Genomic DNA, 72,089 nt, shown 5'->3' with positions numbered 1-72,089 from the left:
GGAGTAAATAATTGAAGTTATGGTACCAAACAAATGGGCTACATTGCCCTGGATGGTGTCAAGCCTCTTGAAAGTTGCACTCATCCAGGCAAGTAGATAGTATTCCATTACACTGCTGACATGTGCCTAGAAGGTTGTTGACAGACTTTGGAGAGTCAGGAGAAGAGTCACTCATTGCAGGATTTCCAACATCTGACTTGGTCTTGTATCCATGTATTTATGTGACTAGCCCATTTCAGTTTCTGTTCAATGGTAACCTCCAGGTTATCAGTCAATCCTGAGGAATTCAGTTCTGCTAATGGCATTGAGTGTCAAGAGGCAATGGTTAGACTCTGTCTTGTTAGAGATTGTCATTGCCTGGCATTTATGCGAACAAATGTTACTTTCTGCTTGTCAGCCTAAACCTGGATGTTGTCCTGGTCTTGTTACATTTGAATGTAGACTCTGTTACATCTGAGGAAGAGCGAATGATGATAAACATTGTGTAATCAACTATCCACACTTTTGAATTAGTGATGAAGCAGCTGAAGATTTTGGGCCTAAGATATTACCCTAAGGAACCCCAGCAGAGAAACCCTGGAGCTGAGATAATTGACCTCCAATAACCACAGAAGGGCTTATGCCCGAAACGTCGATTCTCCTGTTCCTTGGATGCTGCCTGACCTGTTGCTTTTCCAGCAACACATTTTCAGCTCTGATCTCCAGCATCTGTAGTCCTCACTTTCTCCTCCAATAACCACAAACATCTTTCTTTATACCACGTATAAACTCCAACCAGTGATTTCCCTTATGCCTATTGACTTTAGTTCTGTTAAATTTCCTTGCTGCCAAATTCAGTCAAATGAAGCCTTGATGTCAAGGGCTAATCACTCTCATCTCACCTCTGGAATTCAGCTTTTTTCTCCATATTTTAGCCAAGGCCGTACTGAAGCCAGATGCTGAGTGACCTTGGTAGAACCCAAACTGTGCATCAGTCAGGAGGGTGTTGCTAAGAAATTGCTATTTGATAGCACTGTTGTTGATACCTTGCATCTCTTTACTGATGATCAAGAGTAGATTGATGGAGTGCCAATTGGCCAGGTTGGACTTTTTTCCTGCTTTTTACCATCCTGGACAATCTTCCACACTGTTCGGTAAATGCCAGTGTTGTAGCTGTACAGGTTAGGAGTGCAACAAATTGTGAAGCACAGTATCATTGCCACCAGATTTTTAAAAAGCCAATGGTACCATGTAACTGCCTCTAAAATGGGCATTTTGAATATTTAAATTGCTGTTCGTGGTCAAAAAATCCACTTTCCAATCCAACCTTAGGAAACCTGCCTGGCAACTGGACTTCATCAGGAAGTCATGCCACAAAGAGGACCTTATATTTGCTAGCACTGCATCCTTGCCAATAAGTCCATCCCCCCAGGACTCAGTAATCCAATCCCAATATCTTTCTGAATCTTGCTTAACAGCATGGAAACAGACCGCTCCAGGAATCTACAGGTTACAACTGTACCTTCCCAGACAGAGTATGAATTACAGAATCTAGAATCATTCTGTAGTGTAGCAGGAAGTCATTGGGCCCTTGTACCTGCTCTGACTCTATTCCCCTGTCCTTTTCTTTCATCATGTCAGTTTTTTTTTTATATTTTAAACATTTCCACAAAGCATAGAATGCATTCTTGTTTTCTTACAGTAATGGAGTGTGGAGAGATGACATAACCTGGGGTTTAATGCAGAAAACATTAATGATCGATCTACAGTTTGTCTAAATTGTAGAATGTTTTGATACAGTAAATAAGGAGATTATTTCCAGTGACAGAAGCATTGGCAACCGAAGGACACAGATTTAAGATACTTGTCAAAGGAACCAAATGAATTTTTTTTTTGTTTATACATTAAGTTATGATCTGGAATGCACAGTTTGGAAGGGCTGTGATTAATTTGCAAAAGAAAATTGGTTAAACATTTGAAGGACAAGAACTGCAGAGCTCTGGCAGGAAAGAGTAGGGGGGCGTGGGACAAATTGAATAGTTTGTTTATAGTGCAAGTATAGACATGTTGGGCTGAATGACCTCCATCGGTGCTGAATAATTCTACTGTTTCAGATTGGGCATTCCACGTGTTTACAAACCTGTGCATGCAAAACCATTGTCTTACCCTTTTCTATACTTTAGTTGTCAGCACAGCATTCAATCTTTCTGTGTTTAGCAAACAGTGTCATATTATTGAATGCTTTGATGAGATTGCTTCTTCACCTTCATTGCTTTTATGAACACAATATTACTTTCTACAATCCGTACATAACCAAACTCCCGTCTATTGCCCTTTTAATCACTTGGATCACTTCAGGTAATGGTGTCAGTAAATATGTAAGTTATATTCCAATTAATAAAATACGGCAAGTCTGTTTATAATGGATGCTTTTGTGATGCATGTCTGATCTAATTAGTTTAACTGATTGGAATTGAAAAGCAGTGGCATGGGTTATGGCAAAATGAGTGTCAGAATCAAGTGAGAAGTCTGAGACTAATCTCAACTTTGGGAGAAAATGGCTGCATCTTTTACGCTCTTCACAAATAGCATGGTGAGTTCCTCACTAGATAGCTGTGAGTGACCAGTTAAAAAGGATTATCACTTTTTAAACTCTTGTTGGCTAGCCTAGCTTTCTCATGAATATTCAGATTCCCACTGCATCACATTCACCAGACATTGGTGAATGTGATGCAACGTGGAAACCATAGCATGTACTTGGTGCATTCAATTTGCAATTTGCTGCAAAGGACTTCCATGTTGCATCCAATCAAGCTGTAGCCCAGGTCACGATACACAGGCACCAGCTGCTCATTCCTCTCATCTACTGACATTGGCACCTAGCATCTGCCAATCTCTCATGACATCCTGGCATCTCTCCAATACACTGACAGCACTCTCAGAATGCACAGACTTGCATTGCAAGGCACACCAACAGTTAGTATTTGAAGGCTGCAGCAGGGACATTAATACAGGGATAGGCATCCAGCTCACAGTTTGGACCAGGCTACATCTGGGGGCTGCTCACATGTGCTCTTTGGGCTCATTCCCTTAGTGCTGAACTGTTTGCTCGCAGCATCTGTGCCTTGCCTTGCAGTCGCACAAACAGGCACCTCGTCTGGCTCATCAGAAGACCATTTGGCCCATTGAGTCTGTTCTGCCTTTCAATCATAGTTGAGACAAAAAACTGCAGATGCTGGAATCCAAAGTAGACAAGCAGGAGGCTGCAAGAATGCAACAAGCCAGGCAGCATCAGGACATGGAGAAGTCAACGTTTTGGGTGTAATCCTTCTTCAGGGTCCTGTTCTTGCAGCCTCCTGCCATTCAATCATGGCCTATAGGTTTTTCAACTAGGAGAAAGTGAGGACTGCAGATGCTGGACACCAGAGTTGAAAATGTGGTGCTGGAAAAACACAGCAAGCCAGGCAGCATCTGAGCAGCAGGAGAATCGACATTTCGGGCATAAGCCCTTCTTCAGGAATGAGGCTGGTGTGCCAAGTGGACTGATAAAAGGTAGGGGGGAGGGAATTTGGGAGAGGGGCGTTGGGAATACGATAGGTGGAAGGAGGTGAGGGCGAGGGCGATAGGCCGGAGAGGGGGTGGGGGCGGAGAGGTCAGGAAGAAGATTTCAGGTCAAGAGGGCGGTGCTGAATCCGAGGGTTGCAATTGAGATAAGGTGGGGGGAGGGGAGGAAAGGAAGCTGGAGAAATCTACATTCATCCCGTGTGGTTGGAGGGTTCCTCGGCGGAAGATGAAGTGCTCTTCCTCCAGTCGGCGTGTGGCCAGGGTCTGGTGATGGAGGAGGCCAAGAACCTGCATGTCCTTGGCGGAGTGGGAGGGGGAGTTAAAGTGTTCAGCCACGGGATGGTTGGATTGGTTGGTGCGGGTGTCCCAGATGTGTTCCCTGAAACGTTCTGCAAGTAGGCAGCCTGTCTCCCCAATGTAGAGGAGACCACATCGGGTGCAGCGGATACAGTAAATGGTGTGTGTGGAGGTGGAGGTGCAGGTGAATTAGCAACGGATATAGAAGGATCCATTGGGGCCTTGGAGGGAGGTAGGGGGGAGGTGTTGGCGCAAGTTTTGCACTTCTTGCGGTTGCAGGGGAAGGTGCCGGGAGTGGAGGTTGGGTTGGTGGGGAGTGGGACCTGACGAGGGAGTCACGGAGGGAGTGGTCTCTCCGGAACGCTGATAGGGGTGGAGAGGGAAATATATCCCTGGTGGTGGGGTCTGTCTGGAGGTGGCGGAAATGACGGAGGATGATACGATGTATCCGGAGGTTGGTGGGGTGGAAGGTGAGGACCAGTGGGGTTCTGTCCTGCTGGCGATTGGAGGGGCGGGGTTCAAGGGCGAAGGTGCGAGAAGTGGAGGAGATGCGGTGGAGAACGTCGTCGACCACGTCTGAGGGGAAATTGCAGTCTTTGAAGGAGAAGGCCATTTGAGTTGTTCGGTAGTGGAATTGGTCCTCCTGGGAGTAGATGCGGTGGAGGCGGAGGAATTGGGAATACAGGATGGCATTTTTACAGGGGGCAGGGTGGGAGGAGGTGTAATCTAGGTAGCTGTGGGAGTCGGTGGATTTGTAGTAAATGTCTGTGTTGAGTCGGTCGCCCGAGATAGAAATGGAGAGGTCTAGGAAGGGGAGGGAGGAGTCTGGGACGGTCCAGGTAAATTTCAGGTCGGGGTGGAAGGTGTTAGTAAAATGAATGAACTGTTCAACCTCCTCGTTGGAGCATGAGGCAGCGCCGATACAGTCATCGATGTAGCGGAGGAAAAGATGGGGGGTGGTGCCAGTGTAGCTGCGGAAGATGGACTGTTCCTCATATCTGATGAAGAGGCAGGCATACTGGGGCCCATGCGGGTGCCCATGGCTACTCCTTTGGTTTGGAGGATTGGAAGGAGAAGTTGTTAAGAGTGAGGACCAGTTCAGTCAGTCGAAGGGGGATGTCAGTGGAAGGGTACTGGTTGGGTCGGCAGGAGAGGAAGAAGCGGAGGGCTTGGAGGCCTTCGTGATGGTGGATGGAAGTGTATAGGGACTGGATGACCATCGTGAAGATAAGGTGTTGGGGGCCGGGGAAGCGAAAATCATGGAGGAGGTGGAGGGCATGGGTGGTGTCCCGAATGTAGGTGTGGAGTTGTTGGACTAAGGGGCACAGGACAGTGTCAAGGCATGCAGAGATGAGTTCGGTGGGGCAGGAGCAGTCTGAGACAATCGGGTCGGGACAGTCGGGTTTGCGGATTTTGGGTAGGAGGTAGAAACAGGCGGTGCGGGGTTGTGGGACTATGAGGTTGGAGGCAGTGGATGGGAGATCTCCTGAGGTGATGAGGTTATGGATGGTCTGGGAGATGGTTTGGTGGTGGGAGTTGGGGTCATGGTCAAGGGGGCAGAAGGAGGAGGTGTCCGCGAGTTGGCGTCTAGCTTCAGCGGTGTAAAGATCGGTGTGCCAAACTACCACTGCGCCTCCCTTGTCTGTCCGTTTGATGGTGAGGTTGGGGTTGGAGTGGAGGGAGTGGAGGGCTGCGTGTTGTGAGGGTGAGAGGTTGGAGTGCGTGAGAGGGGTGGAGAGGTTGAGGCGGTCAATGTCGCGGCGGCAGTTGGCTATGAAGAGATCGAGGGTGGGTAAGAGACCAGCATGGGGTGACCATGTGGATGGGGTGTGTTGGAGGCAGGAGAAGGGGTCGTCAGAGGGTGGGCGAGAGTCCTTGTTGAAGAAGTAGGCGTGGAGGCGAAGGCGGCAGAAGAAATGCTCGATATCTAGCCGCGTGTCGAATTCATTGATCCAGGAGCGTGGGGGATGAAAGTGAGGCCTCTGCTGAGGACTGATCATTATCCACAGAGAGGGGGAGGTCTGGAGGGATAATGAAAATACGGCAGGGGTTAGGACCTGGTGTGGGGCTGGAGCTGGGAGTGGGGGCAGAGATCGACGTGGGGGTGGCGTGGTCCTTGAGCAGGTGAGTGATGTCACTGGGGGCAGAAATGGCACACCGGGCAGAAACGGCACTGGTCCCGGTGGCCGGTATCTGTCGGCGGTGGTCTTCCTGGCGATCGTGGAGGCAGTTGTCTGGGCAGCGATCACAGAGGCTGCATGGTTGGTGGTGGCTGTTTTCCGTGCGGCGTTGGGGGCAGACGTGACGTCACCGTTTGCTGCAGCAGTGGTGGCTGCAGTGGCCGCATGGGCAATGTGCCCGAGCAGTTCCGGAGGTCGCGAGAAGGTTCTGGAACAGTCGAGGAATTCGGAGTGTGGGGGTGAGTACATGAAATTTTTTGTATTTACTTTCTTTGATGTTCGATATCGCTAGGAAAAAACTTTTTTTCAGTGCATGAATTCTTCTGAGGATGAGTTCAGTTTTTCAACCCCATTTTCTCACTTTCCCCTTGTAAACTTTGATCCCCTTGGCATCAAGAATTTATCTATGTTTGTCTTAAATGTATTCAATGCCCTGGTCACTACAACTCTGTGGCAACGAATTCACCACTCCCTAGCTGAAGACGTTTCTCCTTATCTCCACTCTAAACAGTCTTCCCTTTACTCTAAGGGTGTGCCCTCAGGTCATTGACTCTCCTGCTAATGAAAACATCCTTTCAACGTCCATTCTGTCCAGGCCATTCAGTATTCTGTAGCTTTCAATTAGATTCCCCCTCATCCTTCTAAATTCCGTCGAGTATGATCCCAGAGTCCTCAAACATTCCTCATATTTCCTGGGATCATTCTTGTTAACCTCCTCTGGACTTATACCAGAGCCAATACATCCTTCAAGGTGTGGGGCACAAAATTGCTCACAATACTCTAAATGTGGTTTGACCAGAGTGTTATGGGGCCTCAGAGGTACATCCCTGCTATTATATTCAAGTCCTCTTGAGATGAATGACAACACTGCATTTGTCTGCAAGTTTACCAGAAGAGAATTCTGGTCTAGAACTCCCCAATCCCCTTGTCCTGCAGATTTCTGAGTTTCTCTCCCTCTAGAAAATAGTCCATGCCTCTATTCTTCCTATCAAAGTGCATGACCTCACTTTCCCACAGTATTTCATCTGCCACTTCTTAGCCCAGTCTCCTACCTGTCCAAATGCTTCTGCAACCTCTCCATCTCCTCAATACCACCTGCCCATCCATCTTTGTAACATCTGCAAACTTAGCCAGAATGTCCTCAATTACTTCATGTGTAATGTGAAAAGTTGCAGTCCCAACACACCCTTGTGGAACACCACTAGTCACTGGCTTCCACCCTGAGAAGGACACTTTATCCCCACTCTCTGCCATCTGCTAGACAACTAATCTTCTATCCATGCTAGTACCTTGCCTCTAATATCAAAAGCCCTTATCTTACTCAGCTGCCTCCTGTGCAACACCTTGTCAAAGGCTTTCTTGAAGTCCAGGTAACTAACATCCATTAGCTGTCCTTGTTCTAATCTGCTCATTATCTCTGCAAACAATTGAGGTGGCAGTGGCTCAGTGGTTAGCACTGCTGCCTCAGTGCCAGGTAACTGGGTTCAATCCCTGCCTCAGTCAACTGTGTGTGGAGTTTGCACCTTCTCCCAGTGTCTGCGTGGGTTTCCTCCAGATGCTCTTGTTTCCTCCCACAGTCTAAAGATATGCAGATTAGGTAATTTGGTGCATTAGTTCAAGGAATGGGTCTAGGTGGGTTGCTCTTCAGAGAGTCAGTGTGGACATGTTGGGCCAAATGGCCTGTTTCCCTACTGTAGGGAATCTAAAATTCTAACAGTTTTGTCAGACATGACCTCCCCTTAATGAAACCATGCTGACTTTGCCCTCTTTTCCCATGCGCTACCAAGTATTCATCCTTTGCAATGGACTCCAAACTCTTACCATTACGAGGTCTGGCTAATTGGACTATAATTTCTTATCTTTTGCCTTATTCCCTTCTTAAACAAGGATGGGTTACATTAGCAAATTTCTAATCCTCTGGGACCCTCCCTGACTCCAGTGATACCAGAAAGATCCCTACTAAGGGCTCCAGTCCTCAGTAAAAAAACCACACATCTTGCTGTGTGGTAGTGTGCTACACCAATCTCATCCCTCTACCATGTTCCAGCAGCTTACACAGCAAACACTGTATGTGCCACAAGCAAGCAGCTAGGTCTCAGTTTCTGGGGTATAGTCTTCACTGAAGACTATGGAGGCACCCGTCAGTCAGGCAGCTGTAGCCAAGGGAATAAGATTCAGACTCAGCAAGTTAGTGTTCCAGGCCCTGATGGCAGGCTTTACGAAAGGAGGTTTACAACAGGGAAAGGGACGGCAACAGTGTCTGCAAAGAGATAAATTATGGCTGGGAAAGAGGTAATGCATGGAGGGGCTGGGTCGGTCCACAGTCAAGAGCATCCTTGCTTCATAGAGTGGTAGGAGTTAGCAATGAAAGACTACATTTGACATGGTCCCTTCATATGTTTGGGAGAGGTAGCTGGGCTGGCTGGGACCTGGGATGTCTGTGAGGGTAGATGATCAGGGGCTCACCAACAAGTTCAAGAGGAAGCTGGAGGCCACTAGCTGAGGAGGACTCTCACCTTCCATTGTGCTGGAATGTAAAAGTGCAAAGTGAGGAAGAAAATGGCTGCACCCATGCTTGGCTTGGATAGTGTAAATGACTTGTTAGAGCTGCCACTCCCATTATTGTTAGTGCTTTTAAAGGAGAAAGAAGACTTACAAAAATCTATGGTACTGTACAGGATTTAACTTTCCTTCTGCCCAGGCCATCCTAAAGCGTTTCCTCTGTGTGCTACACCTCCCCATCATAAACACTGGTGGACAGCTCAGCTACATTTTGGGGCACAGGAGCAAAAGGTGTCAGCATAATCCAATAGTGTACATTCATTGTTTAGCTTGTTTTCAAATTTGTCAGTGGGTTCTAAGCACACCTGCATCCAGGGAACCCTGCTTGTGATCATTAGGTGATTCTGGATGGTGTAACAATGCCAATCCATCCTACAGCCAGGCCATGGAGGTAGCCAAGTGCCCCACCCCCCCCCCGTTCTCCCTGTGCGTGTAAATCATGCCCCTGATTACCAACATGACAGGGTCCTCTTCTACATGGCACTGGGCAGCTGCCTCCAACAGTGCCAGTAGCCTGGCGTGTTTCTTCCAGCCAGCTGCAGAGCTCTTTGCAGTGGGGTGCTCACCACATTGTGTTCCCACACTCTTGAAGCCTAACATTCCCGCTGAGGAGTCAGTATCGGAGCCGGTGAAGAGTGCAGAAGGCAGTCTTGACAATGTTTCCTTTGAGGCCTCAGCACTTTCATCTCAAGGTGCAGGAGCTGGCTTTTGAGAGAGCCAGGTGTTACTCCACAGAGATCAGAGAGATGTTGGCTGTTTGTGAAAGACTCCAGAGTGGGAACATGTGGTTAGAAGTGGTTAGAAGTGGTGTGCAAAGAATGACATGGACAGTGGGGTTACTGTGTTAGTGGCAGTGAAATAAATAGTGGCACTTAATTGACAGGACATAGATGTCTTGGCATCCCTGCAGGAGTGATCCCACAGTTCACCGGAGGGATGGGATTCTCTCCTTGTCGGGGATGAGGAGCCAAATGTCAGTCACCCTCATGCCCACCCGTATGGCATTGCACTGCACTGTTAAGGGCTGATCTGCACTAACAAGAAGGGAAATTGTGAATGAATTGGAAGAGAGTGGCATGAATGTTGGTGCCAGTGCAAGTGGGAGAGAAATAGTGAGATATTTCAAGGAAGTGAGGACACAGTGCAGGGTTAGTGGCATCAGAATTGGTTGATCAGGGTATGAGAGAGATATTGTAGGGAAGACAGAAAGTAGTAAAGAATGAGCCTTGGTTCAAGGTGGGTGCAGTCACAGATGGAGAGAGTGTGAAGTAACTGAAAGAAGAGAGACTACCACCTACCTTGGCTTAGAGAAGAAGCTCGTTGACCTTTTTTCAGGTATTGCTGGCTGTTGCCCCACACTGTGGATACAGCATTGAGAAATGGTGGCAACCTCAGACCAGACTGCCAGAGTCTGGTGATGTAACCTTCTCTGCTGGTCCTCTGGAAAGAGGATTCCTCTCCTTTGCACCGACCCGTCCACCAGGTTCTTGCCAAAGAATCTCAGTTCCTTCTTTTCTTTCTCCACCATGTTCAGAATCTATCCATCAACAGGGAGGAAAGTTCAGAATGTCAGTGTTGCCAAGGTCCACCATCACCTTTCAAAGATGACCCAGATATAGGGGATGCTGGTCTTTCAGTGGATATCTGCAGAATAGTGAGTTTTTCAGAGAATGACATTTGGTAAAATCAAAAGTGAGAGATGTGATAGGAGTGTGACAGGTCATTGATAAAGAGCTCACTAGGCTAAGTGGCAAAAAGCCCAACACAATTCAGACTTAGCCAAAAAGGCAAGGTTCAACCCTTTTTGTAAAAGCTGATTCAATGGATCAAATGCTGCATTGCATTACCATTCTTCATTTGCTAATTGTTGTACCATGTCAGCATGACAACACAATTATAGTGAAAGGAAACATTCAAAATGCATAAAAAGTAGAGAGTAAGAGCAAGAGAAAATGATGCCAGAGAGGGGATCTGAATGCAAGACATCAGAAAAATCTCTTCACTTCAAGATTTCCAAATCTAGTCAAAAGATGGATTGAAATTCACTTTGAGGTTGCTGTTTTTCACTTCCTCTTTGAAATTATGTGAAAATTCATGGACAACATTCCAGTCACTTAAACACTGCATTGCAAAAACCTCAGATGAACCAACTATGATCATAAAATTCTACTTATTCATCATGTGTACCAACACTACTATTTTAATATCAGCTTTACTGCAGAGTGGTGGTTATAATAATCATTCGAAATTAGCTATTGTATTTCCTACATTCAATGAAGAATGCAGGAGATCCTGCCAAGGTTAGCCCAGGCTTGTCTGAGTATGGAGTGTCAAACTGATCAATGTACAACATAAGGCTACTTGCAGGCCAAATAGTTTAAGCGGCTAATGATAGATGGAACCAACCAGTCTATAACCAACAGATCAGATCTGGAATCTGCATCCTGCCACATCCAGTTGTGAATGGTTTTGAATAATTAAACTACAAATATTTCTATTGTAAGTTATGAAAGAATCCATACATCAGTGCAAATGATAAGGCTGAAATATTTGAAACAACCTTCAGCCAGAAGTTGATGATCCATCGTAACCTTATTCTAAGGTCACCAGCATTACAGATAACAGTTTAGCCAACTCATTCCACATGTCGTCAAGAAATGGCTGAAGACAATGGATAGGGCAAACGCTACGTGCCTGACCACATTCCAGCAACTGTACCAGAGACTCCAGAATCAGTTACATCACTGATCAAGCTATTCCAGTAAAGCTACAACACTGGCATCTACCCAGCAATGTGTTGTCAAGCTATGTACCATTTATTTAAAAAGGACAATTCCACCCCAGCGAATTTCTGCATCAGTTGACATGCATTGATCAATAAAGTGATGGAAGGCTCACATCAACATTGCTTTCAAGAAGCACTTGCACAACTATAATCTGCTGATTGACATTCACTTCCTAGACTTATTAAATTCTGAGTCCAAACATGGACAAGAGCTGACCTCCAAAGATGAGGGTCACAGCCCTTGGCATGAAGGAAGCACTTGACTGAGTGTGGCATCAAGTATCCTTCACCAAACTAGCATCGACTGGAATAAGGGGAAAATCTCTTCACTAGTTCAAGTCATACTTGCACGAGGAATGATTGTTGTGGGAAATCAGTCACATCAACTCCAAGACTCCCCTGCAGAAGTTCCTCAGATAAGTGTCCTAGACCCAGGCATCTTCAACTGCTTCTCCAATGACCTTTCCTCTATCAGTAGATCAGAAGTGAGAATGTGCAATGATGTGCATTAATGAACAATGTTCAGCACTATTCACAAGCTTTCAGACACTGAAATAGGATGCAGCATGACTTGTACTTTTCCAGGTTTGCATTTATAAGTTGCAAGTATCATTTGTGCTAAATAATAACCATATTCAACAAGAGAAATTCTAACCATTTCTCTTTGACATTCAATGCCATTGCTGAATGCTCCACTATTGGTATCCTGAGGACGGAGATTGATCAGAAACTGTACTGGACCAGTATATAAATGCAGTGAATAAATAAGCAGAATAGAGCCTCGAAGTTCTGAGCCTAATAACCCATCTGTCCAGCATTTAAAAAGCTGGGTGTGATGGACTGTCCGGCTGTAACAGAACGTATCCTATTTGACTGGTTGAGTGCAGCTCAAACAATCATTGACATCATCTGGGGCAAAGTGCACCATATGATTGGCATCTAATCCATTCCTTTCAACATTGGCTTCCTTTGCTTCCAGCACAGAATGTCAACAGCGCATTTCAAAATGCCCTACAGTACATCACCAAGGCGTCTGACAGCACCATCCAATTCTTGACCTCTGCTACCTAGAACCCAAGGGCAGCCAATGGGATTAGAGCACCACCATCAGCAAGGTTCCTCCAAGCCACACACAATCGACACTTGAATCAATATAATTTCTTTACTATTTCTAGATAAAAAAACCAAGAATTTTCTTCCTAACAGTACTGAAACTGTCTGTACTCACCCCCCCCCCCCTCCCCCTCCCCCTCTCACCCCACCTCAAGACTGCAACTGATCCAGAAGGCAGATGACTACCACCTTTTCCAGGGCAATAAATCACAGCCTAGCCAGCAACATCCACATCATGTGAACAAATCTAAAATTATAGCAATAGCTGTTTGAAATAACTGCACAAAGGCCAGTATCCCATCACCAAGTCACCTTTGATTTCTGTGCATAGAATACATGGGGCTCTAACCAACCAGCTCCAAGCCAGTGCTTAGAATGAGAAAGCTTTCTGAATCCCTGAGCTGTATTTATAGCTAGTGCTTCCTCATTGGCCCAGGTTAATAAACTCAATCAAGGATTGCATAGTCAATAAGATCTACCTGGCCCTGCTTCCAGTCACTACACCACTACCTTTCAAACTATCAGCTGTTAAGACACTTTGCCCTGAGGTCATTAAGAACATTATATATAAAATACTAAAGATTTGCATTATCATGGCACTTTTCATAGCCAAAGTAAATCTCAAAGCAGCCGATGAAGTATTTTTTGAAATGTGGTCATTATTGTAAGGCAGAAAACACAGCATCTATTTATGGATAGCAGGCTCCCACAAACAAGAATGACCAGAAAATCTAGTTTTTGAGAGATGCTGATATAGCCATAAATATTGTCCAGACAGAACTCCCTGTCTCAACTTTAAAACAAGATTTAAAACAAGAAAACATGGTGGCCCAGTGGTTAGCACTGCTGCCTCACAGCACCAGGATCCCACGTTTGATTTTGGCCTTGGGTGACTGTCTGTGTGGAGTTTGCACATTCTCCATGTGTCTGCGTGGGTTTCCTCCAGGTGCTCTGGTTTCCTCCCACAGTCAAAAGATGTGCAGGTCAGGTGAATTGGCTATGCTAAATTGCTCATAGTGTTAGAGTGAAATGGGTCTGAGTCGGTGTGGACTGGTTGGGCCGAAGGGCCTGTTTGTACACTGTAGGGAATCTATTCTAATCTGATTCTTGGATCTTTTTGGATATTTTATATCATCATGCACGTTCCTTAAGCCATGATACTCATTTGGAGAACAGGAGCAAACATGAAGGGCTGAATAGCCTCATTTTGTGTTGTAACACGTCAAGGATTCTGCAATAGTCAGTTGAAGAGTTAGATGGGGCATCAGAGACAGCACCTCCAACAATGCAGTGACAGCATCAGCCTTGATTTTTGTTCTCAAGTCATAGAGCCAAAGAGTCATTGAAATGTACAATATGGAAACAGACCCTTCGGTCCAACCCGTCCATTCTGACCAGATATCCCAACCCAATCTAGTCCCACCTGCCAGCACCTGGACTATATCCCTCCAAACCCTTCCTATTCATATACCCATCCAAATGCCTCTTAAATGTTGCAATTGTACCAGCCTCCACCACTTCTTCTGGTAGCTCATCCAATAAACGTACCACTCTCAGTGTGAAAAAGCTGTTCCTGAGGTCTCTTTTATATCTTTCTCCTCTCACCCTAAACCTATGCCCTCTAGTTATGGACTCCCCAACCCCAGGGAAAAGACTTTGTCTATTTATCCTATCCATCCCCTCATAATTTTGTAAACCTATATAAGGTCACCCCTCAGCCTCCGACGCTCCAGGGAAAATAGCCCCAGCCTGTTCAGCCTCTCCCTATAGCTCAAAACCTCCAACCCTGGTAACATCCTTGTAAATCTTTTCTGAACCCTTTCAAGTTTAACAACATCTTTCCGATAGGAAGGAGACCAGAATTGCACACAGTATTCCAACAGTGGCCTAACTAATCTCCTGTACAGCCGTAACATGACTTCCCAACTCCTGTACTCAATACTCTGACCAATAAAGGAAAGCATACCAAACACCTTCTTCACTATGTTATCTACCTGCGACTCCACTTTCAAGGAGTTATGAACCCACTCCAAGGTCTCTTTGTTCAGCAACACTCCCTAGGACCTTACCATTAAGTGTATAAGTCCTGCTAAGATTTGCTTTCCCAAAATGCAGCACCTCGCATTTATCTGAATTAAACTCCATCTTCCACTTCTCAGCCCATTGGCCCATCTGGTGCAAGATCCTGTTGTAATCTGAGGTAACCCTCTTCGCTGTACACTACACCTCCAATTTTGGTGTCATCTACAAACTTACTAACTGTACCTCTTATGCTCGCATCCAAATCATTTATGTAAATGACAAAAAGTAGAGGACCCAGCACCGATCCTTGTGGCACTTCACTGGTCACAGGCCTCCAGTCTGAAAAACAACCCTCCACCACCACCCTCTGTCTTCTACCTTTGAGCCAGTTCTGTGTCCAAATTAAACCCACAACCTGCTGACTCAAAAGTGAGAATTGCATTTCTTCGGACACAGCTGACAATTAATGCAATAAATCTGTCTTTGGTTTGTTAACTTTCTTTATTAAATTCTCCCTTCAGCATTCCATAACATTACATTAGAAGTCACTAAAAAAAATGCAACAGGTTGCAAACAATAATGCAGTCTGGGCTGCTGACGGAGACCAGACAAGTGTTTTGAGTAAATCTTACCTGGACTTCATCTTACCTGGTAGCTGAATACATGAACAATGATTCCACATGGGCAGTTACAGGGAGCCATTTTGAACATCACAAAGAAACAGCCTCCATTTTAAAAATTGGCTGCAGTTGCTTCTGAAAACTAAATCAAATCAAAGACATGATACCAATTCTCATCACGCTGCTTTGTCTGCTGGCTGTAAGGCGTCCAATGTAAAATTAATTTAACTGTCTGGACAGATTCCCAGTGGCTGTGAATAAACACTACACCACCACCCATAATTTAACACTAATTGGCACTCACTCAGAGACTATGAGGCAGACCAAAATAATATGAAATGAAACAATAAAATACAGTAGTGCAGTAATAGCAAAAGTTTTGCAGTTTGGAGTTAGAACAGGATTATTGAGACTGGGTGTAGGAAGCATGCATAGCATCAAGGCCAATAAAATACATCTTTTATGACAAGTGTTAATTTGTCTTACCACCCTACTCCCCTTAACTGATTCACAAATTCTTACACAAATGGCAATGTCTAATTTGCATGGACTTTTATTTGAAGATGTTCAATCAAGTTTTGACAGCATCCATAATAGATAAAATACCAACACCTCCAACTTCAGTAATACTGGTTAACACATAATCTTGTATCATCACTGAGATCCATTAAACGTACATCAGGCAGATGTCAACTGTTCTACTGAAAAAAAAAGACAGAATAAGTTATGGTAACTGTTTAGACCTTTATAATTTAGACAGTGTTCCCTCTCAGAACAACACTGGCCTGCATTGGCACAGAGTCAAACTTTCATTTCTTGATTTCACATTCCTCCATGGTTTCATTTCTATGATTTCCTCCATTCCTCTTACTCTTCACAATCTCTGTGCTCCTCTAATTCTAGCCCCTTGGGCACCCTTAATTTGAATTTCTTCATGATTGGTATCTAAATCAAAACAACTGAAGACGCATCCACCAATCGTGCAATAATTAAAATTGAGATGTTCAAGGGACCAGGATTTGAAGAGTGCTGGTATTTCCGATATTTATGAGTCTGGAATAGAATACAAAGAAAGAGAGGGAAGAGGCCACATGAGAATTGAAAACAAGGAAAATGGGAACTTTAAAACTTATAGTAAATAAAGGGCAAAGAAGAATTGACAGAGGTCAGAGAGAAAAAAAGCAAAAATCTGACATCAGTTCCTCAACTCTCTTTGAAATATGCAAAATACATTGGTGCCTTAGCTCTGATGATGTGAAGTACTTCTTCCAACGAGGTTGAAAGAAAATGATCAATCAGATAACCACAGATAGCCTAGTCTAACAATGTAAAACTACTAAACAGTACAAATTCAAGCATGTTAGTGCAAAAGATAAGGTTGAAGCATTTGGAGCAATCTTCAGCCAGAAGTGTCAAGTGGATGATCCAATTGGCCTCTTCCAGTGATCTCCAGTACCACAGATACCAGTCTTCAGCCAGTTTGATTCAGTCCATGTGAGATCAAGAAATGGTTTAAAGCACTGGATAGAGCAAAGGCTCTGGGCCCTAACAACATTCCAGCAATAGCACTGAAGTCTTGTGCTTCAGAACTTACTGTTCTCCAAGCCAAGCTGTTCCAGTACAGTTACCACAGTGGCAACAACCCAACAATGTGGAAAATTGCCCAGGTATGACATATACACAAAATGCAGGACAAATTCAACCTGGCCAGTTACCGCCCATTCAATCTCCTCTTGATCATCAGTAAAGTGATGGAAGATGTCATCAACAGTGCTATTAAACAGCACCTGCTCAGCAATAACCAGTTCAGTGACACCCAGTTTGGTCCATTCAGTTCCTGACCTCATTACAGCCTTGGTTCAAACATGGACAAAACAGCTGAATTTCAGAGGTGAGGTGAGAGTGACAGGCCACAGTTGACCAAGTCTGGCATCAAGGAAACATGGCAAAATTGGAATCAATGAATATCAGGGGGGCAGACTCTCCACTGGTTGGAATCATATCTGGCACATAGATGGCTGTGGTTGGTGGAGGATGTTTGTCATTGATTACATAATTTTCAGCACCATACACAACTCCTCAGATATTGAATCAGTCCATGTTCAAATGCAACAGGAACTGGACAAGATCCAGTCTTGAGCTGACAAGTGAAAAGTAATATTCTCACCACAGAAATGCCAGGCAATGATCATTTCCAATAAGAGACAATCTAACCACCACCCCTTGACAATCAATGGTGTTAGCATCACTGAATTCCCCAGTATCAACATCCTGGGGGTTACCATTGATCAGAAACTCAACTGGATTCACCAAATAAACATAGCAACTATAAGATCAAGTCAGAGGCTAGGAATACTGCAACGATTCACTCACCTCCTGACTCCCCAAAACCTATCTACCATCTGCAAGGCACAAGTTAGGTATGTGATTGAATACTGTCAACTTGTCTGGATGGGTGCAGCTCCAACAACACTCAAAAAGCTTGAGAACATCAAGAACAAAGTAGTGCCCTTGATTGGCACTACATTCATAAGCATCCAATCCTTCTGTCACCAACTCTCATTAGCAGCAGTGCGCACCACCTACAAGATGCACTGCAGAAATTCACCAAAAATCTTTAGACAGCACCCTCCCTCCAAGCCTACAACCACTTCCATCTGGAAGGACAAGGAAAGCAGATACATGGGTACACCACCACCTTCATGTCCCTATCCAAGCCATTCACCATCCTGATTTGGAAATGTATCACTGTTCCTTCACTGTCACTGGACGAAATCCTATAATTTCCTCTCTAAGGGTATTGTGGGTCAACCTACAGCACATGGACGGCAGCGGTTCAAGAAGGCAACTCACCAGCATCTTCTCAAGGGTGACTAGGAATGTTCATTAAATGCTGGCCCAGCCAGCGACACCAATATCTCAAGAGTGATTTTTTAAAATTAACCATATATGGCCTGCTTACATTCATTAAAAGCCAGTCATTTTTGACAAACTTAATACCGTCTTGGATGGACAATGTGAGTGCAGTGGACCCAGTATATATTAATTTTCAGATAATGATTAACTAGATGAGGCACTAGTTATGTTTGAGTATTCAGGCTCTAGCTTCATGCAGTAGCACAATAGAAAGTTGGTTGGTGGACAGGAAGCAAAAACATGGGTAAATATCAATATACAAATGCATAATTATGGTATATGTTATGTAAAGAATATTAATCTGTCTTTTTGTTGGACACAAAGAGTTATGAATACCATTGTTATTTGACCTGTATCAGCAGCAGACTATAATTATTTCAAGTAGCATCACAAGGGACATTTAGAAATGTAATGAACATTCCCAAGACTAAACAGAAAACTCTTGACAATGGATCCCCTGGAGTTGTGAATGACTCTTCCCTTCTCACTAATAAACTGACAATTTGAGAGCTATCCATGCTAACGGTTGAGACAGTTAAAAAGTTAATTACCTCAACTAAAAGACAATGAGTGGGTCTGTGTCCAGACTAAGTTGATCTGTGGGAGCAACCTACAATGTTTCAATTGTATACCTCATGGCAGCTGCTGAATTCTAACTTCAAGTTTTCAACCCCTTCACTTCATAAAAAGAATCCTCAAGCAACTAACAACCCATCAATAAAAGTAGAGACTAAACTAACTTACTTCTCCATAAGTATATTTTATCCTCTTTGTATGCAAGTTTTTAGCTGATAACTTGATCATTTTTTATTTTAATAGCTTGCAGCAATAACTATGAAAGAAACCAACCTTAAAGCTTGTTCAAAGCATAAAGCAGTGCTGCTACATATCTTTAAATTGGAACACATGAAAATGAGCTGATACAAATTTGCAGTTCACAGACAACTCTGAGGACACAGTTATGAGGACCTGGTATAACTACATATTAATCATATTGGTCAGGAAATGCAATCCTGAAATGTGTTGACAACACAAGATAAGATGTTTGCCAGTGATGAGGACAACAAAATATAGAAAGGTAGAGAAATAGATGGAGAGATGGGACGAGAAAGAGAGAGTTAATCAAAAGGCCTAAAGGATTGTTGGTCCTTATAAACACACAGAGAAGTCACATTTCAGCTTGACAAAACCCTGATTAGACCACACCTGGAGTACTGTGGATGGTCTGGGCAGAATTCTTCAGAAAGGATGCCATGGCCCGCTATCAGTGCAGTGTGTCTGGATGCAATATGTTAAAATTTATAAAATAGGGATTGTAAAATAGAGTGCATTCTCTAGGATTTAGAAAGTGATTTGATCAAAGTTCTTTTTTAGATAAAAAGAGGATAGAATAAATAGCATGTGAATATTTCTGCTAGTTGGTGGGTCCATCATAAGGGAGAATGGACATATTAGAACGAACCATTCAGGAGTGAAATTGGGCAACACCTCTTTCCGCAGAGAATGAGAATCTAGTGGCAATTCATACCTCAATGTCTAGTCAGCTGAATGTAAACAGACAGAGCAACAGAAGCCTATACAATCTCCTATAGTCTGCTCAAAATTCACTACAATCATGACTGAATATTCACAGAACTGTACGTTCCATCTTTTGCTTTGTCTCTGTTCATCACTCTACTTTGTTTCTATCTTGCCATTCATGCTATCTGTCCCTCTCTTTGTCACTGTCTCTTACTCTGTCTGTTTTTCTGTCTCTGTAGATACATAAGAACAGGACCAACCATTTAACCCTGTGCTTAGTCTCACAGCCTTACTGTTTGTTCAGAAGTTCCTCATCTTCATGTTTTTGGTTAATTTGTTCATGAGATGTGGCCATTGTTTGCTAATCCAGCATTTATTGCCCATCTCTAGTTGCCTTGAGAAGATGGTGGTGAACAGCCTTCTTGAACTGCTAGGGTCCACTTGGTGTAGGAACACAGACAAAGCTATTAGGCTGGAAGTTCCAGGATTTTGACCCAGTGATACTGAAGAAATGGTTATACGTTTCCCGATTAGGATAGTGAATGGCTAGGAGGGGAACTTCCAGTTAATGCTGTTCCCATGCCCTTGTCCTTCTAAATGATGGTTATCTTTGGTTTGGAAGGGGCAGCAGTCTAGCTGCAGACATGAAGGTTTCTCTATTTCTTCATCACATTCTCATTTGAGACTGAATATAGACAAGTCTCAGTCCTGGATAAAGAGAAACTTGAGCAAACATCAACTCTGTAATGGAGCTTCCAGGTAACAGGAAGGTGATTCACAGTAAAACTCAGATTCTGACTGCACGTGAAGGGACGATCTTCTCACACAAAGAATTCCATAAATAGTTCTGCTTTACAGAATAAATCAAACAGCAAGATCATAAAGGTGAAAGATGTTCAAAACTAAATAATCAATCATCAAGGAAATAAAGTTTGAAGTGCCAAGTTGTAACAGTTAAATTTAGCAACCCAAGGATATAGAGATATACAGAAAGGATAAAGACAGCAAGGAACAAGGGGTGGAAGAATTTCCATTTCTTAAAGTGCCTTTCACAAGCTCAGGAGTGTTTCAAATGAAGGATCATGGCAACAAATTGTACACAGTAAGCTTCCACATATGTCAATGAGGCCAACAGCCAGATGATATGATCAAATAATATCATAAAAAAATACATACTGGCTAAGATACTCTTGGGAAAAAAATAATCGGATAACGTAAAGCCTGATTCTAAAGCAGCTTTGGGATGTCTGAAGGAGACAAACTCTTAAAATGTGAAAGAATTGTTAATTGGTCCTTTGCAAAATATCAGATAGTAGAGGATGGATCACCATAGCAACCAAAATGATTCCTCAACAGTAGAAGCGAAGCAAGCACCTTCCCATTTATAAAGATTATGAACATTAAGAGAAAGCAGGTTAAGGGTCAAACAAAATTGAAGTTTTCTTTTGCAAGAACCCATTATTAATAAGCACTAACTGAGTTGTGCTAAAAACATTTTTAAAAGCAACGTAGAATTTATAGTTGAAAGAGACCTAGCTTCATACTGTGTGCACTAGAATCACATGCTGTGTCTTGACCACTTTCCCCTAACATCACCCTTATCCTTTCCCCCCTCCATTTCGTGTCATCTAACCCTTCACTATCCTTCCCTCCCCTTCCCCTCACATCATCATGATTCCTCCCCTTCCCTCACATCACCCTGACACCCCCTCCCTACTACATCACCCTGACCTACACTCCTTTTTCCTGTCAGATCATCCTGGCTGCTTGCTACATCATAAGTTTAGTGTCTCAATGTAACCTTATAAACTGCCTTTGAAACAAATTTTCACAACAGAAAGGCATTCTACAACACAACACCATCCATCAAAATTCTTGGCACCTTCCTGAACAGTTTGTGCTAACCCATGTGAATAGCTTGTGATATAAGATTAGTTTAAGATGGACATTTGATTTCCAAAGGGAAATTTGGGGAATTCAGAACCTGTTTTGATTAAACTAATTTGAATTTAATCATAAGCACTAGATTTTTTAAAATTCTAAGCAATTAAATTCTAATGTCAATTTTGCTGGTCTATAATAAATAGCTGTTTTCTTCACAAAGGCATGGTTTCAGCATGGATTTTCTTCAGGAAAAATAGCTGGTTTAGTTAAATAAATTACACCTTGCAGTCAGAAAAAGATTTGTCACCAAATTAAATACAAAATTACTTGATAACTGTGCAGTGGGCAAGCTCCTTGCTTCTTTCTCAAGTGGTAGCATTGACATTTCTTTATGTGTCCAGTGAGAGAACAGCAAAGGCCTTGGTTTCACAATTCACCAAAAGACTCCAGTTACAAGAGTGCAGTATTCCCTCAGAAATGCATGGGGCATCAGAGTTTAAATTAGACTTTAAACAATTCACTGGGGGAGGCTGCTCCACAAACATCTATCCCTCAATAATGGGGGAGACCAGTGCAAAAGATAAGGCTGAAGCATGCACAACAATCTTCAACCAGAAGTGCTGAGTAGACTATCCATCTTGACATTGTCCAGTGATCCCCATCATTACAGATATTAGTCTTCAGCCAATTCGATTCACACCATGTGATATCAAGAAATGGTTAGAGCCACTGGATACTACAAATGCCCTGACAACATTCCAGCAATAGTATTCCAGAACTTGCTTCTCCCCTAGCTAACCTTTTCTAGTACAGCTTTAATACTGGTATTCACTCAGCATTGTGGAAAATTGCCCAGGTATGTACTGTACCGTAAAAAAAGCAGGTCAAATCCAACCCAGTCAATTAATATACCATCAGTTTTACCTCAATCATCAGTAAAGTAACGGAAGGTGTCATCAACAATGCTATCTAGCAGCACTTTCTTAGCAACAACCTGCTCAATGACACCCACTTTAGTGTCTGCCAGGGCCACTCAGCTCCTCACCTCATTATAGCCTTGGTTCAAACATGGCCAAAAGAGCTGAATTCCAGAGGTGATGCGAAAGTGACAATTCTTGACATTAAGGCTGCATTCAACTGAGTGTGGCATCAAGGACCCTTAGCAAAACTGGGATCAATGGGAGTTGAGGCAACCTCTCTGCTGGTTGGGGTTATACCGGCCACATAGGATGATTGCTGTTGGAGGACAGTCATCTCCGCTCCAGGACATCTTTGCTGAAGTTCGTCTGGGTAGCAGCTCCAGCTTCTTGAGTGCAGCTCCAAAAACATACACATAGTTTGACACCATCCAGGACAAAGCAGCCCACATGATTGACATCACATCTACAATTATTCAGTCACCCCACCACTGATGCTCAATAAATGTCTACCATTGACAAGATACACTTCAGAACTTCATAAAAGATCTTTAGAGAGCACCTTTCAAGTACCAGAGCAACAAATATTTGTGAACAGCACCATCTGCAAGTTCTTCTCCAAGATACCCACCATCCTGACTTGGAAATATAACTCCATTCTTTCACTGTTGCTGGGTTAAAATCCTGGAACTCCCCTGTGAATGTCATTGTGAGTCTACCTATAGCATATGGACTATAGCGGTTCAAGAAAGCAGTTGACTCCCACAATCTGGCAACTAGGGATGGGCAGTATATTCCGGTGCAGCCATGGACACCCCTATCCCATGAGTGAATTCAAAAAATGACTCAGTTTTTGTTTTGCCCAATCCACAAATGTCAGAGTACTATCCATCAAGCCATAGCTGAGTTTGTAAGTATAAATTTCAATTTGTGTCAACTTGTGCACTAGTATCCTGTTTTTTCTTGCTCTCATTCTCCCGTCATTGCCTTGTAAACTTTCATTTGTCAAGTTTTTGTCCAATTCCCCTTTTCAAACTTATCATTGAATCTACTTCAATGTATTTCAGGCAATACAGTTTAGATCACAACAGCTCATTCAGCAAAATTGTTTCTTCGTATAGCTTCTGGCTTAAATCTGTGCCCATTGGTTACTGACACATCCATCAGCGTAAACAATGGGCTATTCCAAATGTATCCATTGGACATGCTCTCAGCTGATGTGCCTGTGATTATAAGTAGGGCAAATTCTTACAAACATCATGCTTAATTCCCATTTTAGATCTCTTCTTGTTTTGTTATTCCGGATCATGATCAGATGGACCAATGGACCAAGGAGTGGCAGATGGAGTTGAATTTAGATAAATGCGAGATGTTGCATTTTGCTCACGTAAATTAAGACAGGAATCATACACTTAATTGTAGGGTCCTGAGGTGATGTTGCCAAACAAATAGATCTTAGGGTGCAGATTCATATTTCCTTGAAAGTGGAGTCGCAGGTAGACAGGGAAATGAAGGAAGTGTTTGGTACGCTTGGCTTATTGGTCAGTGACTTGAGTTGGGATGTCATGTTGTGGCTGTACAGGACTTTGGTTAAGTTACTTTTAGATTTCTGCATTTATATCTGATCTCCCTACTAGAGGAAAGATGTTGTTAAACTTGAAAGGATTCAGAAAAAATTTACAAGCATGTCGCCAGGGTTGGAGGGTTTAACCTAAAGAGAGAGGCTATCTAGACTGGGGCTGTTTTCCCTGAAGAACCGGAGGCTGAGGGGTGGCCTTACAGAGGTTTATAAAATCATGAGGGGCACAGATAGGGTGAATAGACAAAGTATTTTCCCTATGATGGTGAGTACAAAACCAGAGGACATAACTTTAAGGTGAGAGGGAAAAGATTTAAAAGGGACCTAAGGGGCAACTCTTTCATGTAGAGGGTGGTGTGGGTATGTAATAAGCTGCCAGAGGAAGTGGTGGAGGCAGACACAATTACATTTAAAAGGCATCTGGTTGCGTAAATGAATAGGAAGAGTTGTGAGGGATATGGGCCAAATGGGATTAGATTCATTTAGAATATCTGGTCGGCATGGACGAGTTTGATTGAAGAGTCTGTTTCCATACTGTACATCCCTATGACTCTATGATTGTGATGGGAGAAATGCATTGGTAATAATGGCCCACTATTCCACTAGCTAGAACATTGGTATAGATTTGCTTGTTCAATTACCAAAATGGCTAATTGCTTCTCTTTTGTACTGCTACTCAGAAGGAAAAAGATGTTTAGCAGGCTTTTTTAATGGATGCAAAATAATCAACCTCTAAGTTATGATCAAGACTTAAAAATATATTCCCCTAATTCCAAACATGGATATACTCAAACAAAAGAAAGGACATCTCTGCTGATATGATTTATTTTATAAAAAGGCAAAGCTCCAGAAAGAAAGTAAAGAGGTGATATCTTCTCATGTCCACTGATTTCTTGTCACCTAAGTCAAATTATGGACAGCCATAGACTGATGGTAGAACTTCAGTTCTGATTGCAATCAAGGCGGATTCAAGTCTTGAGAACAGTCCAGCTTTTCAGATTTCACAATTTGAAAATACTATCAAGTTCCCAGGAACTTTACTGAGAAATCCAGGAGACATTCTTGCAGTTTCTCTGGTGTCTTTCTTCCTAATTCCCTCAATCTACAAATAGAATTATAAGTCCAGTAAAGGATACAAAAGGACCAGAATGTCCCCTAATCTTTTCAAAGCGAAGTTTCCTAAAATGTATACATAGAATTTTACAGTACAGAAGAAGGCCATTCAACTTGTTATGTCCATACTGGCTTCAGAAAGAGCTAAGCATCTAGTCCCAATTCCAGCCCCATCTCCAAAACCCTCTAAATTCATTACTTCCAAATATATATCCAGCTCTTTTTGGAAAATTCCTGTGAAATCTGCCTCCACCAGTCTACCAAGCAGCATATTCCAAGTCCTAACAACTCTTTGAATAAAGAAGTTCCTCCTCATCTCACACTTAGCTTTTTTTGCTGAAATCTTGAAATTGTGACACTTAGGTACTGACATACCAAATACTGGAAAGGGAATATCCTTCTTCACTTTGTCAAAATTGTTCATAATTTTGAACACCTCAATAAGTTTGCCTTTTAATCTTCTCTGCTCGAAGGAGGATAAGCCCAATTTCTCTAATCTTTCCTTGTATCTAAAATCCCTAATTCCTGACATCACTCCAGTAAATCTCCTTTGCACTTTCTCCAGGGCTTTAACATCCTTCCCTAAATAAGGTGTCCAAAACTGAATGATGTACTCAAAGTATGGTTTCATTTAAGAGAACATATCCCATCAATTAGCTTCCTGAAAGCTTTGTTTGGCTGTTCAGTTCCAAGTCACTTGATGTTTCTGTAAATAGCTTGTGGCTTGCTGTTGATCTCACTCCTTGAGAAAACCACATTTAATTCAGAAATTATCCAAACCATTCCATGCCTTACTTTTTTTTTAAAGATTATTCTTAATTATAGATATGTACTCCCAACAGTTTGCATATATAGTATGGATTCAACATACAAATACAAAGTACTGCAGATGCCGGAACTCTGAAGTAAATCGAGAAAATACTGGAAATACATAGCAATTTATGAACCATGGAGACAAACAGAATTAATGTTTTGGGCGATGACCAATCATGAGAACATCCAATACAATGGTGTTGAGCTGAGGGGTGCCTCTTTAGTAGGTGCCCCATTCCCATCAAAGACCACCCAAGGTATGGCTCATTCCCGCTTTACCCAACCTCCATGAACTTTCCAACCAAATCCACAACTTCAACATGCCTTCACTGGGGCCTACCAACCTGGCCATTGAGACCCCAGACTCACTTCACACTCACTTTCATGTTAAATGCCTTCCTCTCAATCTCACTACAGTGCCAGAAGTGCCCACCTCTCCCAGTGGCACAGGCTCTCTGATTGGCTGGCAGTTCTCTGAGATGGGACTTGGTCTTGGTGTAAGGTAAGTATCCCACCTCAAGCTATTGGCTGTATAATGATTATGATGTTTGCAGAGGCAGCTATTTCCCTGCCTCCCCCAACCCTCACTCTCACCCCATGCCTCCTGAGTTGTACAGGAGAGTGTAGAATAAAATTCGGCCCAAACTGGAGCAAGTTATTAAGGCAATTAATTTTGATGCCTTCAAAAGGAAATTATATAATTACAAGAGAAAAATGGGAATAGAAAAATGCACTGAAAGGTTGAGAGGAGGTAGATTGAATGGGAGGAGAATCATGTGGAATATAGATACCAGTAGAGACTTATTGGGTTAAATGGTTTGCTTCTATGCCCCATATTGGCATGCATATATTACAGATAAAGCAAGCCAACATTAATTTTATGTTCATTTATGCAGAAATCTAAATCTCCTATAAGGTCCCGCTTATATCTTTGCTCCACACCCTAAACCTATGCCCTCTAGTTCTGGACTTCCCCACCCCAGGGAAAAGACTTGGTCTATTTATCCTATCCATGATTTTATAAATCTCTATAAGGTCACCCTCTACCTCCAACACTTCAGGGAAAACTGCTGGGACTGTAGAGTTGCCCACCAATCAGGCTGACAATTTTGGCTATTAGCTCCTTAAGGTTGGCCTTTCATCCTGACTTGCATGTGTGGACACTCAGATGTTGAGCTACAAACTATCACTGGCACATTCATTGAGGTGTATGAGAGAATGGGTCTCAAACTAAAAGTCTGGAAAATTGAAGTTCTCTACTAGCCAGCCCAGCTACACAATACTGTCTCCCAAAAATCAAAATCCATGGTGAGCCCTTGGACAACGTGGATCATTTCCCACACCCCAGGAGCCTCTTCTGATTAGCTCACATGATAAAAGCAAAACGATATTTCCAAGGAATATTACATTGGCCAAGTATTCTGATCAGTGGGGGAACTGCTGCGTTCAATCAAACAGAGAGATACCCACTTACCTGGATACTTTGAAAAGGTCAGATTTCTGATCCACAATGCAGAAGAACTCATTCAAAGCAGGAAGCATGCAGAGGGCAGCAGAAGAGAATCTACACAGAAAACACACCCATTTTCTACAACAATGGCTATGCTCAAATAATATTCAGTGTGACTGTGAGTGAATGTTGTGGTTCTGTTCGCCAAGCTGGGAATTTGTGTTGCAGACGTTTCGTCCCCTGTCTAGGTGACATCCTCAGTGCTTGGGAGCCTCCTGTGAAGCGCTTCTGTGATGTTTCCTCTGGCATTTATAGTGGTTTGTCTCTGCCGCTTCCGGTTGTCAGTTCCAGCTGTCCGTTGCAGTGGTCGTTATATTGGGTCAAGGTCAATGTGCTTATTGATTGAATCTGTGAATAAGTGACATGCCTCTAGGAATTCCCTGGCTGTTCTCTGTTTGGCTTGTCCTATAATAGTAGTGTTGTCCCAGTCGAACTCATGTTGCTTGTCATCTGCGTGTGTGGCTATTAAGGATACACCAACTAGCCACGAAATGACACGACCAGCTATAGAGAACAGCCAGGGAATTCCTAGAGGCATGGCACTTATCCACAGATTCAATCAATAAGCACATCGACCTGGACCCAATATACCGGCCACTGCAACGGACAGCTGGAACTGACAACCGGAAGCAGCAGAGACAAACCACTATAAATGCCAGAGGAAACATCACAGAAGTGCTTCACAGGAGGCTCCCAAGCACTGAGGATGTTACCTAGATAGGGGACGAAACGTCTGCAACACAAATTCTCAGCTCGGCGAACAGAACCACAACAACGAGCACCCGGGCTACAAATCTTCTCACAAATGTGAGTGAATAAGTGAACAGATAGAACATAAGATGAATGGGTGAGTGAAATGGATATGTGAGTGAGATAAGTGGTTAAGATGGCACATGGGTAAAGTAGCAGGTGCTGCAGGTGATAAGGTGGCAGGTAGATAAGATGGTGGTGTTAGAAATGGGTCAGATTGAAGATTGGTGGAGTGGTCGGTAGGTAAGAGGGAGAGTAGTTGGGTCAAGTTTGGAGGGACTGTCAGCTAGTTAGTACAAGTTGGGCGTAGTTGGAGAGAGTCAGGTTAGATCAGTGAGATAGTTGGTGGGGTCTCATTAGGTCAGGTCCAGGACTTGATTATGCAATAGAGGCATGAGGTTGGCACAGAGGAGTAGTTAGCTTCAAGGAAATCAAGAGGAAGAGTCACAGATGTCAGTGTTAGTGATTCAGGACTCAGTAGCCAGGAGATAGAACAGGATTTTTCTGTTTCACATTTCTAAAGTAACTATCTGGGTAAGTACGCAGGAACTGTCCAAAGTCAACAATTCATCTCAGCACTGGAGACATTTGTAAACTGTCTCAGGATGCAGGGAAATTGTTCATTGGGAGGTCTGGGCCATTGTTTTCACCTAATGGATGTCTTAATTTAAAGCAGCACCTATCCTCATTCACTTAATGATCCAATCTGCTAAACTAAGCGATATTTTAAACCATATTTACATGCATTACTATTGCAAAATTGAATTGAGTTTTTGAGAAGCATTGCAATTTCAAGAGTAAATTTAATTACATTACACAGACTACACAGTACAGAAACAGACTACTCCATTTGTAATGATGTTTATACTCCCACAGGTCTCAATTCAACTTTTCAAGATAAAACTCCATCTTTTTCATTCATATACCCATCCATTTTCCTTCCAGAAGCATCAAGGTTAAATGCCTCAAAAACTTTGTGTGTTAGTGAGTTCCATGCATAAGTTCAGAATGGATTGCTGTATTTCCTCTTTTGTGTATTTGGTAGTAACGTTAATTAGATTCCCTACAGTGTGGAAACAGGCCCTTTGGCCCAACAAGTCCACACCGACCCTCTGAAGAGTAACCCACCCAGACCCATTCCCCATATTTACTCCTGACTAATGCACGTAACTATATGGCCAATTCACATAACCTGCACAGCTTTGGACTGTGGGGGGAAACCGGAGCACCTGTAGGAAACCCACACAGACACGGGGAGAATGTGCAAACTCCACACAGACAGTCGCCAGAGGCTGGAATTGAACCTGGGTCCCTGGCGCTGTGAGGCAGCAGTGCTAACCACTGAGCCACCGTGCTGCCAGCTGTTGCAAGATATTATTGTTTTGAGCAGGAATTAATATATTTAAATGCTATGCTTGAATCAGCTTGTCTGCATAATCAGAGTGAAATAAAAATGACTCTGGTGCACTTTCTACTTCACGCTTGAATTGTATTCCTGCTGAAACCAGTTCTACATTTGGGGAGTTGAGTTTAATCACAGAAAATACCTTAAATCCTCATTGAATTGTTCCACTCCTTAATCATCTAAAGCTGCTGTTGAATAAATGCAAATCAAGGCTGCCTCCAAGTCTGACTGTTTTTGCTTCAGATCAGGAGTAATAAAATGTCTAACATCTCCAACTGAATGAACCTGACTTGATTGGTCTTTCAATCCTATAATAAAAAGCAATAGATGATTGCTCCCCTTCATGCTCCAAGGGATCAATGTGACAGAGTGATACAAAACAACAGCTGTGCTCATCCAACACATTAAACAAACACACAATAAACATAGTGTTCAATGCTTTAATGTGCTTGCTTTTAAACCTCATCATGGGTACGATGAAATCCTTAACCTCCTCCAGGCTTCTGAAATTGGTGCACTTATCCAACTTTGGCCACTTGCCCATACATGATTTTAATGGCTCCACCAGTGACAGTCATCCTTTCAGTTGTCTGAGCCCGATCTTCTGAAATTCCCTCTCAAAACCTCTGTCTCTGTCTCTGTCTGTCTCTGTCTCTCTCACACACACGCACACACTTCTTTTAAGATAATTTCTTTGACAGATACTCTAATTTTTCTCTATCTGGGTGGCACAATATATATTTTGTTTGTTAAATGTCATGCAAGGTGTGTTGTGGACATTTCACTACTATACAAATGCAACCTGATGTCAGTAAATGCTACTGTTTGCAGCTATGTTATTAAAGAAATGAAACAAAAGGAAGGCGTATCCTCCTACAGTGCCTTTCTGTGTGCAAAATGGACCAATGTGTTTTATAGGTGTTATATACTTTTGAAGGTGATCACTATTCTGAAGTAGAAAACTCACCATTCAATTTGTATGTAGGAAGAATTAACAAGCAACAATGCCATATTGATCAGGTAAGCTGTTTTTATGATATCGGTTACAGAAGTAGCTAAGATACCATGGATGACTCTATTACTCTTGCCTGAAATATTTCACTCGCTAGGGTTCCAAATTAAGGACGCTATGAATATATGAAATGGGAGCAACAATAATGCATCTACTCTACTCTACTTTACCATTTGGCCCCTCAATCCTACTCTGCCATTCAATAAGGTCATGGCTAATCTGTATGTGTTTGAATTCCACATTCCCACCCTTGATGACCTTTGATGTCCTTGTGTAACAAGAAGCCATCTACTTTTGTGTTAAAAATTACTCCAAAACATTCTGAGGCAGAATTCCAAGATAAGAAAACCTTTGAGGGAAAAGATTTCCCTTCATCTCTGTCCTAAAGGAGTGACCCCATCATTTACAACATTAGCCTCCAGTCCATAAATAAAAACAACCTTGTTACATCCACCTTGTCAAGACCATTCTGGATCTTATGTACTTCAATCAAGTTACTCTTTGCTTCTCTAAATTTCATGGTTAATAAGCGCAGCCTGTCCAAACTATCTTCATAATATAAGCCACTCATTCTAGCTTTCAATCTAGTCAGTCTCCTCTGAAATGCCTTCAATGCATCTACTTTCTTCCTTAAATAATGAGACCAAAACCAAGCACAGTATTCAGGATGTTGTCTTGCCAATGTCCTATATAATTGAGATGTAACAAACTTGCTTTTACTTTTAATTCATCTCTTACAAAACTGGAACCAATTGGAATCAGAGAGCAAACTCTCTGCTCCTTGGAGTCATACCTGGTGATTGGAAAGATGGTTGTGTTTGTTAGAGATCCGTCATCTCAGCTCAGGATATCTCTGCATGGGTTCTTCTGGAGAGTGTCCTAGGCCCAACTATCTTCAGGTGCTTCATCACCGACCTTTCCTCCTTCATAAGGTCATAAGTGGGGATGCTCAACGATGGTGTTTGTAACTCCTCAGATACTGAAGTCGTCCATGTTCAAATGCAACATGACCTGGACAATATCCAGGTATGGGCTGGAAAGTAGCAAGTAACATTTATATTATGCAATTGCCAGGAAATGACCATTTCAATTAAGAGACAATCTAGCCACCTATGCCTTGACAATCAATGGTGTTACCATCACTGAATGTCCCACAATCAATATCCTTAAGTTTACTAATGACCAGAAACTGAACTGAACTCTCCAAATAAATACTGTAGTTTCAAGAGCAGGTTAGAAGCTAGGAATACTGCAAAGTCTAACTCACTTCCTGATTCTACAAAGCCTGTCCATCATCTACAAGGTACAGGTCAGGGGCATGATGGCATAATCACCACTCACCTGGAACAGTCCAGCTCCAACAACATTCAGAAGTTTGACACCATCCAGGACAAGCAGCCCGTGTGATTGGCACCACATCTACAAACTCTGCCACTGACCTTCATTATCAGCAGTATCTACTATTAACAAGATGCTTTCTAGGCTCGACCTATTTTCAGCTACTTCATCAATGACCTTTCTTCCATCACAAGGTCAGAAGTGAGTGTGTTCACTTATGTTGTATGTAAGGAATCTAATCTAATCTTGTACAATGTTCAGCATTATTTGCAATTCCACAGATACCATCCAAATTCAGTATGACCTGGACACTATCCAGATTTGGGAACAACCATCATACGGTCAGAAGTGCGAATGTTCCCTTTGACTGCACAATGTGCAGCACCATTCACGACTCCTCAGATACTGAAGCAGTCCATGTTCAATTGCAGTAAGATCTGGACAATGTCGAGGGTTGGACAGACAAGTGGCAAGTAACATTCAAGCTGCACAAATGTCAAGCTATGACCATCACCAGTAAGAGACAATCTAACCACCAATGCCTTGATATTCAATGACTGTACTATTACTGAATCCCCCACTATCAATATCCTTGGGGTTACCACCGACCAGAAAGGCAACTTGACTCGCCACATGAAAATAGTGGCTACAAGAGTAGGTCAAAGGCTAAGAATCCTGCGGTGAGTAACTCACTTCCTGACTCTCTAAAGTCAGTCCATCATCTCCAAGGCACAAGTCAGGAATGTGATGGAATTCTCCCCGCCTGCCAGGACGGGTACAGCTCCAACACCACTCAAGAAGCTTGACACCATGTGTGTCCCATGAATGAATAAAAAAAGGTAGTATCCCAGGACCATGCATGCTAACATTTTTTGTGACTCATGCAACAGAAAACCTAACGCTCTTTGTATCTCAGAATTCAGCCATTATTTCCCATTTAAGTAACATTACTTTTTCTTTTATTCTTCTTGCCAAAGTGTGAAACTTTACATTTTCCCACAATATATTCCATCTTCCAGATTTTTGCTGACTCTGTCCACCAATCTATCTGCACCTTATGAAAACAAAGTCATGTCTTGACATTGAAGATACACTCCATTATGTTGTGTGGTGCAATCACAGTGCGAAAAGAAATAGGGTTAGAACAGATCTAGCAACTTATGTTGCATCCATGTGACATGGACTGCCATCAGCAGCAGCAGAAGACTACTCCAATATGACCAGAAACCTCTCAACCTGTCATATACCTACTGTATCATTACCATCAAGACAGAGGATCAACACTCATTCAATGGATACTGCAGGCGGGCATGCCAAAAGCAACACCTAACATAGCTAAAGTCAAGTGTCTATATGATGAAGCTACAAAACAGAACAACTCAAGACCTAAACAGGTCAATCAGCAAAGGATGGATAAGGCGAAGCAATTCTACAACCAGTGGATCAGGTCGAACCTTTGAAGTCCTGTTCCATCCAGAGATGAATGCTGATGGGCACCTAACCAACTCACTGGAGGAGGAGGTTCCATGAATGTCCTCATCCTCAGTGATGGAGGAGCTCAGCACATCAGTACAATATTATAATGAAGCATTTACAACAACCTTCAGCCAAAGTGCCAACTGGATGCTGGTTCAGCCAAGTTTTTCCAATACAGTCACAACTCTTGCATCTACCCAATAATGTGGAAAGCAGTCCAGGGATGTACTGTAGGGAAAGGAAGGACCAATCTAACCTGACTAATTATCGTTACATCAGTATACTCTTGATCATCAATACAATTGCTTAGCAATAACCTAGTAATTGACATTCCCGCCTCATTCTCTATGTGGAGTTTGCACATTCTCCCCGTGTCTGCGTGGGTTTCCTCCAGGTGCTCTGGTTTCCTCCCACAATCCAAAAATGTGCAGGTTAGGTGAATTGGCCATGCTAAATTGCCCGCAGTGTTAGGTGAAGGGGTAAATGTTGGGGAATGGATATGAGTGGGTTGCGCTTTGGCGGGTCGGTGTGGACTTGTTGGGCCGAAGGGCCTGTTTCCACACTGTAAGTAATCTAATCTAAAATAAATCTAATCTAATCAATTTGAGGGGTTTTCTAGGCTCTACCATCTTCAGCTGCTTCATCAAAGATCTTCCTTCCATTACAAGGTCAGAAATGGGGATGTTCACTGATGATTGCCCAATGTTCAGTGCCATTCGCAATTCCACAGATACCATCCAAATTCAGTATGACCTGGACATTATCCAGGTTTGCGAAAAGTGAGGACTGCAGAAGCTGGAGATTAGAGTCATGATTAGAGTGGTGCTGGAAAAGCACAGCAGGGCAGGCAGCATCCAAGGAGCAGGAAAATTGACGTTCGGTAAGGAGCCCTTCTTCAGAAAGGGCTCCTTTATCCAGGTTTGGGTTGGCAAGTGGAAAGGCACACTCATGCAACACGACTGCCAGGCAAATGACCATCTACAACATTCAAGTCTATTATAATCACTGAATTCCCCAACTATCAACATCCTGGGGTTAGAATTCACCAGAAACTGAACTGGACTAGCCATATAAATAGTGGCTGCAAATCAGAGGCTAGGAATACCACAGCGAATAACTTACCTCCTGACTTTCCAAAGCCTGTCCAACAACTGCAAGGCACAAATCAGGAGTATGATCAATTAAACTCCTCTTGCCTGGATGTGTGCAGCTCCAACAATACTGAAGAAGCTTGACACCATGTGGAAGAAAACAGCTCACTTGATTGGCACCAAATCCACAAACTCCCTCAAATAACAATGCTCATTAGCAACAATGTGTGCTCTCTAGAAGATGCACTGCTGAAATTCATCAAGGCTCCTTGGGCAGCTCTTCCAAAACACTAACTATAACCTTAAAGGTTAAGGGCAGCAGATACATGGGAACACCACCACTTCCAAGTTTCCCATCTCACCATTCAGTATCCTGACTTGGAAATATGTTGCCATTCCTTCAGTGTTCTGGATCAGTGGTGCTGGAAGAGCACAGCAATTCAGGCAGCATCCGAAAAGCTTCAAAATCGACGTTTTGGGCAAAAGCCCTTCATCAGGAATAAAGGCAGAGAGCCTGAAGCGTGGAGAGATAAGCTAGAGGAGGGTGGGGGTGGGGATAGAGTAGCATAGAGTACAATAGGTCAGTGGGGGAGGAGATGAAGGTGATAGGTCAGGGAGGAGAGGGTGGAGTGGATAGGTGGAAAAGGAGCTGGGCAGGTCGGACAAGTCCGGACAAGTCAAGGGGATCGTGTTGCTGGAGGTTAGAAACTAGGATGAGGTGGGGGAAGGGGAAATGAGGAAGCTATTGAAATCCACATTGATGCCCTGGGGTTGAAGTGTTCCGAGGCGGAAGATGAGGCGTTCTTCTTCCATGCATCTGGTGGTGAGGGAGCGGCGGTGGAGGAAGCCCAGCACCTCCATATCCTCGGCAGAGTGGGAGGGGGAGTTGAAATGTTGAGCCACGGGGCGGTTTGGTTGATTGGTGCGGGTGTCTCGGAGATGTTCCCTAAAGCGCTCTGCTAGGAGGCGCCCAGTCTCCCCAATGTAGAGGAGACCGCATCGGGAGCAACGGATACAATAAATGATATGAGTGGATGTGCAGGTAAAACTTTGATGGATGTGGAAGGCTCCTTTAGGGCCTTGGATGGAGGTGAGGGAGGAGGTGTGGGCACAGGTTTTACAGTTCCTGCGGTGACAGGGGAAAGTGCCAGGATGGGAGGGTGGGTCGTAGGGGGGCGTGGACCTGACCAGGTAGTCACGGAGGGAACAGTCTTTGCGGAAGGCGGAGAGGGGTGGGGAGGGAAATATATCCCTGGTGGTGGGGTCTGTTTGGAGGTGGCGGAAATGTCGGTGGATGATTTGGTTTATGCAAAGGTTGGTAGGGTGGAAGGTGAGCACCGCAACTGTCCTTGTTGCGGTTGGAGGGGTTGGGTCTAAGGGCGGAGGTGCGGGATGTGGACTTTCCCCTGCCACCGCAGGAACTGTAAAACCTGTGCCCACACCTCCTCCCTCACCTCCATCCAAGGCCCTAAAGGAGCCTTCCACATCCATCAAAGTTTTACCTGCACATCCACTCATATCATTTATTGTATCCGTTGCTCCCGATGCGGTCTCCTCTACATTGGGGAGACTGGGCGCCTCCTAGCAGAGCACTTTAGGGAACATCTCTGAGACACCCGCACCAATCAACCAAACCGCCCCGTGGCTCAACATTTCAACTCCCCCTCCCACTCTGCCGAGGACATGGAGGTGCTGGGCCTCCTCCACCGCCGCTCCCTCACCACCAGACGCATGGAAGAAGAACACCTCATCTTCCGCCTCGGAACACTTCAACCCCAGGGCATCAATGTGGATTTCAACAGCTTCCTCATTTCCCCTTCCCCCACCTCATCCTAGTTTCTAACCTCCAGCAACACGATCCCCTTGACTTGTCCGGACTTGTCCGACCTGCCCAGCTCCTTTTCCACCTGTCCACTCCACCCTCTCCTCCCTGACCTATCACCTTCATCTCCTCCCCCACTGACCTATTGTACTCTATGCTACTCTATCCCCACCCCCACCCTCCTCTAGTTTATCTCTCCACGCTTCAGGCTCTCTGCCTTTATTCCTGATGAAGGGCTTTTGCCCAAAACGTCGATTTCGAAGCTTTTCGGATGCTGCCTGAATTGCTGTGCTCTTCCAGCACCACTGATCCAGAATCTGGTTTCCAGCATCTGCAGTCATTGTTTTTACCTTTTTATTCCTTCAGCGTTACTGGGTCCAAAACCTCTACTCATAATGGCATTGTAGGTCTACGTACAGCAGATAGACTGCAAGAGTTCAACAAGGCAGCTTGCGACTCAAGGGAACTCAGGATAGGTAATAAATTCTGACCCAGCAAGCGACACCCAGATCTGCAAATGAATAAAAAAAAGTTGAGAATCATTGTTCTTGTAATTCTATCCTGATGAAAGCAAGACAAAAAGATTGAACTGTCTCTTTTCTCAGCAAAGCTTAAGTGCTGTACCAGCAAACAACTAGGTTGGATTGAACCTCTGATAAAAGGGCATTGTGTGATTATTTCAGATTTGCTGCATCTGTGGTATTTTGTTGACCTTTGTTCTTTGTGGAAGTTTGCCATGTTTAAATTACTAGCTACCTTCGCCTGAATAACAGTGGCAACAACAACTTGCATTTTTATGGCACCTTTAACAAAATAAAATACCTCTAGACACTACTGTGAGCATAATCACACAAAACTTGACACTGAGTCACAAAGGAGGTAGTAGTGAAGATAATGAAAAGTTTGATCAAAGAACTTTTTAAAGAAGGAGAGTGGTGTGGTGTGAGTGATTGAGGATATTTCAGAGCTAAGGCCAATCAACTAAAGATATTACCACCAATAATGAAGCAATAAAAATTGAGAATAAACATAAGACCAGAATTCCACAGAAATCTGGAAGGCGTAAGGGGCGGAGAGAAATAGAGTAAGGGGGAGAGCATAAAATGAGTTGGAAACATTAGTGAGAGGTTTGAAATTGAAGCATTGCCTGAGAGCCAATGCAGTTCAGTGTATGGAGTGATGACTGAATCAGGATACATGTCAGAAGCAATCTAATGGAAAATGAGACATCCTGAATGTCTGAAGAACGCTAACCTTACTTTGTGTTTGGGGTAGAAATACAAAACCATATTAATGAGCCTCCTGGTTTGGTGTAGACTTCTACCATGAAACATTCACTTCATGTATCCATCATACAGCCAGATCATAAAGATTGGACAGTTATCCTGTGACCTTGTAACATGGTGCCAGAATGTAGCTTGGATTGAGGGCTAATGAGCTGTGTAGAAGTAAAACTACTAAAAGAGGAATACAGAAATGTTCAGAGTTGCTAAAAGTCACAAGAAGTCGCAAGAAAGGAATAAAGAAGCAAGCTGTAGCTGGGTCACTGGGTAAAATACAATGGCTGCAAACAGAACTGAAATGATGTGGCTTTCCCACCAATCCCCCAACCAGGAGGCAGGAACCACAGGAGAAACATTATCTTTAATAAACATTGCCACTTCCTCCTTTCTTTCCTCCCCCATCCTCCCCATGTATTCAGGAATGCCTTATACCCAGGCATGTCCTTTATTGAACTGGGATTCCACCATCACCACAACATTTTATTTTCACATTGCTACCTGCTCCTGCAGTTCAGTGACTTCATTTATCATAATCGATGTGCTCATACTGTAACTAGCTTAGATCTAATTGCAATCTGCTTTATTCTGGCACCATCTAATATTGTACTTTAGATGCAGTATATGTGTCTCCTCTGATTTTTTTGGGCACTTTGTTTTGTCTCTCATATGTTATTTCCTGTTTCAAACCTATTGCCAAATTAGTTTAAACTCAAGTCTCAAAGTCTAAACATAACCCTCAAAGAAATGAAACTGGACGGATCACCTGGCATCAACCTAGGCACTGGAAAAGACAACAGCCGAAACAGCCTTTTCAAGCCTGCAAAGTCCTCCTCCCTTTCATCTGGGGGCTAGTGCCAAAATTGGGAGAGATGTCTCTCAGACTAGTCAAGCAACAGCCTTTCATAGTCATACTTACAGAATCATACCTTACGGATCCAGCACCACCATCACCATACCAGGATATGTCCTGTCCCACCAGCAGGACAGACCCAGCAGAGGTGGCAGCAAGGTGGTACACAGTCATGAAGGATTGCCCTGGGAGTTCTCAACATTGACTCCAGACCCCATGAAGTCTCATGGCCTCAGGTTAAACATGGACAAGGAAACCTTCTGCTGATTATCGTGTACCATCCTGCCTCAGCTGATGCGTTGATACTCCTCCATGTTGAACAACATTGGAGGAAGCCCTGAGGTTGGCAAGGGTACAAAATGTAATCTGCATGGGGGATTTCAATGTCCTCTACCAGGAGTGGCCTGGCAGCAGTACTACTGATCGAGCTGGTCAGGTCCTAAAGAACACAACTGAGAGAGAAAAACATACTTGGCCTCATCCTTACCAATTTGCAAGCTGCAGATACATTTGTCCATGACCATATTGGTAAGGGCAACTACAGCACCTTGTGGAGATGAAGGCTAAAGTGGGACTGCAGGTGCTGGAGATTAGAGTTGAGAGTGTAGTACTGAAAAAGCCCAGGAGGTCAGGCAATATCCAAGGAGCAGGAGAATCGACGTTTTGGGCAAAAGCCCTTCATCAGGACGAAGTCTCACCTTCACACTGAAAATACCTCCATCATGTTGTGTGGCATTATCACCGTGCTAAATGGGACAAACTTCGAACAGATGTAGCAACTCAAGACGGGCAACCATGAGGTACTGATGGTCTTTGACAGCAGCATTGTATTCCAGCACAACCAGTAACTTCAGGGCCTGGCATATCCCCCACTCAACCATTACCATCAAACTAGGGGATCAACCCTGGTTCAATGGAGGAGCAGCTCCATGAAGATGAGGTGTCAACCTGGATGAAGCCACCAAACATGGCTACTTGCATGCCAAACAGCATAAACAGCAAGCGATAAAGATCCCACAACCAATGGATCAGATCTAAGCTCTGCAATCCTGCCACATCCAGTCCTGAATAGTGGTGGAGGATTAAACAACTCACTGGAGGAGGAGGCTCCACAAATCTCCCCATCCTCAATGATGGAAGAGCCCAGCACATCAGTGCAAAAGATAAGGTTGAATATTTCACTGCAATTTCCAGCCAGAAGTGCCAAGTGGATGATCCATGTCTGCCTCCTCCAGTTGTCCTCAGCATCACAGATACCAGTCTTCAGCCAATTCAATTCACTCCACATGATATCATAAAATGGTTGGAGATACTGGGTACTGCGAAAGACTATGGTCCTGACAACATTCCAGCAATCGTACTAAAGATGTGTGCTCCAGAATTTGAATTTAGTCAAGCTGTTCCAATACAGTTACAAGACTGGCATCTACTTGACAATGTGGAAAATTACCCAAGTATATCCTGTATATAAAACTAAGGACACATCCAACCTGGCCAATTACCACCCCATCAGTCTACTCTCAATCATTAGTGAAGTAATGGAAGGTGTCATCAACAGTGTTATCAATCAGAACCTGCTCAACAATAACCTGCTCAGTTATGTCCAGCTTGGGTTCTGGCAAGGCCACTCAGCTCCTGACCTCATGACAGCCTTGGTTCAAACATGGACAAAAGAGCTGGATTCCAGAGGGGAGGTGAGAGTGACAGCCCTTGACATCAAGGCTATGTTGGACCAAGTGTGGAATCAAGGAACCCTAGTAAAACTGGAATTAATGGGAATCTGGGGGTAAATTCTCTGTTGGTTAGAGTCCTATCTGGCACAAAGGAAGATAGTGGTGTTGTTGAAGGTCAGTCATCTCAGCTCCAGGACATCCCTGTAGGAGTTCCTCAGGGTCATGTCCCAGGCCTAACCATATGTAGTAATTAATACTTGAAATGTTGTCAGATACTAATTGTTCATGGCAATCTGTTGAACTTACAATATCAACAGTAATGTGACTTTGGAATTCACTGAAATGGATGATTAGATGTAAATGTTTATACTGTAACAAACCTCACTGATTTCGCTCTGCAACTCCAAGAGGCTGCAGCAAAATAATCTATGGGATAAGCCTATCTTTTACAAGGTGCAGAAAGGAGGACTATAATTTCTTAAGTCACCAGAATTGATTTTGGAGGAGTTCAGACTTTCACAGGCTGAGTGTGATTGGGGAGGGTGACCTTCATTCAGTCATAAGGTCAGACGTGGGAAAGCTCGCCAATGTTCAGCACCATTTGTGACACCTCAGATACTGATACACTCCACGCCCAAATGCAACAATATCTGGGCAATATCCAGGCTTGAGCTGATAGTGGCAAGTAACATTCGCACCACACAAATGCCAGGCTATGACCATCACCAATAAGAGATCATCTCACCACCGCCCCTTGACATTCAATGGATTACCATCATTGAATCCTGGGGGTTATCATTGACCAGAAATTCAACTGCACTTGCCACATAAATTCAGTGTCTACAAGATCAAGTCAGAGGCTAGGAATGCGATGGCGAATAACTTACTTCCTGACTCCCCAAAGCTTGTCCACCATCTACATGGCACAAATCAGGAATGAGATGGAATATTCCCCACTTGCCTGGATGATTGCAGCCCCAACAAACACACACAAAGCTTGACACCATCCAGGACAAAGCAGCCTGCTTGATTGGCACCAAATCCAAATCAGGGTTCTGATTTGCCCAAAGAGTCGACTTTTTCTGCTCCTCGGATGCTGCCTGACCTACTGTGCTTTTCCAGCACCACTCTAATGTTAACCATGGAAAGCTTCCTGCCATTGGGTCTGCACAAAACAACAGGCAAGACAGAAGTTCTCTGAGCCTGGTAGCTCTAGCTGAAGGAACAAGTTGCAAAAAGGCAAGGCAAGGTAGGATTGATCTAAGCATTCAGTTAGGATCCAAGTGAGTGAGTGCAAGGAGAGTCTGTGAAGATCCTGGGAGCACGATACCTGTGCCTACATGTTAAGTGTCCTTGGAACAGTATTGCAATGCTAGTTACCAGTGAGCCATTTAAGGGCAGCATCATACAGAAGTATTGTGTACTTAGGTATGAGAGGTACCATGAAGATTCTGAGAGGTTGGCATGAGGTGCCAGCCTTTGTGGACAGGAGGTGCATGCGACTGGTGCCCTGAGACATTGTTTCCGGTGTCCAAGATGTTTGTCAGAAAAGAAGGCTGAAGTTTCCAGATGAAGGTCTGATGAAGGGCTTATGCCCAAAACGTTGATTCTCCTGCTCCTCAGATGCTACCTGAATTGCTGTGCTCTTCTAACATCACACTCTCCACTCTGAAGTTTCTAGGTGTCTGCTCAGACCTTCAGATCAGGAACTGTTGCCATCTGGTCTCCTCGAAGTTGGTGATAGGATACTACGCTGTAAGTAACTGATAAAAGGCTTGATGTTAATGAGGCTGTTAACAAGTACTAATCCCCATTAACAGATATCTCATGGCTGTCTAGCAAGAATCCCGTCTCAATATCTGGAATATAGTTGGAAAGTGTAGCTAGTTGCTCCTGACATCGAGATAGGCCTCACAGGAAATTTTCAGGAAATTCTCCCAGATTTCTTACTGCAGCCCATGTCATTCAGGCCTTGACAACATTTTGCCCCTTGTACTGAGTCAAGCTAAAACTAGAAGACAGTTAAAGTTATCAGCAGGGGTTGGGAGGACAGAGTCCATCAGGTAATGTTTTGGTCATATAACAACTAAGAACAGAATGAACCCACATTCCAGATCAAAGCAGCATGGTTCACAATAAAAAATGCCCCTCATTTCACATCTGGCTTTTTGTTTTGCCAATTATCTTAAACCTGTGCTCTCTAATTGCTGACCTTTTGTCAGTGGAAATAGCTTCTGTTGGAAAGCTGGGAATAATATCAGAAATTAATTCAACCAAAGGAACAAGAATAACCTTAAAAAAGGACTAAACACAGCAGGATATTTGAATGGACAATATATAAACTACATTATTTCACTTTTTGGTTGCAAGAGCAAAAATTATTTGTGGTTTTAATCATGACTCCATGTGGACATCACTGCAGACTAATGAAGACACTTTAAGTATGTTAATATAACAGTCACAAGGCTAAGACCTATGCAACTCAACCAAGAATCTGGATTTTTAAAAAATCACTTTTATTCTATTCTTAGAATATGAACATTAATGTCAAGGCCAGCATGTATTGCCCATCCCAATTGCCTTCAGAAAAAGTGATGGTGAGTCACATTCTTGATCTGCTGGTGTCAATGTAGTATTGATAGACCACAGTGTCATTACTAAGAAAGTTTCAGTATTTTGATGCAGCAAACCAGTAAAGAAATGACAGCCAGGATAATGTGTGGCTTGGAAGAGATCTTTGAGGTGATGACGTTCCATGCACCTGTTGCCATTGTCCATCCAGTTGATGGGCTGCAAAGGTGCTTTTAAAACAGCTTTGATGAGTTGCTGCAATACGCTTGTGGGTGGTGCATGGCAGACACTGTTGCAATGGTACATGAGCGGTAGAGGAAATTGACACATCATTTGGAAGTACGTAGGATAGTAAAGACATCGGCTATACACTGGGTGGGAAATTTCAAGTTCATCACTGTGAGTGACATGATATCACCACTATGTTTGAGCTTGTAAATTCCTAAGAGAAATACCTGCTAGTCTGGGCCTGCAACAGGAGGCAAGAAAGTCAACAAGAGTAAAAATCTTACCTGATCGTGTTTCACCAAAGGACCTGTCTCAGATGGGTGAGAACAGTGTGCAGTCCTTATGAAGGTGAAGACCCATTTTCAATAACTTCTTACTGTTAGGAAGATGTTTTCTAATCAATATTGCTTAGAGGACCTACAGTTTGATGGAATATGCAAAAAAAAAGGTTCTATTTCAGTTTTGGTTGGCATACCTAGTAGTTTTTTAAAGGGAGGAGTTGAAAATTGGTTGGGGACATTGGAGATTTTTTTAATAATATCTCCAGAAATCAAATGATTGGTGATAACTACTTGGAGTACTAGAGCAGATCTGGCATCACGCCTCCAAAAGGGTATAATGGCCTTGGAAGAAGTATAATCTTGGTTTACAAAAATGATATCTGGACTTCAGGGGTTATGGATGTAGGTTTGCTCGCTGAGCTGAAAGGTTCATTTCCTTACTAGGTAACATCGTCAGTATACTTTATGCAAAGCAATGCTGAAACTTCCTGCTTTCTATTTATACGTTTGGGTTTCTTTGGGTTGGTGATGTCATTTCCTTTGGTGATGTTGTTCCCTGCGGTGAAGTCACTTCCTGTTCCTTTTTCTCAGGGGGTGGTAGTTGGGGTCTAACTTGATGTGTTTGTTGATAGAGTTCTGGTTGGAATGCCATGCTTCTAGGAATTCTCGTGCATGGCTTTGTTTGGCTTGTCCTAGGATGGATGTATTGTCCCAGTCGAAGTAGTGTCCTTCCTCATCCATATGTGAGGATACTAGTGAGAGAGGGTCATGTCTTTTTGTGGCTAGTTGGTGTTCATGTATCCTGGTGGCTAGTTTTCTGTCTGTTTGTCTAATGTATTGTTTGTTACAGTCCTTGCATGGTATTTTGTAAATGACGTTAGTTTTGCTCATTGTCAGTATAGGGTCTTCAAGTTCATCAGCTGCTGTTTTAGTGTTAGTGGATTTGTGGGCTACCATGATGTCAAGGGGTCAGAGTAGTCTGGCAGTCATTTCCAAGATGTCTTTGATATAGGGAAGAGTGGCTAGGATTTCTGGATGTGTTTTGTCTGCTTGTTTTCAAATCCCCTATCTTGAAAATCCGATAGCTACTTCCTTGAGGCTTCATACAACTGAGCTTAGACTTTCTCAGCTTCACATAACCCGAAACACATCTTGTCTGGATCTTTAAAACTGAACTCATCACACGGATGAAAACTATCTCTTAATAGCTTTAAGCTATCTCCCTTCATTAAGAGTGGTTGTTTCATACACCCTGCTTCAGCCAAATTTGTCCAAAAACTGAAACTAAAAAAGACTTCCCTTTTTTACCTAAACTATTTTCCTTTTTTTCTTTTTTCTTTTTCTTAATTTATTGCCTAACAGCAGTAGTGCTTAAAAAAATACTTCCTTTATGCCACCTGTGTTTCCCTTAATCCAAAAAGGCAATTTTGGAAACTTCCACATGAAGCTTAATGAACTATATTGTTAAATTTTGCCCCTTGTAAAAAAAAAACTCTGAAAACACATCAACATTACACTCCAGAATCTATCTATATATCTATCTATCTATCTATCTCACTCTCTCTCTCTCTCTCCTCACTCTTTACTCTTTCACTCCCTCACTCTCCTCACTCTCTCTCTCTTCCTCTCCTCACTCTCTCTCTCTGTCTCGGCACACGTAGAAACCCCATTTACCATTAGCTCAAAATCCAAAATAAATGATAATAAAATATAGACAAATGTCAAACCTCACATCACACTTCCTCACTTTCGCTCAGCTCCCCTGTCCATGTTTTAACTAAGGCTGTAATGAGGTCAGAAGATGAGTGAGTCCATTGAAACGTAAAATAGTGAGATGGTTACTGTTGAGTTAAAGCTAGTCAGTAACATTATCAATGACACCCTCCATCACTGAGCTACCGACTGAGAATAGAGTGAAAGGGCAGTAATTGACTAGGTTGAATTTGTCCTGCTTTTTTTGTTAAGAGGGTACACCTGGACAATTTTACACAGTGCTAGTGGATGCCAGTGTTGTAAGTGCACTGAAATAGCTTGGCTAGGGATGCAGTATGTTCTGGAGCATATCCTTCAGTACTATTGCAAGACCAATGTCAGGAATCATAGCCTTTTCTGTATCTCGTACCTCTAGCTATTTCCTGGCAACCTGTAGAATAAATTAAATTTACTGAAGACTGACTAATGGGGAACTCAGGAGAAGGCTGAGATGAAATGTTCACTTCTATCTGAAATTACTTGCAAACATTTCAGCATCATCATTTGTTCTGAAGTGCTGGATTCCCCTGTCATTGAGAATAGGGATATTGTGAGGTCTCTTCCGCCAGTAGATTGTAAATTGTCCATCACCATTCATGAGTGGATGTGGTAAGACTGCAGAGGTTAAGCCTAATCCATTGGTTGTGGGATATTTTAACTTTGTCTATTGCATTGTAGCTTCACCAGGTCAACACCTCACTTTAAGTATGTCGAGTGCTGGTCCTAGCATGCCATCCTTTAATCTTCACTGACGCAGGGTTGATCCCCTGGCTTGATGGTAGTGATAAAATGGGGCTGCACCAAACTACATTACAGATTAGACCATCTGACCATCAGAGATAAGAACAGAAGTAGGCCATTCAGCCCCCTAAGCCTGCTCTGCCGTTCAATAAGAACATGGCTCATCTGATAATCATCAACTCCACTTTCCTGCCATTTCTCTCACCTTTGATTCCATTACAAATTGAAAATCTGTGTATCTCAACCTTGAATGTTTATAATGATTTAGTCTCAACAGCTCTCTCCTATAAATAATTCCACAGATTCACTCCTCTGAGAAAATGAATTCCTCCTCATCTCTCTCTTAAATGTGTGACACCTTATTCTGATTTATCCTCTCTAGTCCTAGACTCTCTCACAAGGGGAAACAACCTTCTGCCATATACTCTGTCAAAACCTTTGAGAATCTTGTACATTTCAGTAAAGTCTCTTCTCATTTTTCTATGTTCTAACGAGCACAGGCTCAATCTACTCAACCTCTCCTCCTAAGACACTCCTTCCATAACTGGGATCAGCCGAGTGAACCTTTTCTAGACTGCCTCCAAAGCCATTTTTCTTTCCTAAATTAAGGGACCCTGAAACTGTTCATGATATTCCAGCTGTGGTCTGACTAGTGCCTTAAAGTTTTAGCAAAACCTCCCTTCATTTATTCTCGGTTATAATCCAGCAGATTTATTTGGAAGCACTAGCTTTCAGAGTGTGACTGTAAACTTTTGCTATAAATTCTGTGTCTGACGATCTTATACTCCACAACCACCTGATGAAGGAGCAACCCTCCGAAAGCTAGTGCTTCACAATAAACCTGTTCTACTATAACCTGGTGTTGTGTGATTTTTAACTTTGTACATCCCAGTCCAACACTGGCACTTCCAAATCATTTATTCTTTATTGTCTTTGAAATAAAGGCCAGCGTTCCATTTGCCTTCCTTACAACCGACTGAACTTGAATGCTAGCTTTTTATGATAGTGGTTGAATACAATTCTACTGCAGAAAAGGTGCACAGCTCCTCATAGACACCCAGACTTGAGTTGTTAGATCTGGTTGAAATGTATCCAGCATCCAATGCAACACTTCACTGGTGCAACACAGCACAATGAAAGATATCTTCAACGGAAATATGTGACTGTGTATCTATAGACAAGATCGCGCGTATTTTCCCTTCTTGTTGGTTCTCTCACCACCTGCTCTGGTCCCAGCCAGCTCTATTAGTGGTAATTCTACTGAGCCACTCTTTGTGATGAACATTAATGTCCTGTACCAAGAGTACTCTCTGGTTCCCTGCCACCCTCAGTGCCCCTTCCAAGTGATGTTCAACATGGAAGAGAAATGATTTATCAGCTGATGGGATGTTTATATGATGGTCAGCAGGGAGTTTCCTTACATATGTTTGTCCTGATACTGTGTGACATGAGAGACATCCAAAGTCAATGTTGAATACTTCTAGGGCAACTCCCTTAAAACTGCATACCACTGTGCTGACACCTCTGGTGACCATCCTTTGTGTCTGGTGATGGTGCCTGGAACATTATCTGTCAGGTATGATTCCATGAATATGACTATGTTAGGCTTGACTTGTGTGTGAAACAGATCTCTCAGTTTTGGCACAGAAAACCACTTTAGTAAGGAGTCCTTTGCAAGATGGACAGAATGGTGTGTGATGTTATTATTTATGGTATATTGGTCCAATCATTTTAATTTATTTTATCACACATTGTAGTTGTTGGATATAACAAGAGGCTTGCTAGACCATTTCTGGGGCATTTAAAAGTCAGCTGTGGGTATGCCTTCATATCTCGGCCAGGCAGGGTAACACTCTCAGATATCATTCCCTGAAGAGAATTAATGAACCAGGTAGGCTGTTACAACAAATTAGTTACTTACTGGTTACCCTTACTGAGAGAAGCTTTCGTTCTGAAACTATTCAGCAGACTTACAGATGTAATTGCAATGTCATAAGCATAATATTTCTGTTGATCCAGGTTAATATTCTAGTAACAAAGGCTTAGATCCCACTATCACAGCTGGTGGAAAAATCAACCAACAAAATCTGAAAATTATAGCTTGTTTAGGATATGGGACCAAGATGTTGGAATTAATTTTTTTTTAAAATGACAATCTGGTTCACTAATGCCGTTTTGGAAGGCAATCTCCTGTCCTTACCTGGTCTGCCTGCAAGTGACTCCAACCACACGGTACAGTGCCTCTGAAATAACCAAGGAAGTTACTCTGTTCAAGGACAATTCAAGGTGGGCAACAAATGCAATAGTTGTCTGTGGCATGTATGTCCTATGTAAGAATAAATCAAGATCAAAAATTGTTAGCTTAAATTCCACAAGCTGTGAGCTTGAGATTTGAAACCATGCCTGAAGACCATTTGCCTATGTCTCTGGAATACTAATCTAGTTGCATTACCACTAGATACTAATGCCAATGGCCACCATACCATTGCCACAGTGTAGATGCAATGGAGAGAGTTAAAGGTTAAGGTGGTGGATGGAATGCTGATCAGGCAGGGTACTTTGCCCTGGTTGATGTTAAGTGTTTTGGTTTCGCGATGGTACTGTGATGAGATGGAAAGAGAATTTACATACATGAAACAGAAATAAAGAAACGTGTTCAGAGATAAATCGAAAGAAGTGAAACATGGCATGCCATAGTCTGAATACCCTCCATATTTATTACAAGATATGAGCGAATATTGTCCTAGATTCTGAGGTTCTGGAAACTTCAGTGTGCTGTGCGTTTTTTTTAAGGTGTCAAGTTTGAAAGCATTTTGCTGAAATCTCCAAATGTGTTTAATGGCAATTATCACAGCAGAGGATAACTGAAGTTATAGTTCCAGAGCATATATTCAATTTTAAGAGTGTCAAACACATGCACTCGAGAGGGAATCTGTGCTTCAAGGTCATACTGCCAAGATCCACTCAAATGGTTCGTTCCCTAAGGATGAGTTGAAAAGCTTCTGTTTTATTGAAAAAACATTAGAAAGAATGATTTTAATGCTTTTAATTGCGATTGTGAAAGGGTTCTTTCTTATTATACTTTTCTGAGACATAACCATTGCTGGGGCATCCTTAATCTGCCTTGAGAAGATGGTACTGAGGGGTATTTCTGAAACGCTGCAATCCTTCTGGTGTAAGTACACCCACAGCACAGGTAGGGAGGGAGGCCTGGGAATGTGACTCAGTGACAGCGAAGGGATGTGATATAGTTTCAATCAGGACAATTTGTGGCTTAGAGGGAAACATGCACGTATTGATGCTCCCATGAAACAAACACTGCATAGACAGTGACACTCACATCACAGGAACAAAGGAAAAAAAGATGTCGGCACTTTCGAAGTTGACACAGGAGTTAGAAAAATAAAATTTGTCCATGAATGAATTTGCAAGTTTTTAGTACCCAGAAGAATCAATCTACATTACTTCATCTTTATCTCTCCACTCTGGAGGCTCCCTGCCTCTATTCCTAATGAAGGGCTTTTGCCCGAAACGTCGATTTTCCTGCTCCTTGGATGCTGCCTGACCTGCTGTGCTTTTCCAACACCACTCTGATTTAACCTCTGGTTTCCAGCATCTGCAGTCCTCACTTCAGTGGTACAACATTTGCTCTGGATGACTCATTTTAAACCATAGGTTTACTATGAGCATTTAACCCTTTTTGTGAATAAACTTGCATGACCCCTTTTCAATTACTTTAAGTTTGAAAATATGATTGTGACTAACAAATCCAATTGGGAATTCAGGAATTCTGTGAAGAGAGTGGTTAGAATGTGGAACTCTCTACCACTGGGAGTTGAAGCATTGAACATTTAAAGGGAAGCTAGATAAACACATGAAATGGAACGTAAAAGATGAATATGCTGATAAGATGAGATAAAGAGACCAAAGAAACTCATGTTGAGTGTAAACATCAATATGGACCTGATGGATTACTTGTTCTATGCGGTGGAATTCTATGTAAAATGATACATTACTTCTAGCACTGTATTGTAGTAGAATCATCCAGTGAAGCAAAAATGAATGTGCGGAATATAAAAATAATGCATCAGATTTTCCCACATGACAAGTAACAGGATCTGACAAATTCAGGGCTTAATTTCCACTGAAATAAGAGGAAGTTGTCACCATAACAATAAAATGCTATGTTTGGCAGTTGAGATGAGAGGAAGAGAGAGATAACAGCGACATATCAATTGGAAACAGCTACAGGGTTCTGGGGTTTTTCACTCCGGAGGCCTTATTCCTTTTTACAATTAAAGGAAAGCAATTTGAAATATTTTTATCTGAATTAGACAGTGGGCATGAAGCAAGTTCTGGCTTTACAAGGCTGAAGGGAACAAAGAATTATAGAATCCCAACCATGTGGAAGCAGGTTAATCAGGCTGTTGAGTCTATACCAACACTCCAAAGAACATCCCACCCTGACCCACCCCCATAACCCTACATTTCCCATGTTTAAGCCACCTAGCCTACACATCCCTGGACACTAAAGAAAATTTTGCCTGGACTAACCTGCACATCTTCGGACTGTGGGAGGAAACTGGAGTACTCAGAGGAAATCTACACAGACATAGGGAAATTGTCTGTGGAGTTTGCACAGTCACCCAAGGGTGGAGCTGAACCCAGGTCCCTGGCACTAAGAGGCAACAGCACTAACCACTGAGCCACCAGGCCACGCACAGGGATGGGCAGAATAAACTATCAAAAGTAAGAATCAGTTATGTTCACTGCCGCTTTGAAATGGACTCCTTAGTCTGAGTACTTACCAGTTCAGGACACTCATCTCAATGTCTGTTCCAAAACCACATTATGTGTGTACAACAGAGCAGTGAGTTAAATATGAGGACATTATTGAAGTAGGGCTTAAGATGTCTGCCTGACAGGTGTGTGCCTCATGGTAGAGTTCACATGACTACAGCAGACTAGAACCAAGACATATCTGACTGCATTTCAATCCAATCATTCCCCTTTATTGCAAAATAAATTGCATGCATTATCATTTACAATTTTAGTGACCCATTTTACCAACTTTATACACTGCTGTTTCCACACATTCAAAGTTTGTTATTTCCATCAGTCTCTGAATTGATGTTTCTCTGGAGTAGTGGAAATACCAAATGGCATAGACAACCATGTGTATCTCACAAAGGGCATCGATAATGAAGTTAGAAAGTGCTGCTTCCCATTGAACTTTACTGGCCAATAATCATCCATTGTAACTCGAGTGGTAAAGATTTTGCCTTTGCAGATTGTGGCAAAATACTCTCAATGGTTGGGCAAGGAGTAGTGGTTTCTTCAGGGCTTTGTTTAGACTCTTTGGGTCAATGGATACTCTCAGATTTCACTACTACCAAGCTACTCATCCATTCTGTATGAGTTATTTCTTAACTATTTCCTTCTTTTCTAGCTTTTCTACCTTGCCATTTAGGCTGGCCTTCAGAGTACCTGGACATTTCCTCAGAACTGGTCTGCAATCTCAACTATTTTGAGGTGATATTCTTTTGAAAGTTACCTATTAGTTGAATTCTTCGTATTCATCGATGATGCATTCCACTGTCTATGGTTTAGTTTGTTGAGACACATGACAAGTCTTATTTAGCACATTAATGGTTACCAGCTTAAGATTCAGATGTGCTCCAGCTTTCTTGCTGTCTACGATCTGAAATTCCAGATCCTCCCTCATGTCATTGCAATGGGGTTGATGTGTAACCTGTTCTCTCAGCAGGGGTACAATAGCATAATATAGTCTTAAATTTACTTCTGAGGACTTTATAGAGTCATAGACTCATAGAGGTGTACAGCATGGAAACAGACCCTTCGGTCCAACTTGTCATGTCGACCAGATATCCCAACCCAATCTAGTCCCACCTTATAACACCTGGCCCATATCCCTTCAAACCCTTCTTATTCATATACCCATCCAGATGCCTCTTAAATGTTGCAATTGGGGTAGCCTCCACCACATCCTCTGGCAGCTCATTCCATTATCTCTTAGGTCTCTTTTATATCTTTCCCCTCTTACCCTAAACATATGCCCTCTAGTTCTGGATTCCCCCACTCCAGGGAAAAGATTTTGTCTATTTATCCTATCCATGCCCATCATGATTTTATAAACCTCTATAAGGTCGCCCCTCAGCCTCTGATGCTCCAGAGAAAACAGCCCTAGCCTATTCAAGCTCTCCATATATCTCAAATCCTCCAACCCTGGCATCATCCTTGTAAATCTTTTCTGAACCCTTTCAAGTTTCACAACATGGTCAATCAGCCAAGATTATAATGAATGGTGGTGCTGGTTCGAAGGGCCGAATGGCCTACTCCTACACCTATTGTCTATTGTCTTCCGATAGAAAGGAGACCAGAATTGTATGCAATAGTCCAAAGGTGGCCTAACCAATATCCTGTACAGCCGCAACATGACCTCCCAACTCCTGTACTCAATACTCTGACCAATAAAGGAAAGCATACCAAATGCCTTCTTCACTATCCTATTTTCCACCCAACTCCACTTTCAAGGAACTATGAACCTGCACTCTAAGGTCTCTTTGTTCAGCAACACTCCCTAGGATCTTACCATTAAGTGTATAAGTCCTGTTAAGATTTGCTTTCCCAAAATGCAGCACCTCACATTTATCTGAATTAAACACCATCTTCCACTTCTCAGCCCATTGGCCCATCTGTTCAAGATGTTTGGATTGCCACATGAAGCCATTTTGCACAGGCCTGTGAAGGTCATAATATTGCAAGATGCACCACTGTCTGTCTGACATTTTATTTAGATTAGATTACTTTACAGTATGGAAACAGGCTCCTCAGCCCAACAAGTCCACGCTAACCCTCTGAAGATCAACCCACCCAGACCAATTCCCCTACATTTACCCCTATACCTAACACTACAGGCATGGCCAATTCACCTAACCTGCACATTTTTGGACTGTGGGAGGAAACCGGAGCACCCGCAGGAAACCCACGCAGACACAGGGAGAATGTGCAAACTCCACACAGACAGTTGCCTGAGGCGGGTCTCTGGCGCTGTGAGGCAGCAGTGCTAACCACTGTGCCATTGTGCCATTTAGACCTGATGTTCTTCTGCAGTCTTCATTGCAACAGTCACAAATCATTTCTCACCTATTGGCTGGTCTGAGCCAAGCTGTTGTGTGGTGTATAGTAGTTCATCAGAATCTCCAGCAGCCATCTTGCCAGTGGCCATCTGTAACAGTTGGCTGCGCTTGTGTTTAGTCATACAATTGCGTGCAAAATGATTCTAGTTTTTGTTTGCAGTGAGAATACTGAGTTTCCCATGTCAAACACACCTTCTTCTCTTTCACAATGTATGCACCCTGCCCTTTACTTGTGGTTGTTCTGCCCTTTGTGCCTGGAGTATCTGTCAGCATAATGCAAGACTGGCCTGTTCTGCCATGAATCTGTTCTGACTGTTGATTCACAATCTCAGCACTTCTGCACAGGGCAACTGTTCGCCTGAGTGTAGGTTTGTCTGCTCTCAGTTGATATACTTTCGTTTTCAATGCAGTTCAAAATTTCTAACTTATTTCCAATACAACCTTGTCTCTAACTAGCTCATCATTCAATTGTGTAAATTCATAGGTTTCTGCAAAAAAACATTTTCCAGCCCCTTTCAGTTCTTAAGAAAAGTCACATCTGAATTGAAACATTAGCAACAGTCATCTCACCACAGGTCCTGCCAGACAGATTGAGTTTCTCCAGCATGTTCTGCTTATCTTTCAGATTACCAGCATCTATCATATTTTGCTTTTATTTATGGCAGTGATTACATTTCAGGTTAATGATCCTCCAGCAGGAGATGTTTTGATGCAAGTTATTGAGCTGAAACATGAACTTGTCTTTATGCCTGACCTATTCGGTGATTCCAGTAATTTCTGCAATTTTTAAAAAAATCTCTTGAACAATAACTAACCAGCAATACATACTCAGGTGCTAGCCCTTTAATTAGTACAAGGCAGGATTTCCATCCATCTGCAAGGAGGTGACCCATTTCATTCGGCTACCAGCCAATCATAGGTTGACAGCATTCCACACACCAGCCATAAAAAGCAAGAGTTGCAGGTCGGCCAAGGAGATGGCATTCAATTATGGTTCTGGCCATTCAGCGATGTCATGGCGGTGTATGGAGTAGTGGTTAGCACTGCTACCTCATCACGCCAGGTACCTGGATTCAATTCTACCCTCAGGCATCTGTCTGTGTCTGCTTCCTCCAGGTATTCTGGTTTCCTCCCACAGTCCAAAAGTGTGCAGGTTAGGTGGATTCGCCATGGGAAATGCAGTACTACACAGTCTGGGTGAAATGCCCTTCAGAGGGTCAGTGTAGACTTGACAAGCTGAATGGCTTGACTCCACACTGTAGGGATGTCTGGACCAGGCTGACAGGTCCAATGAGGAGACATGAAATATTTTGAAGGGTATGGTGTGCAGGAGTGGATGTGGCAATGCAAAACTATAGAACTGCTGGGCTCCAATTGACAACAGGCCTCCCTACCACCTATTACGTCAGATTGGCAGCAGGATGAAGCCTTTCAATGGGCATTTATTGCCCACTTAAAAATCTTAATCAGACAACAGGTTAGTAACATACCCAATGTCTTCTTGGTCACCCATAAAATCAGGAAGGAGTCAGGATGAGGCAACTAGCGGAAGCACAACAAATGACATGATACCATAAATTATGGGTCCGTCTGGTTGTTCTCCTGCCCAGAGGTGCCACATCAAGTTCAGTGCTATGTCATTGCCCCCTGCTAATCTCCTTAACCTCTTCAAATCTCCACAGTTCAAACACTTCGATAATTTAATTCATAGTCTCTTGTGCTCCCCATTTTCCTTCACACCAAAATTGGAGGGCACATTTTTAATTGCCCTGATTTCAGAATCTCTTTGCTCAACCTCTTTGCATCTCTAGTTCCATCTCTTCCTAAAGTTTGCACTCTTTGATCAAGTATTAAATAACTGACTCCATATTGTTAGGCCTCAGCGAGGTGTCTTGAGGTGTTTATGAATGCTGGAAAGTGCAATGGGTCACTGCAAATTACTACTACTTCACTTTCTTTGGTTTTGATCCAAACGAAGACTGTAGATGAGGAATTCAGAGCCTTTAGTCATGCAGAACTGAAACTTCCTACTAGCCACCTTACAGTCTCAAAAGGAAATCATTTGCAATCAACTCTTCAAATTGAAATAGCTGATTTTGCTGGGTGTGGAATTATGAATTCCCCAAATGGAAATGTGGATGATCCCAGAAAGAATATTTGAGTTGGCAGGTGAATCAGCCTCAGAAAATTCGAAACCTATTCATGTGATTTTTATTCCCCGGTACTCATAGCAATTCTCCCATCTGATTTCATGTCGCAGTCTGCAACATCGGTTGTGAAAATCCAGAGATTTCCAGCTCATCTTAGCTCCAATGGGATTTTATCTGTAGACTCAAAATGGCCTGAAGCAAAAATGCATTCGCACAGCAGCATATTAGTCAGATCTCATGAGTGAGCAACTAATGAGATTGCTAGGAACAGAGGAACTGGTGAAGGCTATTCAGGCTCTTGAGCCTGAAATTAAATCATGGCTGATCTGTACTTTAACTTGGTTTACCAGCTTTTGCTCTGAATTCTACATATTTCAATGATCAAATGAGGAAAAATCATTGTGCCATTCCCTACCCATTTCCCTATATTGATAAAGTATTTACTCATGTCATTTTTTTAATCTCATATGTATTCGGTTCCTAAGGAAATATCCAAACAATACAATGCCTTTTCTTTCTTGTGCAATGATCTTAGCTTGATGTCCTCTGCTTACTGAATTATCAACAAACAGAATGCTTCTTCTTGAACCTACCTTACCTTTCAGTCTTTTGAGAATGTCAGTCAGATCTTCTTCATTGTGATAGCCTTGTTTTCAATTTCCTTCACTTGTTTTTCAGTCCTACATGATTACAGGTGCTGAACTCCACATGAACTGTATTCACTTGAAATAAGATCAAAGAAACAAAGACACCAAAATGAAGTGGTAGTGACCATCTCCATAATCTCACCCAGTCCTGCAGTTTATAATTTTATAATACTCCTGTGAAGCATACTAGGATATCTTATTTTATTGAAAGAGCTATACATTTTGTGTGCGTGTGAGTATGTGTGTGTGTGTGTGTGTAATGGTGATGATAATTGTTTCCCAGTTTCAGTGTTCATTAATGCAAACGTTTCATCTGCTATAATACCCTACTGATTCCCTCTAACATTCTCTGCATGGCATTGAATCACTTCTGAAAATTAAGTGTCCACTGTTTTGAGGCAAAAAGTCTTATTGAAAACAAATACTTTCAGACTCCAGTGAGCATCTGTGGGAATTTGCTTCACTCTCAAAAATCTTTCAACATTAACCAGTATTTTCTGAATAATTCCACTGATGTGAGACAGCATGGAGCAAGATAATCTTTCCATTGTTTTAGAACCATATGTTGCAGCATTTTCTTGCTATCGCCTGTGCACAGTGCTGCAAAGGATCAGTCACATAAGGCTTTAAACTAAATAGTAGGAGGGACAGTCCAGTTGCATGGAAAGTTAGAAAATCAAAGTTAAAGTAGAAGGAAGGAGTGCAGGTTAATGATGAAGCTGATTGCTACCAGAAAGTAAAAGAAATGTGTGAATGTCGAGGAATCATCCAAGTGTAGGGAAATTTGATAATGTGACAAACTTAAAGGCATTGTATCTGAATGCATGAAACAGTCAGAATAAAATTAAGCTGTTATTAACGCAAATAGAGATAATTGGATAAGATTTGCTGCTAATTACTGAGTCATGGTTTCAGAGAGGCCAGGTTTAAGAATTGAAGAAGAAAGAACATAAGAAATTGCAGCAGGGGTAGGCCATCTTGCCCATCAAGCCTGTTCCACCATTCAATAAAATCATGGCTGATCTTTTCATGGCCTCAGATCTACTTACTCACCTGCTCACTGTAACGCTTAGTTTCTCTACTGTTCAAAAATCTATCTTGCCTTAAAAGCATTCAACGAGGCAGCCACAACAGCTTCACTGGGCAGGGAATTCCACAGATTCAACATCTTTGGGTGAAGAAGCTCCTCCTCAACTCAGTCCCAAATCTGATTAGTTTTACATAAGAACATAAGAACTAGGAGCAGAAGAAGGTCATTTGACCCTTCAAGCCTGCTCCACCATTCAATAAGATCATGGCTGATTTTTTCATGGACTCAGCTCCACTTACCCACCCTCTCACCATGACCGTTAATTCTTAACTTTAAAAACATTTATTGAGGTCGGTCAACTACTTCACTAGGCAGGGAATTTTCCACAGATCCACAACACTCTGGGTCAAGAAGTTCCTTCTCAATTCAGTCCTAAATCTGTTTCCCCTAATTTTGTGGCTATGCCCTCTCGTCCCATTTTCACCCGCCAGTGGAAACATCCTCTTGTTATGGACTAAGCCAGACCACTCAAAATATCCTAAAGCAGGCAGCCCCAGACCATAACTTTGCGATTTGTTTCGGTAAGTGCATGGTGAACATTACCCGGAGTAAGTTAGCTAGGTTGACTACTAGATTTTAAAACAGGCAAAAGTTTATTCACAAAATTACACAATGACACACAAAGAACAGAATAAAGAACCCCATCAGAACTCAGTCTATCCAAAGTAGACTGAATTATGCTGTTCTGAATATACACAACATTCCCAATAAGCAAACCCCTTTTAAAACCCAGTATAATTGGAGCAGATGCTTACAAAGTTGAGGTTGAAGGGGAGAGAGAGAGAGAGAGTTTCCACACAGCTCACTGTTGAACTCCTCACCAGTTCAGACTTAACTAAACTGCTCAGCTCAGCTAGAGAGCTGACCACTCCCCTTTCTTTATACAGGTCACTTCTAAAAGATGACCACTTTGGCCTGAAGTCTCACTTGTTTACATATAGACAAACGGCCTCTCAAAATCCTTTTCATCTCCGTACCAAACCAGACTGACCAGAGCCTGGCCTGGTTTGTTACCCCTCTGAAAAATATCAAGGACAGAGTATCCTTGAACCAAGGAACAGCTTTTATAAAAAAGAGGGAATAGCTCCGTGACACTCTACTTCTGTCCTATTTATTCCCTTTATAATTTGATGTGTGTCTATAAGATCACCTCTCATTCTTTTAAATTTCAATGAATATAATCCCAGTCTACTCAGTCTCTCCTCATAAGCCAACCCCCTCAATTTTGGAATCTACCTAATGACCCTGCTCTGCACCCCCTCCCTCAAGAAAGGAAAACAAAACTGCATACAGTACTCCAGGTGTGGCCTCATAAGCACCCCATACAGCTGTAACATAACTTCCCTGCTTTTAAACTCAACCCTTTTCGCAATGATGAACAAACTTACATCCAGGCGTTTCTGGGTGTAATTGAGGACACAGTACAGAGGTTCATCCCAAAGAAAAGAAAGATTATCTGGAGGCAAATTCAACAGCCAAGCTGACAAAGTCAATCAGGAAATGTATCATCAAAAAGAGGGAGCCTATAAAGTGACTAAGAGGACTGGGAAATCAGAAGATTGGGAAGACTACAAAACAGAGGATAACAAAGAGAGAAATAAGGAAGGAAAAGGATTAAATATGAAGGTAAGATAGCCAGTAATATTAGAAATGATAGTAAAAGTTTCTTTCAATATATAAGAAACAAACAAGAGGCAAAAGTAGAAATTGGGCCGTTCCAATCTGATGCAGAAAGGGAAGTGATGGGAGATAAGGACATAGCTGATGAACTTAAGAAGTACTTTTCATCAGACATGAGTAATATCCCAAACATTAAGGAGAGTCAGAAGGGAGAGTTGAGTATGGTAGCCATTACAAAAGATGAAGCGCTAGAAAAGCTAAAAGGTCTAAAAATTGATAAATCTCCACAGTACTCTGCACACTTTTCTCTATCACTCATCTTATTGTCATTCACCAACTTTGACAGATCATCAATGTAAATTGAGAATAATCCCAACACAAATCCCTGAGGCACACCACTAGTCACTGATTGCCACCCAGGAAAGCACTCATATATCCCCATTCTTTGCTTCCAGTGAGTTAACCAATCCTCTATTCATGCTAATACATTGCCCGTAATGCCATTCATCTTTATCTTATGCAGCAGCTTTTTGTGCGGCACCTTATATTTTGAAGATCCCTAGTTCTAGTTTCACCCACCAGTGAAAACAACTTCCATGTTCCTATCCTATCTATTTCCTTCATAACTTAATATGTTTCTGTAAGGTCCCACCTCATTCTCCTAAATTCCAATGGGTCTAATCCCAGTCTACTCAGTATTTGAAGGCTAGGCAGGAAGGAAAAGGATGTAGTGAAGTTTTGTTAGTAAAGGAAAAATCAATGCTGCACTGAGAAATGATATAGGCACTATTGATCAAAACTTAGAATCAATACACAAGGTAAGATCACACAGGATTGGAGGTATTTATGAGCGGATAAAGGATTGGCTAACCAACAGAAAGCAGATAGTCTGGAAAAAGTTTATTTTTCTGGTTGACAAGATGTCAAAATACAAAAGGGAGATAGAGGACTTGGTTATATGGTGCAATGAGAACAACCTGACTCTCAACATCAGCAAAACTAAAGAACTGACCATTGACTTCAGGAAGAAAGGAGGAGAACGTGCCCCCATCTACATCAATGGAACTGAGGTTGAGAGGATGGAGAGCGTCCAGTTCTTCAGAGTGACAATAACTGATAACCTGTCCTGAATTTTCCATGAAGATGCGATAGTCAAGAAGGCACAACAATGCCTCTTCTTCCTCAGGCAGCTCAGGAAATTTGGCATGTCCATCAGGACCCTCACCAACTTCTACAGGTGCTGCACCATTGAAAGCATACAGTCTGGGTGCATAAAGGCAGCTGTTCTGCCCAGGATAGTAAGAAACTACAGAAGGTTGGGTGCACAGCCCAGACCACCACAGAAGCTGACCTTCCAACTATACACTGCTCATTGCCACAGAAAGGCTGTCAATATCATCAAAGACCCATCATACTCTGGTAATGATTTCCTATAACCTGTTCCGTCAGACATAAGATACAGAAGGCTGAACACACACACCCCAGCAGGTTCAGGAACAGCTTCTTCCCAGCCATTATTAGACTGATGAATGGACTCTCTGACCTCAAATAATACTGACCTTGCTAATGTTGATCTCACCTAGTGCACATCCTCTGCAATGCAATTCATTATTATGATCTGCCTGTACTAGTCATAAACAAAGCTTTTCACTGTACTTCGGTACATGTGACAATTAAACAATCAATTAATATAACTAGTAGTGTCCAACTTGGTACTTGGATCCCAATTATTTATAATCTACATCAACGGACTGGATACAGGAATAGAATGTACAATAGCCAAATTTTCGATGACACTGAAATAGGTGAGAAGCTAAGTTGCAATAAAGAAATAAGTAATTTCCAAATGGGTATGGATAGGTTAGGTGAATGGACAAAAGTTTGGCAGATGAGGTTTAACATGGATATGTGTGAGGGTACCATTTTTTTCAGAAATATAGAAAGGCAACTTATTATCGAAATGACGAAGAAACTTCAGAGTACTTTGGTACAGAGGGATCTGGGTGTCCTCATGCATGAACCATAGAAAACTAGTAAGTATGCAGAGCAGCTAATAAGAAAGGCAAATGGAATTTTTTGCATTTATTCCTCAAGGAATAGTGTATAAAAGTCGGAAACTGTTGCTGCAACTGGGCAAGGCATTAGTGGAACATTGTGTATATTTTGGTTCCCCCTATTTGAGGAGGGATGTAATTACTGAGGAGGCAGTTTGAAGAAGTTCATTTGAATGATTCCAGAGATGAGTGATTTGTCACATTAAGAGAGATTAAGCGGTTTGGGCCTATACTGTCTGGATTTTAGAAGAATGAGAGGAGATTTAATTAAGGTACACAAGATGCTAAAGGGCACTGACGAAGCAAATACATAGAGAATGTTTGCCCTTGTGGGGCAATCCAGAATGAGAGGTAATTTCTTTAGAGTAAGGGATAGCAGATTTAAATAGAGATGAGGAAAAATTAATTTTCTCAATGGGTAGTGAATCTGTGGAAATCACTGTCACGGAGTATAGTGGATGTTAGGATATTGAGTAAATTTAAGGCTGAGATAGATTTTGAATGTGTAATCAATTGAAGAGTTACAGAGTCAGGAAGAAAATGGAGTTCAGGCCGAGATCAGATAACCATGGTTGTATCAAATGCTAGGGCAGGCTTGAAAAGCTGAATTACCAACTCCTGCTCCTATCTCTTATGTTCTTACATCACCTTTATTTAGAGAGTTCTGCAGTGCATGGTTGCTTCAAGAATCCGTTTGCTGTTGCTTTGATATTTAAATTAATTAAACGTAGCCACTAATGGGATTAGCAACTCCTGGCTAGCCAATCAAATATTCACAATTTTAATTAACTCCCTAGTAAAATTGAGAAAAAGAAAGCCATGTGGAATAAGGAACAACAGTCAAATGCATGTTCCAACGTTAGCTTCTGCATTTGTAATCTTAATGCAAAAATGTTGTCCTTACATGGTTAATGAAAAGTCAACTGAAGTAATTTCATTAATCATATTATTTTTACGGCAGTAAAGCTTGCTATCAAGCAGTCTATAATTCGTAGTGGGAAAACACTCATTAAGGCTGAGACTTCAGACTGGAGAGGTGCTAATCCTGACTTTATGTAAAAACAAACTGAAGCACTTAATTGACTCTGCTGCACCTATAATGACACGCATAAAATTAAAGGCCGATTCCGCTCATAAAGTTGTTGCTACAGCGTACCTCATTATTAGAAGCTCACTAAAACTTTCATCATAACAAACTTTATTCCTGGTTTGTCTCAAATTCAATGGAAGGTATCAAAGGTTAATGGAATAAAAAACAAGATTCTAGCAGTAAGTTCAGACTGAAGTTGTGAACATATCACCCCTCTGCTATTAATTTTCTCTCTCTATTCATTACCAACAAAATTTTGCCAGCCCCTGAAATGGCATTTGTGTGCATTGTATAGAAAGCTTTTAAAAAGATCCTCGTCTAGACAGCATTCTTGGCTGGGACATTCAACAGAGTTTGATGAGAACAGTGAATCCCTCTCATGTCTCAACTCATGGAACATAAGAGTATTTGGGGCCAGAGATGTTTTATTAAGTAAGAAACAATATAACATTCAATTGCAAAGGTGCAGTTATGCTTGATTCAGCTTATGTTCCACCCTGATAATAAGAGGCACAAGCTTAGGTCAACTCAAGGTTTAAACTGACAGGCAACTTTTTGATTCATTAATGCAATGTTGGTGTCGCGGGCTGGGCTAGTATTTATTGCCTGTCCCTATTTGCCCTTGAGAATGTGGAGGTGAGCTGCCTTCTTGAACTGCTGCAGTTCATTTGGTGTAGGTGGACCTATAATTCCGTTAAGCATAGAATTCCAGAATTCTGCCCGACAACACTGAAGGAACATTGAGATATTTCCACATCAGGATGTTATGTGGCTTGGAACTGACCTCGCATGTGGCGGGCGACAACAGTTGAAGGAGTAATTAGGATTAAACAATAATTAACAGTCTTGCCCATCTTCCATAAATAAATTTTTTTAGAAACCAAGATGTTTGCCCTTAACATTTCATTTCATTTCTATTTTAACTGATTGGGAGTGGCACATGATAATGGTGGACCAAAGCCATTGAGACATCAGGGAAATCAATGAACAAGGCATTAAATCCTACCTTCTGAACCAATTATACTTAAGGATTGATGAAATAAAGAAACCAGAGGGAAGAAAATATGACACCATTTTTATGACACAAGAACGAGCCATCTGCCCAACAGGTTAATGCTGGCAATTATGATATTACCCACCTGAGCCTTGTTTTTCACCACCCTCCCCTTCATTTCATCTTATCAAATAGGCCAAATGCGGGTCTTGTCAAGAACAGCATGTAAAAGCAAGATTAAATCGAGAGAGAGCAGTAAAGAAGATACAGAAAGGGAAAGCAAGATAATATGGTTTAAAAGCAGTGAAGAAGAATGGACTAGTGACAGAAATGAGACTCAGTGAGTTAAATTGTCCTTTGTCTATGCCAGAGAGGCTGAGTGGAATTACAGGGGCATAAATCTCACCTTTAAACTTTCCTTTCAATAAGTTACAAGTCACATTATGTATGGAATTTTACAAATTTCTGTTTTATTTAAACAGGTGAGATTTCATCAAGTCAAAAGGGCCCACAAAATGGTGCCAAATCCCTGCTTCTTCCATTCTCATCCCCAAGCACAGCACACACCATGCTTGCTAGAGAAGGATTTGGCATGGAGACATGGCTGGATTTTGTGGTATGCGTGTTCACTGTTCACAGAGGCGTTTGTATAAGTAAGGGTGTGGCTGCTTTCAAACACATACTATTTTCATGTATGGGATTTCCAAAACATGACTTGTGTGCTTCAGAAACTTGAGTAACTTGGGTGGTGCAGTGGTTAACACTCTTGCCTCACAAGGTCAGGGACCCGGATTTGATTTCACCCTCAGGTGACTGTCTGAGTGGAGTTGTACATTTTCCTGTTGTCAGCATGGGTTTCCTCCCACCGTCCAAAAATGTGCAGGCTAGATGGATTGGCCATGCTAAGTTTCCCAAAATGTCCAGGGATGAGCTGGCCAGGTGGATTGGCCATGCTAAGTTTCCCATAGTGTCAGGGATAGGCAGGTTAGGTGGATTAGCCATGGGAAATGCAGGGTTGTAGGGTAGGGGGATAGGTGTGGGTGGGTGGGATGTTCTTCAGAGGTTTGGTGTGGACTCGATGGCCTGCTTCCACACTCTAGGGTTTCTGTGAAAGTGACTAAAGTTGCTAGAGTTATAGACTCATAGAGTCCTATAGCACGGAGACAGGCCCTTTGGCCCAAACAGGTCCATGCGAACAAAAATGTTCATCCCATTTCCCTGCACTTGGCCAATATCCTTCTAATCCTTTTCTATCCATGTATTTGTCCAAATGCCTTTTAAATGTTGTTAACATACCTTCCTCCACCACTTCTGCTGGCAGCTCATTCCATATGCGTACCACCCTCTGTGTAAAAATATTGCCCCTCAGGTTCCCTTTTATTCTTTCCCCTCTAACCTTAAATGGATGCCCTCTAGTGCTTGATTCCCCAATCCTGGGGAAAAGGCTGGGTGCATTCAGTGTACCTGAATACCAAGGTCCCTCTGTTCCTTAAGGTCATATTATTCACCATAAAACCCCCACCTTGAAATGACTTTCCAAAATGCAAGATGTCACACTTATCTATGTTAAACTTCGTATGCCATTTCTTGGCCCACTTCCCCACCTGATCAAGGTCCTGCTGCAATTTCTTCCACACTATCCATGAAACCACCTATTTTAGTGTCATCAGCAAACTCACGAATCATGCCTTGTACACTCTCATCCAAATCATTGATATTGATAACAAACAGCAATTAGCCCAGCACTGACCCCGAGGCACTCCAATAGTCACAGGCCTCCAGTCCTTCTGCTATTACCCTCTGCTTCCTACCATCAAGCCAATTGTGTATCCAATTTTCCAGCTCCGCCGTACTCCATGCAATATAACCTTCCAGAGCAGTCTACTATGTGGAACCATTCAAAGACCTTACTGAAATCCACATAGACTACTCTTGTCAACCCTCCTGATCACTGCATCAAAGAACTCTAACAAATTTGTGAGTCATGATCTCCCACTCACAAAGCCATGCTAACTACTCCTAATCAAACCCTGCCATTCCAAATGCATGTACATCTTATCTCTCAGAATCTTCTCAAGTAACTTACTCATCACAGATGTTAAGCTTACTGGTCTATAGTTTCCAGGCTTTTCTTTACAGCCCTTCTTGAATAATGGCACAACATTTGCTATCCTCCAGTCTTCCAGGACTTCACCCATGGCTAACGATGATGCAAAACTATCAGCCAGGACACCTACAATCTCTTCCCAACCTCTTGTAGAGTTCTTGGATATATCTGGATATATCTTGGATATTCCAAGAGATTTATCCACCTTAAATATTTTAATACATCCAACACCTCCTCTACTGGACTATTTCCAAGATATCACCACCAACTTGCACAAGTTCCCAAGTCTCATGTCTTTCTCCATGGTAAATACAGGAGAAATATTCATTGAGAACCTTGCCCATTTCCTACGGTTCTACACATACACATCCACTTTGGTCCTCGAGGGGCCCTATTCTCTCTCTATTATTATTTTTCCTTTAATATACTTAAAGTACCTCTTTGGATTCACCCTAATCTTCTCAGCCAAGGCTGTCTCATGCCACCTTTTCGCCCTCCTAATTTTGTTCTTCAGTAAACTCCTGTATTCTCTGTATTCCTCCAGGAATTCCCTTGATCCCAGCTGCCTATACATGAGCCATGTCTCCTTTTTTCTGGTCAAAGCCTCAATATCACTTGTCATCCAGGGTTCTCTATTCCTACCAACCTTGCCCGTCAGTGTCACAGGAACATATAGACCTTGAACTCTACCTATCTCATTTTTAAAGACCTCACACTTGCTAGAGGTCCTTTTGCCTGCAAACAAACTACTCCAATCTACTCCTGCAAGCTCCTGTCCAATTCCATCAAAATTTGCCTTGCTCCAATTTGGAACTTGAGTCTGTGGACCAGTTTTGCTCCTTCCCGTAACTATTTTAAAATAAATAGAACTATGGTCACTGGCCCCAAAGTGCTCCCCCCGCTGTCACCTCAGTCACCTGTCCTGGCCTATTTCCCAAGAGTAGGTTGAGTTTTGCCTGTAGGACTCTCTATATGCTGCTTGCTGTTCCTGATCGCACTTAACAAATTCCACCCCATCTAAGCCTTTAATGCTCTTGCAGCCCTAGTCTATATTAGGAAAATTAAAGATTTTCCCACGATGACAACCCTATTGCTCCTGCAAGTCTCCCAATTTCCCTGAATTTTTGTTCCTCTAATTCCAGTTGACTACTTAGGGGTCTATAGTGCAATTACATCATCATCGCCTTCGTATTTCTTAGCTCCACTCACAAAACCTCACTGGATGATCCTTCAGTTATTTTATTTTATCTCTGATTACTGCTGTGATACTCACCTTAATCAAAGATTGTAACTCCACTTGCCCTCCTTCCACTACCTCTGTCCCGCCTAAAGCACCTGTACCCTGGCACAATAATCTACCAGTCCTGTCCCTCCCTTAGCCATGTTTCTATTATGGCTGTAATATCCCAGTCCCACGTATCTATCCACACCCTGGGTTCATCAGCCTTACCTGCCAGCCTTCTTGCATTGAACAAAAATGCAATTTAATCCAACAGGCATTCCTTGCTCTCTGTCATGTTCCAGCCTGACCTGCCTCTTCAGCTTACTACTTCTGATTACAGTATCTCCTTCAAGCCTCACAATTACGTCCTTGCTGTTGAGGATCCCACCCCCTGCCAATCTAGTGTAAACCCTCCCTTGTAGCACCAGCAAACATGGCCGTCAAGATATTGGTTCCCCCCCCCCAGTTCCGGTGTAACCCGTCCCGCTTGAACAGTCACCTCTGCCCCAGAAAAGATCCCAAAGATTGAAAAATCAGAACTCTGCAACCTTCAACAATTCTTTAGCCATGCATTCACCTGCCATATCTTCCTGTTCTTATCTGCACTAGCACATGGCACTGGGAGTAATCCAGAGATTATGAACAAGGAGGTCCTGGTTTTTATGTTTATGCCTAGCTCTCGACAAACACTCTGCAGGACCTCATCCCTATTTCTACCTATGCCATTTGTGCCAACATGCACAATGACTTCTGCCTGCTCACCCTCCCCTTTGAGTTTTGTGGAGAAATTGAATAACCTTTGAACAGAACAAGGTATCTCTTTCAGTGTGGTCTGGTGTCCTTTCAGAGAGAATAGGTGCACTTTCAGATTGTTTAAAGTAGAAATGAATGTGCATAATGAGTGGATATATTCAGTAGAAAGGTCAAGCCGTCAAAAATCCCAAATTGTTTTGATGGCGGACAAGTCAGATCTTCAGTTTCAAAAAGCATTGGTGCTTATAATTTCACTGACTATTCAAACAAATCAGAGGACTATAATGATAGCTTAGTATTGCATGACTGAGTCCACAACCTATCATTATCACTGTGGGGACACTATGTGTTGACAGTTTGATTGAGAGTACCAATGGATATGAATTCTTTGATGTGGGGAAAACTTGAAGGAAATGCTTGTTTTTATAACAAATTAAGCAGTTGTAGGAATTTAAATGCATTTTCTTTGTGAATTATAATGAGCATTTTTAAAACAAAACTGATCATTAGATACTCAAAGGTTGACCCATGATGAATACTGAGTAAGTTGGTATTGTAGATAGAACAGAAAATAATAATGGAGGAGGGTCATGGGTTGAGATGAGTTGGTATTAATTTGGTACACAGGCCATAAAGGGATATTTAAGGGTTTGTAAAGAGGAAAGAGTTGCATGGAGAGATTGATGGTCATGGGTAGTGGGTAAATGGTTATAGGGTTACATGGTGATTGAAGGGATCTTGAAGGTTGTGGAGAGACAAAAAGTGATAAAATTCATATTGATCAGGTTTGGAGCATATGAGGGGAAAGGGTTGGAGGCCTTTTTGTTTGGTCTTTTATATTGGGCCTCTTAAACATTCTACCTCTCCATCCAACTAGCCCTATTATTGCCTCTGAACCCTTTCTTTATGCAATATTTCTAATACCTTCCAGCCTCGCAGACTCCATTAAAAAAACAAAAGGAACATCTCAGCAAATCCAGTGGACTGGTTCTGGTGAACTGTCTTTCCCCAATGTACTTCTCCACCCACAGTAGCAATGATTTTTTACTTATCTGCGTATGTAGAGAATCTAAAAGGTGGTTGCAGTTTCAACTGTTAGAATTAGGGCAGCATGGTGGCTCAATGGTTAACCCTGCCGCTTGACAACTCCAGGGAGCTGGGTCCAATTCAACCCTCAGATAGAGGGTTGTGTGGAGTTTGAGCATTCTCCCCGTGTCTGCGTGGGTTTCCTCCAAGCGCTCTGGTTTCCTCCCACTGTCCAAAGATGTGCAGCATTGATGGATTGGCCATGCTAATTTGTCCCATATGTCTAAGGATTTGCAAGATAGGTGGATTAGCCGTCGGAAATGTAGGGTTACAGGGATGGGGTAGGGATGTGGGTCTTGGTGGGATGTTCTTCAGAGGGTCAGTGTCGACTCATTGGGCCAAATGGCCTGTTTCCAATAACTAATAGTCTTGCTTTGCCAATGGTTAGTTTTTATTTATTTGCTGAAAATTGTAGTTCTTGTTGTGTACAGAAACTTGGTCAGTATTAATCTGATTCCATAAAACAGGAAAAGTGGAGACTCTACATCCTTTGATTAAATTATTATCATTTGTGGCAACACAGGAATTGTGGGGCTCAAGTATGAGCACACCTTCCAAAGTATCTTTGCGTTCCTGTTTCACAATATCCTAAGAAGTAGGAATACGAGTGAGCAGGTTGGCCCCTCAAGTTTGTTCTAGCATTTTTAAAAAAGTCTTGGCCCAACTTTAAAAGTAATTCCACTTCTAACCCTTGATCCTTAAACAAAGCTATTAATTTCAGTCGCAAATTTACTCATGGGAGAAAGTGAGGACTGATGAAGGGCTCCTGCCCGAAACGTCGATTTTCCTGCTCCTTGGATGCTGCCTGACCTGCTGTGCTTTTCCAGCACCACACTCTCAACTCAAATTTACTCATGACTGAGCATCCACAGCCTTCTCGGGTAATAAATTCCTTCTTAGAGAAGATTTTCCTCTACTCAGTGCTAAATAGCAAACACTTATTGATGAAGATCCTTTGTTCTAGATTTTCCAGTCAGCAGAAGCAGTCTGTCAGCATTTACCGTGGCAAGTGCTCCAAAAATTTCTGTCTCTCCTCTCTCAATTATCTGTGTCTTTTCCATTCGGCTTCTCCCACCTTAATCTTTCTCTCTTTCTCAATTTTGTGGCGGTGGCAGCTGGAAGATGGTATAAAATTATGTAGGACCAGGGGATGGCCATTCACACACTCAAACATATTCTGTCATTCAGTTAGACCATGGCTAATTTGTACTTTTCATCTCCATTTATGTGCTTTGGCTTCCTTACCTTTAATTGTCTTATGTTAACATGAAGGGACGAGTCAGTCTTTGGGTGAGGCCTGAGATAAACAATCTGATTCTTGGTACGTGCAGAATCATAGAACACAGAACATTTGATAGAGCGGCGAGGAGAGAAGTGGAGTGAAGCGAGCGAGGGCTGCCGGGAAGGGTACGTTTTCCCACTTAAAAAGGGACTTACCTTAGGAGACAGGCCTCCATTTTGACAGACCGGCGAGGAGAGAAGGTGGAGTGAAATGAGGGCTGCTGGGAATGGTACGTTTTCCCACTTAAAAAGGGACTTACCTCGGGAGTCAGGCTTCCATTTTGACAGAGCGGCGAGGAGAGAAGATGGAGTGAAGCAAGGCCTGCACACTCTCAACTCAAATTTACTCATGACTGAGCATCCACAGCCTTCTCGGGTAATAAATTCCTTCTTAGAGAAGATTTTCCTCTACTCAGTGCTAAATAGCAAACACTTATTGATGAAGATCCTTTGTTCTAGATTTTCCAGTCAGCAGAAGCAGTCTGTCAGCATTTACCGTGGCAAGTGCTCCAAAAATTTCTGTCTCTCCTCTCTCAATTATCTGTGTCTTTTCCATTCGGCTTCTCCCACCTTAATCTTTCTCTCTTTCTCAATTTTGTGGCGGTGGCAGCTGGAAGATGGTATAAAATTATGTAGGACCAGGGGATGGCCATTCACACACTCAAACATATTCTGTCATTCAGTTAGACCATGGCTAATTTGTACTTTTCATCTCCATTTATGTGCTTTGGCTTCCTTACCTTTAATTGTCTTATGTTAACATGAAGGGACGAGTCAGTCTTTGGGTGAGGCCTGAGATAAACAATCTGATTCTTGGTACGTGCAGAATCATAGAACACAGAACATTTGATAGAGCGGCGAGGAGAGAAGTGGAGTGAAGCGAGCGAGGGCTGCCGGGAAGGGTACGTTTTCCCACTTAAAAAGGGACTTACCTTAGGAGACAGGCCTCCATTTTGACAGACCGGCGAGGAGAGAAGGTGGAGTGAAATGAGGGCTGCTGGGAATGGTACGTTTTCCCGCTTAAAAAGGGAATTACCTCGGGAGTCGGGCCTCCATTTTGACAGAGCAGTGAGGAGAGAAATGGAGTGAAGCGAGCGAGGGCTGCCGGGAAAGGTAAGTTTTCCCATTTAAAAAGGGACTTACTTCGGGAGTCGGGCCTCCATTTTGACAGAGCGGTGAGGAGAGAAGGTGGAGTGAAATGAGGGCTGCCGGGAAGGTAAAGGCTTAATTTATATTTGGGCAGTGGCTAAAACCGAGATACTACACGTGTAGTATCTCCCTCCTGCCCCCCTCTTCTAACCAGAAGAAAAAGACTCAGTAAGGTAAGGCTTTTATTCTTTCTTTATCTTCCTTTTTCATATATTTATGTGCATTGTTTGGTTTAGTTAGTTCATATAAAGCTAAACTTACAAAGGCAGGGGACCTCTGACCCGTGGCATGTGCCTCTTGCTTGATGTGGAGCTCAGGGATGTGTCAGACGTCCCTGACTCTTTCACTTGCAAGAAATGTGTCCAGCTGCAGCTCTTGTTTGACCACATGACGGCTCTGGAGCTGCAGATGGACTCACTGTGGAGCATTTGCAATGCTGAGGAGGTCTTGGATAGCATGTTTAGTGAGCTGGTCACATCACAGGTTAGGATTGCTGAGGGAGACAGTGAATGGGAGACAGAAAAAGAGTAGAAAGGCAGTGCGGGTGTCCCCTGCAGTCATCTCCCTCCAAAACAGGTGTACCGTTTTGGATACTATTGGGGAAGATGGCTCAACAGGGGAGGGCAGCAGTTGTCAAGACCATGGCACCGTGACGGGCACTGTGTTCAGTAGGGTGGGGAAAAGACTCGTAGGGCCATAGTCATTGGGGATTCTATTGTGAGGGGAGTAGATAGGCAGTTCTGTGGCTGAAAATAGGACTCTTGGATGGTTTGTTGCCTCCCAGGTGCTCAGGTTAGGGATGTCACCGATCGGCTGCAGAGCATTCTAAAAGGGGAGGGTGAACAGCCAGTTGTCTTGGTGCATATGGGCACCAACGATATAAGTAGGAAATGAGATGAGGTCCTGAAAGAAGAATTCAGGGAGCTAGGAGAGAAGTTAAAGAGAAGGACCTCAAAGGTAGTGATGTCGGGATTACTACCAGTGCCACATGCTAGCCGGCATAGAAATGAAAAAATAGGCAGGATGAACACGTGGCTTGAGGGATGGTGTAGGAGGGAGGGGTTCAGATTTGTTGGACATTGGGACAAGTTCTGGGGAAGGTGGGACTGTTACAACATGGACGGTCTACATCTGAACCAGACCAGAACCAATGTCCTCGGGGGAGTTTTTGCTACTACAGTTGGGGAGTTTTTAAACTAATGTGGCAGGGGACTGGGAACCAGAAAACAAGTAAGCAGTGAGGTGAAGACTGGAGCATTAATAAAGTGAAGAGTAGGCAGAGAGCAGATGAGCGCAAAAAAACTGGTGGCATGAAATGCATCTACTTTAATGCAAGGAGTATAGTCTGTAAGGCAGATGAACTTAGGGCTTGGATTGGTGCCTAGGAATATGATGTTATTGCAATCACAGAGACTTGGTTGAAGGAAGGGCATGATGATTGGCAATTAAATGTTCCAGGATATAGACGCTTTAGACAGGACAGGGAGGGAAGTAAAAGTGGGGGGTTGGAGTTGAATTACTGGTCAAGGACGATATCATGGCTGTGCTAAAGGAGCACACTATGGAGGTCTTGGGTAGTGAGGCATTATGGGTGGAGCTGAGAAATAAGGAGGGTGCAGTCACACTGTTGGAGCTGTACTACAGGCCTCCCAACAGTGAGTGTGAGGTAGAAGAACAAATAGGTAAACAGATTATGGAAAGATGTAGAGGCAAAAGGGTAGTGGTGATGGGAGTTTTTAATTTTCCCAACAGTGACTGGGATACACTTAACGCCAAAGGTCTGGATGGGGTAGAATGTATACGAAGCGTCCAGGAGAGTTTTCTAGAGCAGTATGTCTCCCGACGAGGGAAGGGGCCATATAGGACCTGGTACTGGGGAACGAGCCAGGCCAGGTGGTAGATGTTGCGGTGGGGGATTTCTTTGGGAACAGTGACCACAATTCTGTAAATCTTAGAATATTCATAGATAAAGAAGAGAGTGGTCCTAAGGGAAGAGTACTAAACTGGGCCAAGACCAATTATATCAAAATTAGGCAGG

The 72,089-nt window shown here is 42.7% G+C and overlaps 1 long non-coding RNA gene across 1 annotated transcript; it reads right to left on the bottom strand.

Annotated features, from left to right (window-relative positions):
* Nucleotides 1-15,700: 15,700 nt before the first annotated feature.
* LOC122558038 (uncharacterized) lies at nucleotides 15,701-31,551 on the bottom strand. Its single transcript, XR_015760019.1, has 3 exons — nucleotides 31,336-31,551; nucleotides 27,340-27,429; nucleotides 15,701-15,823 (listed from the first exon to the last, which is right to left on the bottom strand). It is a non-coding gene; the product is annotated as an uncharacterized LOC122558038 (long non-coding RNA).
* Nucleotides 31,552-72,089: the final 40,538 nt, after the last annotated feature.

The sequence above is a fragment of the Chiloscyllium plagiosum genome, unplaced genomic scaffold, assembly GCF_037043375.1.
Source record: "Chiloscyllium plagiosum isolate Xiang-an unplaced genomic scaffold, Cpla_swu_hap1 HiC_scaffold_18, whole genome shotgun sequence".
In the NCBI taxonomy this organism is placed as follows: Eukaryota; Metazoa; Chordata; class Chondrichthyes; order Orectolobiformes; family Hemiscylliidae; genus Chiloscyllium; species Chiloscyllium plagiosum.
The sequence above is the reverse complement of the archived record's forward strand: the minus strand, read 5'-3'. Positions and strand labels throughout refer to the sequence as shown.